Raw genomic sequence first — 72,089 nt, forward strand, 5'->3', positions numbered from 1 at the left:
TCAATATATAGCAGGAACTCCCTCCTTGTTTTACAGAATATAGAATTTTCTTCCCATAAAGGGGAAAACAGATAATATGAGTTCAGTTAATTAAGAAAGCTGAATATTATAAAACAGCCTATTTGCAGCACATCAATAGGTTTTTCATTTACTACTCCTTTTAATACTGTTGTGCAATTACTTAGCTTTCATTGTATAGACTTTCTTTCTCATCAATATAAAGGGACAGGGTGGTTCCTATTTGAGCAGTAATTGAGCTACATGGAATTTGCCGGGTAACTCAGATGTCCATATACAAAGGTGGTTTCTTTTTAGACTGAATTATCTGTATACTTTATTATCTCAATCAGGTTTGGCTTTCATTTGTGTTTCTATTTTATTAGATTATAATGTAAGTTATGCTTAATGAATTAACAGTGTAAGTGAGCATTGGGTACTATATGTTCATCTAAGAGTGCTGTATAATTAATGGGCCAATAAACTTGTATACCGGTTTATTACAGTCTGGGGATTAACATGGCACGTATTATTACAACTGTGTTGCTTTATTGGAATCAAAACCAGCCTGTTGGGTTTATTTAATGTTTACATGATCTTCTAGTAGACTAAAGGTTTGAAGATCCAGAATATGGAAAGATCTATTATGCGGAAAACCCCAGGTCCTGAGCATTCTGCGTAACAAGGTCCCATACTTGTAGAATTTGAGCCTTTCTAGGAGCAGGTGAGAATCCTGTTCTGTAAAGTGTACCATGAATAAGGTGGGTATATACCAATAGGCAACACTCAACCTTCTACTCTCACCATTTTATTCAGGTTGCATTTTGTTCACAGCATGTCTTCTTTTCTTGGAATTAATGCACATAGGAATTATCTCTAAAAAAAAATCTATGGATTTCAATTTAAAGCTTTTCATGCAGCATTATGGGACTTTTGTCCTCTAGGTCCCTAATATACATAATATTACATAGCTGGACAGTCCTAATACAACCTATAACCTTAAGTAAATTGTTATTTTGAAATCCTACCCAAAACTTTACATTTTAGTAAATGTGTTTTCACTTGGATACATCATTTCCATTTAGCAAACAAAAGGTGTGATTTCATGTGTCAATCACTAGATGTCCCTATTTCTCTAAATCTGGAAAAACCTGCTTTAAGGAAACAGAAAAGGAAAGTGTGCTATGGAACAATTTGCAAGTGCTGATTTGCCTAGTGGTGCAAAAACACACACTGTAACCATTTAATTAGCACTTGTCTGTTAGCCATGCAAAGTGCGCTTTTTGCCTCTTGTGCCTTTTGGTGGAATGAAGCCTGTTAAGGGCCGAAAAGGAGTTAGGCTAGGCCTCCCCTTTCCCCTCAGGTGCAGCCTGCGTAGCTTAGCCTCCCCCATCCCTTCCCAGCTAGCCACCAGGTAAGAACAATGGAAGGGGGCTAGCAGTGGCGGAAAAAAGAGGGGCGGACTGGGGGAGGGAGAGGGGGAGGATGAAAATTGAGAGTAGGACTGGTCAGATATGGGATGACTTTTGACGTAGTTGGCCAGCTTAAATATATTGCAATATATGGACAAGCAATCCCTGTTTTGTTTAAAGGGTAAGGCAATCTTTTTTCCCTATTAATAAAATTAAGATCAACCATCATTTTTACCGGCCAGGGGTCAGGTAGGAATTTTTCTCATACCATTAATTAGCTGAAAAGAGTTTTTGCCTTCTTCTGCATTGAGCCCACTTATTTTGAGATACAAATTTTTGGGCAGTGAGCCCACATTTGGAGAATAAGAGCTGCAGCTGGGGTCAGGGTGTACTTAGACTTTGATTTTTTCAGCTGTTAAATAAAGTCTGTGACCTCCACAGATTTTGCTCAATTTTCATTTGATTCATTAAGAATTCTATTCTTAAATATATTGATAATGGGTTGAGTGCAGAGGACTCTTGTATTTGTCTATATGTATTTTGTGGTCACAGCCTCATTTCATCCCCGCCTAATGATTTTAAAAATTAGTGGTGAGCACAACTTTCCCTTGTTTGTTATAGTTATACAGGAGCAGTGACCAGCTCCATGTTGTAGCTCCCACCCTTCCCAGCTATAGTCAGGTGATCCGACTGGTGTCTAATAAAAGGGCAGCCAAGTATGGGGGTTTACTTTGAAAGCAGCAAGTAAGTTGCAGGTAAACCTAGTCCCTATGTAAAATGTATAATGAAGCAATAGAATTCTTAATGAATCAGATAAAATTGAGCATAGGACTGTCCAGATATGGGATGACTTTGACGTAGTTGGCCAGCTTAAATATATTGCAATATATGGACAAACAATCCCTGTTTTGTTTAAAGGGTAAGGCATTGTTCAGTAGCAGTATGCACAAAATGTCTCAATGTCTTAAATATATTGATAATGGGTTGAGTGCAGAGGAATCTTGTATTTCTCTCTCTCTCTCTTTCTCTTTCTATATATATATATATATATATATATATATATATATATATATATATATATAGATATATAGATATATACACACACGCTATATTCCCATGAACAGCTGCCCCTGTATATATCATATAACAGCTATTCAGGTAATGCATATTCTTTATTAAGGGCAGTGACATGTATCTAGGCAGTTAACAGTTTATCATGGTCAAAACAAAGAACTGCTCTGATAATTAAGTACAGGGGGCAACTATGAGGCAATTGAATAAAATTACTCAACACGTTGCACTCATCACTTATTTATGATGCCTCCCTGCTTGTGTGATTTATTGTGGCAGGTCCGTTAATGTGTCTTTTTATAACCTACACTACATAGTCTCCGCTGTTATTACATCATAGCTTGTGCGGCTTATTTTATTAGTTGCAGGTGCAAAATCATTAGTCTCGGGTCAAAACAATTGCAGCTGCTTCTTCTTTGAGGTGCTGGCCTTTGGAGTAGTTTAATCCATTTTGTCAGTTGCACAGTAGGATATGTAGAATTGGTCTTGATATGTTTATTTAATTGCAATCCACTACGGAAACAATTATATATTGGCTAAGCTTGCCAGATACATGTAGCAGCCAATCCAATTGAAATGTTCCAAAACACTTACCCACATTTAAGTTTCTCTCACCAGAGTTTATTTTTATTATAGTACATGTCCCCAAGCTCATGATATCCTCCCTTATTTATAGGTGACCGAATAGAGTATTCAGTTGTCTCCACTGTAGGTATGTGTTGACAGAATCTTATTAGGGACAATGTAAGTAGTTCTGTATATTTCCTGTATATTTTCGTAGGAAAGGAGGAAACCCACACAAGGGCAGGGGGATCACATAAACTTAGGAGCCCAAAGCACCAAGGTAGCAGCTCTAAACACTACCCTCCATGTTTTTAGCTGGAACTTTGGCTGTTTTAATGTAGAGGATGGAGAAAGCAAGACTAGTCTACTTACTAGTATATGGCAAAGAAAAGGTACAAGGAAAATGTAAATGTGACATCCCTGAAAGCAACTCTTGTTCTTCTATCTTTCCAAGAGGCCCTTAATTCATTTGTTGCCAGGCAACCTGAAGTTGGTTATTAATCAATGTCTGGAAGAGAATATAATGAGAATGGATCATGGAACCAATGGACAGTGAAGCACTTTAACATGTTAAATCATTTGGAAGAATTAAATGGGAACCAATATAAAGGACGAAACAACACAAACAGGCCCGGATTGGTGGTGAGGCCACAAAGGCCCGGGCCTAGGGCGACAAAATTTCAGGGGCAGCACATCATAGGGAGCGCGGCGGAGTGGGCAGTGCACACCAAAGATGGCGGGCTGTAGGACCTGGTGGCCTATGGGTGTCATATAAGGAAATCCAGGCCTGAACACAAAATGGCAAGATTTTTAAGGAAAAATTTAAGGGGTCATTTAGTACAAGACTGCAAGGGTGCATCCCCCTCTGGCTGCAGTCTGAAAAATAAAAAATTAAACACAAGGTGTAAACTGCAGTTTTAGAGGGCACAGGCCAGCACCTACGTAAGGGCAATACAGTAAGGACAAAACACTGTTGCAGCTTGCAGCCACTGCCTCCACTCCCTATTTTGCATTGTAGAGTGACATCCACAATAAGGGATAATTAGGTGGTGGGAAGGGGTAAGCCTTTATGACCTATCTGAAATACAGCACCCCCAAACACAGACAGTAATAATAAAATAACCCCTATATTCCCCTTACATGGCAGTGACTCCATTCAGCATGAATCTGCCTCGTGCCACAATAAAGAGTTTTAATAGACAGATGTAAAATCTGATACATTTTATTGTGTCACAGGACATTCCTGTCATGCAATATAATAGCAGAATAGAACATGTGTTATGTGCAATACTGCTACACTTTACTACAGCCAATACACTTGTCCCCACTGCATAGACAGTTTTATAGTCAAGTCCTTCTGTAACTGCCAGTTGTGAGATGATACTTGCGATACACACGGGTCGTTTCAGCTGAGAATTCAACATTGGCTGAGCCGCCACAGATTTACTTATCAATTGATGGGCTTGTGCAAAGAAATTTTACAGAAGGTTTAATGTAGCATGATGAAGCTGGATACATTGCAATGATGTTGCCTTTTATAATGCACAGTGTGCATCCTGATAGCTAATGTACGGTTACAGGAGCATGGAAAATATTCAATGAAAGTCCAAATATTGCTCAATGGCATTTAATCAAAGTCAATCAATTTGCAGACAGTGCAGCCCAGCGATGTAAAGTATTCATTAGAAGTGTCCCTGAGTTTTAGCAAATGATCTGACAATTAGTGATGGGTGAATTTGTCGATTCGCATAACAATTTCCACGTCAATTCTGACACTTTTTGGCGCCTGGCCGTCCGAATAATGTTGACGTGCAACGGTTTTGATGCGTGCGACTTTTCTGACACGCGTCCAAATTTTTTTGAAGCAGCCGAATTTTCGCAAATATATTCGCCACAATGTGTAAATTCACCACAAATTCGCAAATTTATTCGCCCATCACTACTGAAAATATTATACTATCCGGAAACCCATTATCCAGAAAGCTCCTAATTACAGAAAGGCCGTCTCCCATAGACCCCATCAAAAACAAATAATCCAGATTTTTAAACATTTTTCCTTTTCCTCTGTAATAATAAAACAGTACCTTGTAGTTGATCCAAACGAAGATATAATTAATCCTTATTGGAAGCAAAATCAGCTTATTGGGTTTATTTAATGTTGACATGATTTTCTAGTAGAATTTAGGTATGAAGATCCAAATTATGGAAAGATCTGTTATCCAGGAAACCCCAGGTCCTGAGCATTCTGGATAATAGGTCCCATTCCTGTAATATATTTGATACTAATCAATCCAGATTAGGGATGCACCGAATCCACTATTTTGGATTTGGCCGAACCCCTGAATCCTTTGCGACAGATTCGCCTAAATACTGAACCGAATCCTAATTTGCATATGCAAATTAGGCGTGGGAAGGGGAAAACATTTTTACTTCCTTGTTTTGTGACAAAAAGTCACACAATTTCCCTCCTGCCCCTAATTCGCATATGCAAATTCAGTTCAGCCGAGCAGAAGGATTCGGCCGAATCCAAATCCTGCTGAAAAAGGCCGAATCCTGGATTTTGTGTATCCCTAATCCAGATGCAAGACTGCTGCTAATTACAAAGAGTCATACACAAGTGTGTGTTCACCCTTGGAAATTTGCTATTGGTTTTCTCACTTTACTTGATGAAGATTTTAATGTTTCTAACCACACTTGACTATCAAAATTAATTGCAAAGTGCAATGGATTATTGAAACGATGTACATGTACAGCCATGTGATTAAATAAGGTCTGTGAGTGTGCAGTGTTTACCTGCTCCCTGATGCACATTTCTGCCAGCTAGATTGACTTTAATATTTATTTGTCACTGTTTCAAAATTCTTGCCTAGTATGCCTAATAGCTTGCCTGGGGAATATCACAATAGAGAACACGAGGTGGCGGCATAACAGGGGCGGTAAAGTAAAAGTAAGGGAGCACTTTAAGAATGGCTTGGATGATTTTTTGGACAGACATAATATTAAAGGCTATTGTGATACTAAACTCTATAGTTAATATAGATATGGGTATATAGAATTTATGTGAAAGTAGGGAGGGGTGTGTGTATGGATGCTGGGTTTTCATTTGGAGGGGTTGAACTTGATGGACTTTGTCTTTTTTCAACCCAATTTAACTATGTAACTATGTAACTTCGACTGGGATCGAGCCCTAGGTTTCTGCAAGAAATCCATTCAAATGTGCAACCTATTCAAAGTCTTTGTGACTGTTTTAATAATCCTGCACCCAGGACTGTCTTTTGATGCAGTCACTTCCCTGGCTTTGCGCATAGTGTTACTGATGCCAACATAATCTTTATCATCTGAATTGCAGTTCTAGTCCTGCCTGTCAACATTATTGTCCTTCAGGATATAAAAAAGGTCAAATAAATAACAGCAATGTTGCAGCATGCAGGCTCAATATTCAGCACAGTTCTGCCACCAGAGAGAAAAATGCTGCGATAGAATCTAAATGAGGTCTCATCTTCACAGAATGTACTGATCTCCCCTTTAACCATCAGGGTTTTATATATATATATATAGATATAGATGTAGATATATATATATATATATATATATATATAACAAACAAGGGAAAGTTGTGCTCACCACTAGTTTTTAAAATCATTAGGCGGGGGTGCAATGAGGGTGTGACCACAAAAAACATATAGACAAATACAAGATTCCTCTGCACTCAACCCATTATCAATATATTTAATATATTTAAATGAATCAGATGAAAATTGAGCATAGGACTGGCCAGATATGGGATGACTTTGACGTAGTTGGCCAGCTTAAATATATTGCAATATATGGACAAACAATCCCTGTTTTGTTTAAAGGGTAAGGCATTTTTCAGTAGCAGTATGCACAAAATGTCGCTGTCTTAAATATATTGATAATGGGTTGAGTGCAGAGGAATCTTGTATTTGTCTATATATATATATATATATATATATATATATATATATATATATATATATATATATATATATATATATATATATACCTGACCCAGTGCTGGACTCTTCTCGCTACACCCTTTTGTTTGGAATGAGATGGATTAAGATCTGCTCTTATTTAACATTGGGAAACTTTAACTAATGATTCTTTAAGGGATGCCTACCACCTCATCCCTTTTTGACAGCTAAAAATGCCAGGATTCTGGGTGACATATTAAGTCAATTTAACTCATTACAAGGTTACTAATTTTATGATCATAACTGTATCGCTAAAAAAAGCTTTTTTTAAAAAAAAATACATGCACTTGCATAGATACTAAATTACTTATAAAACAGGGAACCAGGGAATGTCTTTTAGAATAGGGTTGTCCTGAGTTAAAGTTTCTAAGAATGGGAGGGTTTGGCATGAGTATGGAGATCATTGTTCACTTATTCAAACAAATCAAAGCCAATCAAAACCAGTAAAGAGATGTTCATTTCTATGACTATGATAGATTTCTCACATCTTACACTGCTGGCTGCAAAACACATACTAATACACACAACTACAGGGGGCAATCAACGTTTACTTTCTTGTTTGTGTATTGTTGTTGCTTTCAGAAAGTGTGATATTAATCAGCTGTGGATAGAGTGTGTTACAATGAGCTGTACATGCCATACCAAAACTACCAGTGTAAATGCTCTAGTCTAGTTAAATAAACGTCAATGCAATTATACTTGGGCTTAGATGTGGGAAATAACTGCAAAGCTCATTAAATGTCCTCGCCTGGCCTCATATATGAACAGAACCTCATTAAATGCATTGTGAGCTCTATGTTATCGAATCTAGGGTCAGGGTCAGGGTCAGGGATATGACAGCTGAAACTGGCTAATATGTGTAATATGAGTCACATGTATGTCTGTCGTTAACCCTAGAACTGCCATAGCTCTAGCTAGCATTTTGCCAATATGAATGTTCCAGGGTTTAGATCTGCAGTGTAGGTCAGTGATTGTGCTTCATACAGTTTGTTTATGCGATCACTATAACAACAACAAACATTTTATAAAACATGTTTATCAAGGAAGGAAAACTCATTGGCTAAGATAGAACATGGACTTGGGAAAGCCTAATGTGTCCCCTGTGGACAGGGCCTGTTTGATAGTAGTGAAGGAATGTGCTCAGGTCCCCAACACCAGTAGGACCCATAAGGAATCACATTGTTGCAGAGATTACAAAAGTGTTGTTAGATGTTTTCTTTACATAAATCAGGGACATAAAACCTCTGGCCTACAACTGTGAAACAACACATTCCGGCAGCCACCAATGGTCAGTATATAGTTTCCTACTGACAAGGACCTGTTCAATAACCTGTTCAATAGAGACTCAATCAGAAGCACTGTTCTCTTCACTAATTTTCTTCAGATACAATATATATATATATATATATATATATATATATATATATATATATATATATATATATATATATATATATATATATATATATATATATATATATATATACATGCTTCCTTGATATGTAGATGGAAATGAATTAAAATCCAGTGCCCTGTATTTCAGAAGACTGATTGCATGGTGACAGCTGTAGATGTTGGACCTTCCATTGAGGTAAGATCTTTGATGTTCAGCTCAGAGATGGCTAGCTGCTTACTGTTTTTTGCCCTTCTAGACAGTATGCTGCTTATTCTTCTGATCCATGATCGCAGATCCTCTTTGAATGAGGGGGTGTAAAGTCCATAGACAAGGGGGTCGGTGCAGGTGTGCAGCAGGCCAAAGAGGAAGAGACTGTGGTTTAGGTATTCAGGAGTTTGATTGATCATCTCAGGCTGGAACCAGTACCATAAACCTAGTAGGTAATATGGAGTCCAGCAGACCATAAAGGAAGCCACGATAACTAGGGTCATCTTTAGGGTTTTCAGTCTTGCCTTTGAAATGAGATCATTTTTACTTCTTGCAAGCTCTGTAAAAAAATAATAGAGGGAGAGTTAATAAAGAGAAGAACTAAGTGTATTAAAGGGGATAAAACGCCACATGAAAAAGAAACCTGTTTAGGATGCTTGTGTGAGCGCTTTTGCTATTTATTTATTTTTTTCTATTTTGAGCCATTAAAAACTATAGTTTTCCACCTCTAATCTGAGACATCAGTATTCAAGCCTGCTAAACTGGGTTGATAATCCCAGGCAAAATGAAGGCTACATCTCCAATGAGACCCCACATTGCAAACAGCCACAGGGAAGGAATGCTTTCAAAGGGGACCCGTCACCCCAAAAAATTATTTAAAATCCTTTTTTATCACATTAGTCAAGCAAAATTAACTTTAATAACACTATATAAATTATTTGAATCTTGTTTCCTTCAGTCTGGGAATTCATAATTATAACAAGCAGGCAGGAGCCATTTTGTGGACACTGTTTTTAAGACAAGCCTTGTATCATCTCAGAATCTTGTTTGTGCACCAGAATGGGGGACCTGATGTCCATCCCAATGTACTGGTTACACAATTAAATGGTGAAGAGAACGGGGGAATGTGGGGAGAGCAGTGACATCTAGGAAGTGCTGAATGGAAAGTGAAAGTAATTGTCTGCCCCGCCTCTATGCCACTGGCATAGAGGAGCGGCAGACAATATTTGATTGACAGCTGAGATTTTTAAATGAGCTTACAACAGCTATGAATGCTTTCATTAAAAATAGAAATTGGATTTCATGTTTAATTTGAAAAGGACTTTTACTATAAAGCTTTTTGTCTGGGTGACAGGTCCACTTTGAAACTTTTTTTTACAAAACATAGCCGTTAATTGTACTCCTGCACTGAAATATGTTTAAAAAAAACAAACAGATTTTTTAACATTTCATTTTGAAACCTGACATGGAGCTAGACCTGATCTTAGTTTCCCAGGTGCCCTCAGCAATGTGATTTCTGCTCTGATAAACATCAGTCACTCTTTACTGCTGTGCTGCAAGTTGGAGGGAGATCAACCCCTCAGTTAAGTCAAAAGAAACACTGAATTTCTTTCCTTCTATTGTGTACACATGGGCTTCTGTATCAGACTTACTGCCTTCATCTTAACCCTCCTTGCCCCGGGCGTGAGCATGCTCAGTTTGCTCCTCTCCCCCCTCCCTCCATTCTCTGCTGTGATCTGAGCCCAAAGCTATAAGTGAGCACGGAGAGACTCAGGCAGGAAGTGATGTCACACAAAGCTAATACTGCAGCTGCTATCCTAAACAGAAAGCTTCTAGAGCTTTTTACTTAGGTATGGTAAAACATTCTACAGAATAAATATGCCATTCTAACTTGCACTATTGCAGCTAATCTATTGGAAATAAAATGCCTCCGTAGTTTTCCTTCTCCTTTAAAATGCACTGTAGTAACTAAGACTGAACTGCGATTGCAGCATAAATATACAGGAGTTTTTAAGACCCCCCCCCCCCAAGTCCTGTATAGTGTGTATGGTTAATTTTTTGATATCTTCGTGCCTATAAATATTTAAGGGGAAGCTTGTCCCAACACTGTGGAAAAGTTGCTTGGGTCTTCCTGAATCTTAAAGGCCCTTGGATCAAGCTACTTAAACTACATATCTCTGTGCTCTCCCACCGGTAACTCTCTTTCACTATCATACTCCTTCATAATGTACCCATACAGGGCTGCCATCGGGGGGGACAGGGAGGAGAGTTGTAGGGGGCCCCGAGGGTAAGGGGGGCCCTGCCATGCCACACTTACTTGATTAGCCGGGCCCCGTCTTTCTGAGAGCTGCTGACTTCGGGAAGGCATGGACGTTTAAGGGGCCTTGGCCACCAATTTTCTTATAATGGGTGGGGGGCCTGGCCACCAATTTTGGCCACCAATTTTTTTCCTCATGTGGGGCACTAGCTACCAATATTTTTAAATGGGGGGTCCTGGCCACAAATGTTTTTTTATGGGGGTCCTTGGCCACCAATATCTTTTTATTTTTAATTAACATGTGGGAACCCTAGCCACCAATATTTTTTTTTTTTTACTGTGTGGTGGGGGCGGACCTGTGGGGTGGGGAGGGTGGACCTGTAGGTGGGGCTTGCGGTGGGTGCAGCCCAGTGGGCCCAGGAAATGTTGTCATATGGGGCCCTGCGATTTCTGATGGCGGCCCTGTTCCCATATACAAACCTAGGAAAACCTTGTGATATCTTTATTCAGGGTTCTGACTCTTGGTGAGCTCAGAATCAATGGGGTTTGTGTCAAATAAACTTGTTTTTCACCCCAAGTAACTTAATTTTCCAAACACCTCTTACTTCTTCATTCAGCCCCTCTCTACTTGTCCTCTCCATTTAATCTTTTCCTTTCTCCATTTGTTTACCCACTTCAAAGCATTACTTCCATAATTCTTCCCCGTCTACGCTTAATATTCTGATCACTTCTACCGTACTTTATTTATGTTTGTCTACATAACACTTTCCCTCCTCTTTCTTCATGCGTCCCCAATCATTATTTTTCCCTACTTGCTTCTGTTTTTACATTCTCTGACACCTCTTCTTTTCTTTCCTGTATCCCTCAGTTTATTTATCACCGTACTCCATAGCTTAGGAGCAAAGCACACAGAAGGGTATTGCTGTACAAGATTCCACATATTCTATAGCACTATTTAGAACTAACTGCTATGTCATTGGGTGCTACTGATGTCTTATTTGTACTTGACCCTAAAGTGGTTAATTAGATGTTTGAAGGTATTTGTGCTAAGATGCTAATGTTCCTGACAGAGCATTAACAATTTCTTATAGTAAGGGTCAGGGCAGACAGATTCAGAGAGATGAGTCACCCGGTGACAAATCTCCTCTTCTTCAGGGTGACTAATCTCCCCGAACTGCTTTCCCGCCGGCTAAAATATAAGTCACCCGAAGTTGCCTAACGAGGAAACGACTCACGAGGGCGACTTAGGAAAACGAATTGCTCCAAGTACCATCCTGCCGGCGATTTACATTTTAGCCGGCGAAAAGGCAGGGGAGGCAGTTCGGGGACATTTGTCGCCCCGAGGAAGAATCTGCCTGTGTGCCCTGACCCTAAAGTTTACCAGAACAACTACTAAAAGAAGTGTTTTAAACATTTAAATGATAAATCTGTATAAAACTAAGCAACTAACTTGCATTTCAAAAGTATGCTCACCATTCTTGTGTTTCATCTGCTTGCCGATTTCCCAAAGGATACGTGTGTAACACACAATCATGACCACTAGTGGGGTGACAAACAGGGTGCAGAAGGTGAACATGTTGTAAGCTGTCTCCTGCCAGTGCTGGGTGAAGCTCCCATGGGTGGCACACTGTGTGAAGTTGACTCCAGGAGCAGTACGTAATCGAAAGAGAAATAGCTAATGGCGAAAAGATTCTTGTTACTTGTCATAAAACACCCAATTTCCATTAAAGGAAAACTATACCCCCAAAATGAATACTTGAGCAACAGATAGTTTATATCAAATTAAGTGGCATATTAAAGAATCTTACCAAACTGGTATATATATTTAAGAAAATATTGCCCTTTTACATCTATTGCCTTGCACCACCATTTTGTAATGGTCTGTGTGCTGCATCAGAGATCACCTGACCAGAAATAATCCAGCTCTAATGTTAAGTGTGGAAGCAAAAGACAGAACTCTGTCTGTTAATTGGCTCTTGTGACCTAACAAATATAGTTTGTTTGGTATGTTTGTGTGCGCCGTGAATCATACGATCCCAGGAGGTGGCCCTTTTTTTTTTTAAATGGTAATTTTCTATTTATGATTACCCAATGGCACATACTACTAAAAAAGTATGTTATTATGAAAATGGTTTATTTACATGAAGCAGGGTTTTACATATGAGCTGTTTTATGCAATATCTTTTTATAGAGACCTACATTGTTTGCGGGGTATAGTTTTCCTTTAAACAAAAAAAGCATTGCCTGCTGACCAGGAACCATGCAAATAAGAACAACTTTCCAGAACTTACAGAGACATGCACAAGTGATGTCCTACACTGCATCGTCTTCTAAAATGCCACATGTTATTGCCATCAACAACTTGTCTATAGAAAAACATTTCAATGTGTCTATCCCTTTAAATAAGGCTTCTCATATAATGATTTCTACCTTGCTAGATCTCTTTTTAATTTTTAATTCCTTTGGAATATTTAAGGGGCATTTTGACTTCACCCCAGGTAGAGTTTTTACGTTGTTTGTTTTTTTCAATAAATTTTCAGTAAAATATATTTGCATAGGTCTTTCTACAATGGTCTGGTGTACAAAGTCATCTTTGCAACAAGGATACCTCTTGCTTTGCTGATCTGGTATTTTCCCATTGTTTGTACTCAGTGTTATTTGTTATTGCACCATGTGATGCCCTTTCTTTTTTCATTGGCAGGAAGGTATTACTAAAAGTATAATACGCATATGGATTTCCAGGTCTAAATTCATTATTTTATGCTTGACAGGCATTAAAGTTTAGGTGCCACGCTGTTTAGTTTGCTTAAATCATTACTCACTTGGCTTGCCCATTGCTTAAATCATCAGTTTTGCTTTAAGTCTTTGTGTTGTCAGCAAAAAAAAGGCATACCTGCTTTCTAGCGCAATTAACAGTGTTCTTAAAAAAAACAGCTGATTGTACCATCTAGGGATATAAAGAAACAATGTACTGGAAATGACCAGGATAATGGTTTTAAAGAACATTGCTGCTAACAATTCCTTTAGTATCTCACATTAGTTTATTTCGCTGTTCCTCCAAATGCCTTTTGTATTGTATGTATTCTTTTCTTTGAGTGCTACCAACAATGCTTCCCTTACTACCCTCTGTTCTGTAAGTCTTAGAAGCATTCAGACTTCACTTCAGAACTGCTAAGAAATATCTTATAGCAGTGATTTGCAAACTGTGGGCCTGGTTCCCTGCAGGGGGCCTAGAGTGTTGCAGTTGGGGCTCAACCTGAATGGTCCTTGAAAGCCAAGTCAATTAAGGTGGTCGATTTGGGGTGAGCACTTATTTTCTCTCATAGATATTACTAAACTTGTGGTGAGCTAAATCCTTCAAACGGGGCTTCAGACATAAAAACAGCTGGTTTGTAGAATAACCCATAAAAATGAAAAGAAACATTTTCCAGTCTACCAGGGAATATCAGTTATATTCTCCTAGACAATGTTCCGGCCTCAGTCTTGTGTCATGCCAAACAGTTTGCATTTTACTTCAACTGGGATTATAGATTATTAATCCATCTAATTTTCAACAGGATAAAGAAAAAGAAGATATTTTTGGGGTGGCTTACAGACCCATTTATAACACTGAGCAGTACAGTAACCAAGAACAACCAGTCATTGATTTGCTTTGTTGAGAATACTCCAGACAGAATAAGGAAAGCAAATCTCTGGTTGCTTTTAGCTGTTACCATTGCACTGGTGCAGATTTGCCAACAACTAGTAATTAAAACCCGGCACTAGTGATGGGCGAATTTATTCGCCAGGCGTGAATTTGTGTGATTCACCACCGGTGAATGAATTCCCAAAATGTGCGCCGGCATCAAAAAAACAGGATGTCTGCGTCCAAAAAACTAACGCCGGCATCAAAAACAAGAAGCCGGCGACATTTCTCAAATTCGCCCATCACTACCAGCCACATTAGATAACTTGTATGTTCTGTAAATCTACTGCAAATCCAAGTATAATGCAAACGGACTGTTGGCTTTGGCTGTTGTCAGCCTGTATATTTTTGCAGACTGAGAGAAGCAGATCTGCTCAGTGCCCCTGCTGCATTGATTTGAATCTGATCAGCCTGTGTGTGGTCACACACAGTGGAGCTGAAGCTGAGGTCAGTATGTGGGGCTGACCTCAGCCTGTGTGTGACCGCACACAGGCTGATCTGATTCAAATCAATGGAGCAGGGGCACTGAGCAGATCTGCTTCTCTCAGTCTGCAAAAATACACAGGCTGAAAATAGCCAGAGCCAACAGCCTGTGTGCCCATAGGCTAAATCACTTATGGGCAGATTTATCAAGGGTCGAAGTGAAAATGAAATTTGAATTTCAAATTTTCAAATTTAAATGTTCAAATTTGAATTTTCTAATTTGAATTTTCCAGTTTTTTTATAGCCAAATTTTTCAAATTCGACTAGGGAATTGTTAAAATTCGTTTTTTTGAGTTTTTTTTAAAAATTTGAATTTGATTTTTGAAATGTATCACACACTGGCCTTTTAAGAACTCAAATTCGACTATTCATCACCTTAAACCTGTCGAAATTGCTGTTTTAGCCTATGGAAGACATCTTGGGATCAATTTGGAGCTGTTTGCAGGCTTCCTGACATTCAAGACATTTTTCACTGTAAAAACTCGAATCGAATTTGATTCAAATTAGATTTAAATTTCTTGTCGATCCTATTCACCCAAATTAGATTTTTTTAATAAGTTTTCGATTGGTCGAATTTCGAGTTCATGGGAGATTTAAATAACTCCCAAGAACTCGAAATACGACCCTTGATAAATCTACCCCTTAATTTTTAAAATACGCTTTAATTAAGTGCTCTTTTAAGAGATACAACAGGTATTTAGTATTACTGTATGCTAAATTAAACAAAGCATAATGACATAACAATAAGTGATCCATTTAATAAGGGAATATACCTGAGGTGATGCCAGCAGAAGGCTAGTAATCCAAGCAGTCCACAGCATGATACGGTTACGTTGGCCAGCACTAGTAAAGCTGAGAGGGTAGAGGATAGCCCAGTGTCTGTCAAGGCTGATCACTACCAAAACTAAGGCAGCCGAATACATAGCAAACAGCTTTCCAAAATTGAGGACCTTACAGGAGAGCTCCCCTGCATACCATTGTACCATCACGTTCCACAGCGAATCCAAAGGCATCACCAAAAAGGTAACCAGCAAGTCGGCCACAGACAGACTGAGAATGAGAACACGTAGGTGGGATTTGCACCGCTTCCCACTGATGCTGCAGAGAACAGCCACATTACTGCAAGATGCTATCAAGAAGAAGCAACACGTGACTCCCACTCGAACCTTAGCAGCCAAAGTGAACGTGGGCTCTGTCCACGGACCTGGATTGCCTGAGACTGATGCATTGTTGTCTGGTATCACCAGAGAGCTCTGAGTTTGATTTACTGCCATGGCCTGAAACAAGAAATTGGTGTTTGTAATGAAACAATTTGCATTAATGCATAATAAACTATGAGTTCATACTTGAAAACATGTGTTCTATAGCAGATTTAATGAAAGATGGATATGCAACAGGCCAAGATGATATGTTTCTCTATAGGAGGCCCCTGCTTCAACTAACTATACATCTTCATTAGTGATGGGCAAATAAATTCGGCAGGCACGAATTTGCAGCGAATTTCTGTGTTTCGCTGTTGGCGAATAAATTTGTGAAACTGCAACGAAAATTCGCCACGTAGAAAAATGTTTGTTGCGTTATTTGGACGCCCATTGACTTTAATGCAGTTGGACAAAATAGTCGTAAAAATTGTCACAGGCCCATTGACTTCACGGGAAAGTTTGTGAAGTTTTCAGCGAAGTGAAGCGGGAAAAATTCGCCCATAACTAATCTTCGTATGATAAAAGGTATTGGAGCCAACAACATAGTCTGAAAATATGGTAAGGCGCCGAACAACTCTTGAATGATAGTTCTAGTGCGTGTGTTATCCATGTGCTACACCTGAAGACTGAGTTACTATGGCTTTATTTGAGCTTTAAGATGATTTAAATAAAATGTAATTTTGGAACAACTATCACAGCTAGGCAGCGTCGGCCAGTTGCTTCTGTATCCTGATGAGAAGAGAGTGCTCGGTTTATGTAAAATGTACTTAATTCTCAAAGTAATAATTTTCCAAAAAAAAATATTTTAATGTTTAGAATATACTGGTAATGTCCAAATGACATAACTGTGGCAAGATAAATAAATACAGTAATCAATATACCCCCATTCAGCCCCAACCTAAAGAAAGGTAATTTTGTCTTAAAGTGGATGTAATAGAATGGGTAATTCTAAGCACTTTTCAAGTGGCCCTATTTCTTTTGTATCTTTTGTATATATTCTTTTAATTTTAAGTTATTTGCCTTCTTCTTCTGACTCTTTCCGCATTTCAAATGGGGGTCACTAACCCCATCTAAATACAAATGCGCTGTAAGGCTACAAATGTATTGTTTTTATTTCTCATCTTTCTAATCAGGCCTCTCCTGTTCATATTCCAGTCTCTTATTAAACTCAATGCATGGTTGCTAGGGGAATTTAGACCCCAGCTATCACATTGCTGAAATTGCTGAAATTGCAAACTGAAGAGCTGCTGAATAAAAAGCTAAATAACTCAAAATCCACAAATATTACAAAAAAAGCAATTGCAGAATAATACTCTATATCAATAATAATTCTCTATATCTATAATAATTTAAAGGTAAACAACCCCTTTACTTGAGCAAGGCCCAGTTCTTTCACTAAATTGTATCTGTTCTGGACAAAACGGATGAGTGACACTTTTATTTAGTTACTGAAATCGGATGTATTAGCTGTTAGCTGTCAGAAATACATAACCAGAGGGCTAACGCATAACCACATAATGGAGTTGAAGGTTTAATGGTGAGTATAAACATATGCCCCATTCCACTGAGATAGCCATCAATTTGTATAATAATAATATGGAGGAGCAGAACAGCACTTAAATAACCTGCCAGTGATATCACTCAGTAGATGCTAAGCATGATTCTGCACCTTGTTCTGTGTTCTGTCTCACTGAATCACAGTGTTCTGTAGGCCAGGTCCATGACACATCTATCTGGTGTCCTCTTATCTCCCATCAGGGATTTACCTATGAGTTAGAGGGATCACAGGTAGATGAGAAACAGGGGAACAGTATACATAATTCAGTTATTATTAGACTTATGAACAAAAAAAAAAAATAACTCAGCCATATTGTGTATACAGTATATACAGAAATATTAATTTTTAAATGAAACTTAAATTAATCTATGACAGGGCTGGAGCCATAACAAAATCAGTAGACAGAGAAATAACTAGAGCTTTGCTTCAAGGTGAAGTTCAATTACAGTTACCTGTACAAATTATAATCTCTGTTCAAACCATGTGGGTGAAGTGAGTTTAACTTGTTGAACCACTAAACCTCCCTCTGTTTTAATCTCAATTCAGGGTCCCCTCCCCTCTTTAGTGGGGGTTCCATCTCCATTACCATAAATCGTAGCTGTTCAGCCATGTGGCCTTTTTCTTTTAAATGTCTGGAGAGCGGTAATGCCATGTTCCCCAATTTTATCATTGATTTTTGTTGGGAGATACGTGATTTTACTTTTTGAACAGTCTCTCCAACATATATCATACCACAGGGACATACAATTGGGTAACTTCAAATTGGGATAAACAGGTATGATATCCCTTTATTTGAATTGACTCTATTGTACCTGGATGTTCAAAGGATTTCCCCTTTATCACATATTTGCACTGTTTTCAATTCAGATATGAATACATGCCAGACTTGATAGTCTAAATATCATGAAGATGATGTCATACTGGTTAAATTTGATTTTTCCAGTTTGTACACCTCAATACCCCATGAGGGCATGTAAATGGATGTTATATGGAAGTGAACAGTATCAGGATGTGCAAACGGAGTTTCTTCTGGAGGCCCTTGAGATCATATTGAGAATGAATTACTTTGTTTTTCAGGAAGTTTTATATTTACAGTCATGGGGAACCATGATGGGCTCAAACATTGCCCATCAGACGCCAATACCTTTATGATTTGGCTTGAACATTTTTTATATCGTGATGACCTTAACCGGGAACGCTGTGTGGCTTGGTGGAGATACATCGACGATATTTTTGTGGTATGGCGGGGTGACGTGAGCTCCCCATCTCGGTTCCACGAACATCTCATAGGGTTTCTTTCTTCTATTAAATTTTCACAGACGCATGATTAAAAAGGAATTTCATTCTTAGATGTATTGGTGTATAGAGAGAGAGAGGTTTACAAACAAAATTATACTCCAAACCTACTGACCGTAATCAGATATTGCATTTTGAGAGTAATCATCCATCACATACGAAAAATTCAATACCCATTAGTCAGCTAACGAATATGTAGGTTAGTTAGTGACCCTGTGATTAGGGACATTCAAACCAAACAAATGAGAACTAAATTTAGACAGAGAGGTTATCAATCTAGATATTGGACATAGCAGACAAGGTTATGAGTCAGAGAAAAGATAAGAAAGCAAAGGGCCCTAGAATCACATTTGTTACCCAGTATAGGGGACTTAGCAGACAGATGAATAGAATCTTGCGAAAACATTGGTACATATTATGCAGGGCATACCCTACGGTGGGAGAATTCACCCCACTAATATCATATATAAAACCATTGGGTCTAAATTAACTAGATCTTTAGTACAGAAAGAGAGGACATAGAAAAGTACATTTTTGTGAACCGAAAATAATGGCTTGTATTCATTTCTGAATTGCAAACATTGCAAATATGTGATAAAGGGGAAATCCTTTGAACATCCAAGTACAGGAGAGTCAATTCAAATAAAAGGATATCATACCTGTTTATCCCAATTTGAAGTTTACCCCATTGTATGTTCCTGTGGTATGATATATGTTGAAGAAACTGCTCAAAAAGTAAATATTAAATAATTTGTGTTTCATTTTATTTTATTCAGTATACATGGCAGGAACCCTGTAGGGTACAAAGGAAATGATGCTATGTCACTTGGACTTTAAAAAGCCTGAATTTTAAAGCATTGTTCACATGGTTTGAGAAACGTCGCTGCTACATATATATGGGATTCATAATCCTGAAACCAGATGTCCAGGTATACTAATGCTGAGGTCAAGTTAAGGCAAGTGTTACAACAAATTATTTCTTAGTATGTAAGCATTGATCAAATTGTTGCCTATTTAACTATTAAACAGCAGCACAGATGCAATCTATCCCATTGACTTGACTTGTTCTTTTTTTGTGTTTCCTGGTTACGAATGCTCTGATAATAACACCCTCTAATAAATGATCTCTCAGCATCAGTAACACTAAACCTTCCCCCCCCCCCCACATTAAGGCTCTGTGCTTGGCCAAACACATCAGACATTCTCATGTCCAAAAGAAATGAGTCACTGGCCATCGGCTCTGGTAAACCTTGGATCAATTCCTCTGCCAGCTCTTTAAGCAAGTCACTTAATCTCCCTGTGCCTCAGGCATTCAACCATCAATTGTATGGTCTACAGAGCATGGGCTGGGGTTTTTTAATAATTCTGTGTACAGCACTCTTTCATATGAGCAGTAGTTTGTATATGATTAGATATAATGTTACCTATGGGAACCCAGTGGTTCTAGGACTAGGCACATAGCTCATTGAACTGAAATCAATACTAATATCATATAAATGATAGAAAACCTTCTTTTAATAAGTACAAATGATGGCTCTGGACAAATGAAACACAACATATTTTAATACCCAATACCAAACCCTGATCATTAATATTTTACTTGGTGGAAGCACCATTTGTAATGATCCATCTGTGGTGTCATATGATGTTTTGGAGCTACCTATGGAAGAAATACATTGGTTATCTACTAAAGTGCATGGAGGAGAATCTTTTCACGCTATGTTTATATTTTGTATCTATAATAACTATGACATTGATATTTATATATTAATATTTCTGGAGAAAGAGTAGCTCAGTTGTTTCCTTTCAGGGGGATACAATCTCTTTTATGTTATTTAGTCCTAAATTTTATGTACAGGTATGGGACCTGTTATCCAGAATGCTCGGGACCTGGGGTTTTCCGGATAACAGATCTTTCTGTAATTTGGGTCTTCATGCTGTATGTCTACTAGAAATTAATTTAAACATTAAATAAACCCAATAGGCTGGTTTTGCTTCCAATAAGGATGAATTATATCTTAGTTGGGATCAAGTACAAGCTACTGTTTTATTATTACAGAGAAAAAGGAAATCATTTTTAAAAATTTGGATTATTTGGATAAAATGGAGTCTATGGGAGACAGCCATTCTGTAATTCGGAGCTTTCTGGATATTGGGTTTCCGGATAAGGGATCCTATACCTGTACTGACCGACTGTTGTTGTTGCAGTGATGCCCACAAAAGCACAAATAAAGGCTTTTTAATTACTTGAAGAGTTGGTGGTGCTGTTCAATCTTTTACTACACAGTTTGCCAATGGGAAGTGGCCATTGTAGAACGTGCACCATCTCTAAAGAATATTGAGAATTGATGTGCTGACTACTCTTTTCCTACTGACCGACTGTTGTAGTTGACACAATTTCTGAAATTTCTTTATTCTGCTACTTTTAATGTCTTTACAGAAAAAGGAATACCCTGGAGTTGATATTGATAGGCTGTTTTGAAATCAGGAATCTTGTTCATGTGGCTTCTCCACTCTCTGGTGGGATTGGCAATTTACATTTACTGATTGAAGAAAACACCATTGCACCTTATTTTAATTCATTTTACCTTTTGAAGCAAGCACTACAAACACACACGAAAAATCTGTGAATAGACTTTCTATGGTTCAAGACACACAGAGATAAGTGTTGTAACAATTTGGTGACTGCGCTGAATATTAACAATATTACACTAGGTTCTATTTGTTTTTTTTCCATAGCCTGTGGCGCTGATCTATAATTGTATCTTGACTTTATTCTGCAACAGCGCATGTGGCAACACATTAATGATCACACTGTCAGAATCCTATCAATAGATACACTTTCTGAGGTCCCTACAGGCAGTTAGATACAATGTAATATATGAGAAGCTATTCCAACTGTTCCGGTCTGCATATATGCTGCATATAATGTTGGTGGACAAGAACAAATGCCCTGCTATACATAGGTTTGCCATTTTTTCTGAAAAGAAAATCCAGCCCTCCTATATTTTTAGCTCACTTATCTATTAATAACATTGGCATCAAACACATTTTTTTACCAACCAGGCGGAAGCCCTAGTTCTACCAAAGAACCAGCCATGCATATAAGATGCTGGACCTGACTTTTAAACCACCAAAATATAAATGGTTTATTCAGTGCAGCACTCAAAACCCTCAAAGCAGACTTCATCAACAGGGGCTTCAGGCTCATGATTGTAGAATGTAGATCAATACATTCATTCAGCCAGCAAGATTCCCAGAAGTCAACTTCTACAGTATAAACAAAAGCCTGAAATAAATCTGGTTCCCCTAGTAGTCACGTACAATCCACAACTAAAGACCAGTGGCGGAACTACCGGGGGAGCAGGGGGTGCAATTGGGCAATGGCCCCCCGACAGCTCGCGCACTGCCGATTTCCGGCCGCGTCAGCCAATTTCGGCGCAGATAATCTAGTACGGAGGGAGGTGGGGGCCTGGCTGCACATCCTGCACCAGGGCCTGCCCCCCTCCAGTTACGTTACTGCTAAGGACCCTCAGAAAGATAGCCAGAGATCTATAGCGTACACATCATAAGAATGAGAGGCTGCTTACACATCCTGATTTCAGACAAAATACCAATTCCGGACATATCAGAGAAGTACAACATCCATGGCCACCACAACTGTTCTTCTTGTGGTGTACTTAATACAATGTACTAAATGCATAACAGGGAGACTGTATATAGGAGAGAAAGGGCAAAGTCCAAGAAAGAGAAATACACACCACTGATTCACTGTAACCAATAAAAAACTGGACACACCAATAGAAAATCAGTTCAATTACCCTCATCACTCCATAAAGGATTTAAGAATTTTGGTTCTTAAAGTAGAACTTTAATAAAAAACCCCTACCCTCCATCAGAGCCGGGCCAAGTCGGGCAGGCGCCCTAGGCAACCTGGCCAGCCACGGCGCCGGCTGAGTGCGTGCTCGAGCATGCATGCGCGAAACTGCGCTCGAGCGGACATGCGCTAAACTGTGTGCACGCATGCACGAAACTGTGTGCTTGCATGCGCAAAAGCACAATTACGGAGAAAATATCAGCGCCAGTTGGGGAGAGACGGGACCAGACAATGGGGTAGGCGACAGAGCAGGTACGTGCCTGGCGCCCCCCCCCCCAGCTTTGCGCCCTAGGCACGTGCCTACTCTGTCTACCCCTAGTTCCGGCCCTGCCCTCCATAGTCCCCCCAGGGAGAGGGGACTATGGACGGTAGAGAGTAGGAAGTAGGGGTTTTTATTAGCAAGGGGGTTTAGTACTCCTTTAAGGGTTTAGTTCTCCTTTAAGGGCAATTTTAAAACAGATAATGATAGAAAAATGTGGGAGTACAAATTAATGGAAACTTTCAATTCTCTGGAAAAGGGACTAAACCTGGGCCTTGGATTTATGGCTAATTATGTGGACTAAGAAAAGCCTGCACCAGGTCACAAATACCAATATGTGTGGATATGGAGATCATATGGAATTCCTTTTATTCCACACTCCATTAATTCAACCCTAATTTATATTCAGCCTCTTGTACCTTATCTGCTTGTCCCTTGCAGATCCCCTCGTAAGTGACTTTGACACCTTAAACACAGATTGATATTTCCTTTTGTTGGTCATTTGACCTATGAGCTGAATGAAAAGTGAACTAAAATGTTCTGAAAGCTTGCTATGACTATCTTAGTTAGCCAATAAAGGTATCACCTTTATACCACTTTGTTATTTTTTTATTTCAAAAGGGTTGCCGTGTAACATTTTTACTGGCTAACACGGTACAACAACTTTACCTGCAATTTCAGTGCAGCATAAATGCAGGAATGGAAATGTTATAGAAATTGTAATGAAATCCCATATTCAATATAACTAAAGGGATTTCATTACATTTTACTAATGTCACTTTCTGTGACATTTCCATTCCTGCATAGATTATTCCTCCATTATAATATATAATATATAACATGTAAAGGATAAAATTATCGACAGCGAGTGAAATCCTTAAAAGACTTTTTTGCACTTTTTGTTTTGTTTTGAGCAAAAAAAAAAAAATCAAGCAAAATTGTAACCCTTTTTATCAAAACATTATAAAAAGCTTTTAATACTCAGATACTCACCTAAACATGGCTTAGTTACTATCAAGTACAGTTCATTTCTTATGATTACATATAGAAAAAAAAGCAAATCAATCAAAAATAAGAATGTTTTTTTCTAAATTAGCATTTCTGTGTTTCAGAGCTTTCTGGAGAATTGATTTCTGTATAATTAAAGGATTGGGTTTAATCATGAAGCAGAATATAGCTAGAGATAGGGTTGCCACCTGTATGGTTTTGAACTGGGCATCAACACTTTAAACATCATTGTGCCCATCATGCCTGTTCCTACATCACTGCCCCACCCCCAATTTTATCTACCCTGCCCCCTGTGTTCGGGTTTAGCCATCAGCAAAGGGGGCAACCCTATGTGTAATACTTGAAAAAATACAATTTCCCCGGCTTTTAACTAATAACAAGGCTACAGTCTCCTTGCTCATCATTGTGCAGGAGCAAGATGTTCATAGCTGGGGATACCTGCTAATGGGTCAAATGCTTCAGTATAAGCCCCGAGGCCACAAGACCTCTGAGCTGCATCTGTAAACACTCATTCAGGTTGCTAAAAAGCATCAGCAGTCCCAGCAAGCTCATTATATCAGGCACACAAGTTTACCTTTCCAGAATACAGGGGTGTTATAGATTTGCCTCATCAAACAACAAAATGTGTTCTATTATTCCTAGACTGCAATATTATTCATTTATGGTCGGCTGATGAATGATTGGCAGACTCTTCTGCAGACCCTTTGCCACAGGCAGTTTCTGCAGAACCTCTCCTATCCATTCTCTCCGAGCCCTAAAACATCAACTCCATGGAAACGGCAACAGTCAGATCCTTTATGAGCAATCATTAAAACACATATCTCCAAGTAGGATCACGGGCAGAAATGATGTACAAGGTGGAATGCACTTCATTCTAAGTTACAGGTGTGATCAGTGAGTCTGTGTATTTTTACTGTGACAGGGACAGGTTTAATTCAATAGTAAGGGAGAGAGTAAGGGTCTCCACTTCAGGTCACTAAACAGAGACAGTGCTAATGGGCTCCTTACAGAATTCAGAAACAGGCTGCACATGTGATTTACCATTACTATTAAAGGCATGATTATTAATCCTGTTAATTTGGCACAATGCCTGGGGTTATTTGGACCAGTCCCTTTCTTCCGTTAGCCATATTTCTTTCATAAGTGACAGCTAAAACACTAATCCGTGATCTTATCCTATTCCATTTAAACTAATGCAATCTCATACTAACCAGTCTCACAGACTCCCACCTCTCTCCCATAAACTAAGAGAGAACCTATTCAGCCCCTGATAAACGTCTTCAATGATTACTCAGCAAGTCCAGTTGTTTTAGAATTACTTTTACTAGATATACCATGAACTGGATGAATGAAAATCTTCATAGTTATATTGGCATCCATAGGGAATACTCTCTAAATCTTTTAAAAAAGAAAGCCTACCTAGCACTAGAACATATCTTGTCTAGTCCAGTTCTGGACAAAACTCTGCCCACTTTTCCCTTTGCTACGTGTCTGTATGTTATCCACATGCAGGGGCGTAACTATAGAGGAAGCAGACCCTGCGGTTGCAGGGGGGCCCAGGAGTGTAGGGGGCCCAGTGAGACCCTAATTAATTAGCAATTTTAATATATCTTGGTAAAATAGACCAACTTATAAATATTTTGGGGCCCTAAATTGAATTTGCTATGGGGCCCAGTAACAACTAGTTACGCCACTGTCCACATGCTTAGATTGTAAGCTCTACGAGGCAGGGACTTCCTTCCTAATTTGTGTTTTAGAACATGGCACTAAATCTCTGTATAATTATACTTTTTATTACTATAACTTATTTATTATTATGCTTGTACTCCCTGTGTGTACTTTACTCTGTAAAACTGATCAGTGTATTTCAACTATGTGTATTCATGTAGCACTTTATAAATAAATATATACTCACCTTAGTTTTCCCCTGATACTGCTAAACTATATCCATCATCTTCAAAAATCCCCAAGATCTTTTGAAGAATGCTGGAAAACTTAAAATATATGCTATTTATAGGAGGAGGTTGTCACAGACCCCTAAGCTTTTCTATGTAGAGAATCTTCAGACTTGCTCCATTTAAGGTAAACACTCAGCTCCCATGAATAAGCAGGATATCAAATATATAGGGAATTATGATCCTGGCACCTAATCCACATTGCATCACTTTGTTATGTCTATTTATGGGAATATAAACCAATCTATAGCCTCTTTTTATTTATAACTCAGAATAAGATAATTTCCCAGTTGCATGTTCCACCCACCCCATAAACTGTGCCAGATGTTATATTTCATGTAAATGCATCATGTAAATGCCTGTCATTAAGTAACTGCTGGTTTGACATTCTCTGAAAAACCCAGTAATGTGGCACATGGCATGCTTAATATGCTGTATTTTGAGTTTCTTCCATTCTTCCAACTCTAAAGAAAGTATATTCCTTACAGATGTCAAGTGTGGGACGACTCTTACCAGATGCAGAGAGTGGGCGATGGTTTTGTACCTGATACTCCAACACTAGAAATTGTTGCAAACTTCCATTCCGTACCTGCCTGCAACTGTTCAATTCCTAGAGCAAGTAAATCAAATGATCCAATGGGTATGATCTAATTGGATCTAAGTGTAAAACACTGGAATCTGTTTTGCCAGTGACTCTACAGAAGTCAAAGGAAGCAACCATAAAACAGTTATCTTTGTAGTTATCTCCACCAGTAGATTGGATTGCCCCCAGTAGACGAGACTGGTATTGCCCCATGTTTACCAGCTCCAGCAATTTATACTAGGTCTGAAATGATGCTGAAGCTAAGGGAAACACCTGTTCCCTACATGGATCTTTGGAAGAGCTTTTGCCAAGCTCCAAATATTTATCTATAAAAACGTTCCTACTCATATTTTAATTTTTGGGAAAAAATTATTATATGCTGCCATATTGTGTATAAGAGTTTTGGTAGCCTTTTTCCAGTGCTGTTCTCATCTACTACTATAACCTTACTTCCCCATTATTCCTATTTACAACTTCTTCCTGCAGGGCCCCTAACAGTCCAATTTGGATCCTATAAAGAGAGGTGTGCTTGCTCTATAGCCCTGCCCCATCCCATTCCTTCACAGCTCTGGGATGTACTGTAGCTCTTTCTATCTCCTTGTTCCTAACTGTCACTTAATAAGTGATAACTGGCTGATAGCTGGCTACATACTATAGATCATTAAAGTATAGCTGGGATGTCCAGCCAGTGGGCCCCCATCACTCAGCATCTCACTGACTAGGGAACAGCTGGAAATCTGCGGCTTGGACATCTCTGATGTATAGGCTTAGATTAGAAATGCGAAGAGTAAATAGTGATCATCCTTGCATTGTTTGAATTGACTGCAATCATTTTGGGACATAATCATAATCATTTATTGATATGGTGCCAGCAAATTACATAGCACTTTACTTTTAATTTATAAGGAACAAGGATCTTTATCTTAAAATTTAACAAACAAGGGTTTACAGAGTAAGAATAGGAATAGACAAGTGATTCACATGAATTTAATGGAAACTCTTACTAAAATAGTGTAAATAATGTCTGTTTTGTGAATGTGAGCAACCAGAGGTATATCAGCAGGGTTGTGCAGGGTTACTTGCTTGGTCTTTTTTTTTTGACTAATGAATTACAGTTTTCCATTAACAATTTAAATTGACCAAGTATGTTTTCATGCAGCAAATGGAGCATGCTTGCAGAGCTATACATAGGAACAACCTCAGCTGGATTTGGTACATTGAAAGTAATCTGTCACACTGTTCTGCATCCAGTTCCGATGCACCTGCAAGTTACTAACAGCTCAGAGTCTCAGTACAGACACCTGCTAAATGAAACACTATTAAAAAGGCAAAAATGAGTTCTCACCAGATCCTGTTGCTCTCCAAGTAGGATGTCTCCTCTATTTGGATCCCATAAAGCTGCAGGTGTATCTGTGGCCAGGACTGTGTTCACAGCATCCCTTCTCAGGCAGCACTGTCCCCGATGCTCCTGTCAGGCAGATCAGAGCTGAGCACTGCCACTTATGGGAGGGGAAATTTATGAGTAACGGGAGATGCATTGGAGGAAGTGCAGTTCCAGCACAGTCAGGTACCTTGTAATGTTCCACCTCTGCCACAGAGAACTTGGCAGCCGCTCCATTGCCAGCCCCAGAATGCCATCACATTAGCAAACACTAAATGCTTTAGCTGCCTTGTTTCATGAAACCCATGAAATATAGATTCCAGTAAGATTTGTCGGTCTCTGATGTGAAAGTAGAGAGATAGATTGCTTTATTTAAATACAACAGAAAGAGGATACCCTTGATTGTTATACTTGTAATTTACCCTATAGGTAATAGCTAAGGTCTGATTGAGAAATCAGTATAATCATGTATGTTAATTCAAAGAGAAAAGCACCCCGCTATTAACTTGTGAATAATTAGGCGCAAGGTTACTGAAATATCAATTCTAAGATCTACCAGGATACGGGAATCCTAATCTTGTAGTTGTGCAACAACGCCACCTTAAAAAAATGGGCAATCAGGATATTGTTTGCCCCTTAGGGACAAGTTAAAGTGCTAAGTGCAATAAATTAAATACACACAGGCACTTATTCATAGGCATATGAATAAGTGCCTGTGGGTGCCAAACGCGTAAGGCGGAGTATCAATTGGTCTGTATGCCTACTTTTTTAATATTTATGATGAATAAAAAGTGATTTTTTAACTTTGAGAATTGACTGGAAATATATTTTTGAATTTTTGAATTGAGTGCCCTTTGGAGTTGGGGGCTATATTCCAGCACTTAGCCCTTTTTGACAGGCCTATATAGACTGCAGCAGTTGAGTAGTAAAGTTTTTTTAAAATTAATTAATTGACAAATAAATTAAAGTGCAGTGCTAACACAGAATTATTTAAGTAGAGATCCCCAATTAGTGCATTGAATTGGTCAGTAACCTTGAAAAACCTAAAAAAGTATATCAAGGATAAATGAATTCCCAATCCACTCAGTTCCACAAAACCAACAACAATATACTAGTGCAACAGTGCTTAAATACAAAAACAACGCAATGCATTAATCAATACATACTAAACATGGAATAAATAAAATGTAGTGCCATATTTTACATTGTGCTTATAATATTTAAATACATACTAAATTTCCTACTGCGAGACACTAACATTATCCATAAATTTGAGTGCATTGTCCATATATTGTAAAGAATACGTACTAAAGTGCAAAGTGCCATATTGTTAACAAACCCCAGCTACCAGGGGGTGACAACATCTAAAATATCCCAAATATGTATATGCCAATCTGTATATGGATCATTTTGAACGCATATACATCTATCTATTCTGAACATCTTATATTATACTGTAGGTACATTGATGATATCTTTATGATTTGGCGAGGGGACCCCACTGGAGTACAGGCATTCACAGCTGAGTTGAATGCACTACCCACCCCCGTCAAATTTACGCTGACCTGTGATAAAGATAAGGTTGATTTTTTGGATGTGAGGATATTTCACACTGTAGGGGGAGTGGGCACTACTTTATTCCGTAAGAGTACAGATCGGAACACGATCTTACACGCCCACAGCTACCACTCTCCCTCCATTCTGAAATCAATACCTTATACACAGTTTCTTAGAGTGTTTAGGATTAACTCTAATATGGCTTTGGCTATACAGCAGGCTCAGGAAATGCGGGACCGCTTTCTAGAGAGGGGCTACAAACTTGCTTTCCTCAATGCTGAACTTGAACGAGCACAAGGAGTGTCTATCGTGGGTGAAAAATTTGTAAAAAGAAAAAAGAATGCACAGAAAAAGAATGATGATAAAATGGTGTTCGTTTCGAATTTTACACCAGCCAGCCAGAGTATCAATGCCATAGTTAAAAAACATTGGCCTATACTACAAATTTACCAACCTACCTTTTTCACAAATGTCAGCACCAATATGCGCTCACTGGAGAGGTCGATCATTAAGGGACATCCTAATGATAACCGATTTAAGGAATACTGATGTAGGCACTTGGCTGGGGAGGAACGAAAATGGCTGTTATCGCTGCGTGGGATGCAAGACGTGTAGTTGTTTACTAACTGGTGGGACCTTTTCTCACCCACACAGTGGAAAACGATATGAAATTCGTCACAGGTTGACCTGTAATTCTGAGTTCGTTGTATACTGTATAATATGCCCATGTGGCCTCTACTATGTTGGAAAGTGTGTAACGACATTCCGGATGCGAATGAACAATCATCGCTCAGTTATACGTGCAGCTCTAGCCACAGGTAAAGCGGATACTCCATTAGCCAGACACTTCCTGGGGTGCAAACATCCATTAGGCTCTTTACGTGCAATTTTGATTGACCATATTCCACCTCTAAACAGAGGGGGTGATAGATCGAAACTCCTATTGCAACGAGAAGCAAAGTGGATGCGGACCCTCGACACAGTAGCACCCAGAGGACTAAATGAAATGTACTCTCTAGCTAGCTACAGTATCTTTGAGTAGTCAAATGTATGTGGATCCTTGATATATAGCACCTAGAGGACTAAATGAAGTATATTCTTTAGCTAGCTATTGTTCCAGTAGATTTATGTGATACAGCTGCTTCTAACACAAATAATTAGGAAACAGGCTAATTTGTTACAATGCTGTTTATTTGAAACTGTTGCCTTTTGGATACAGAGTTTTCCGAGTCTTATTGGTTTTAAACGGTTTTAGATGTCACATTTGATACACTAAAATGATACGTGTTCACTGAAGGGTTTCATTGAGAGTTACACACATTATGAAATAATATACTCATTTTTATTTTTTATCTGTGTTTAGTATATGGCCTTTGTAGGGCCTTATACCATAATGTTTTTAATAGTCACTTTTTAATAGATTGGTCTTAGTAGATATTTAATAGCACTGAGTGGATCCTTTTTCATACTTAATATATGCAAATAGGTGGATACCTTTTAGTTCACGTGTGTAGTGTTTTAAACATTGACAAGTTGATTGGATATGTGATTGATTTAATGGTTTGCCTCACTTCCTGTTTTTTCATCCTGACGACGGCTCCATGTGAGTCGAAACGCGTTGATGCACCATGCACTAATAAAAGCCTTTTGATATACATTTGAGGAGCTAATGCCGTGAGTGCTTTCACTGGACTGATGTGTATATATATATATATATATATATATATATATATATATATATATATATATATATATATATATATATTTATATATATATATATATATATAAATATATATATATTTATAGGCTCATCAATATCAAAATAATAAAAAAACGAAAAAAGCTGTGGTGGCAAATCATGATTAAGAAGCCTAATAGCCTGAGGATAAAAACATGTGTGGCCTGAGGATAAAAAAAGAGTGGGGGTCATTTATCAACACTGGGCAACTTTGCCCATGGGCAGTAACCCATGGCAACCAATCAGTGATTAGCTTTTTTACAGGTAGCATTCATTATTCTACTTGCAGCTAACTTTAAAAGCTAAAATTTGCCCAGTGTTGATAAATGAGCCCTAATGCACACACTCTTATGTAATATGTTCTCAGACCTCCTTTTAACTCTAATATCCTTATATGTTTCAATAGGGGGCACATTATCCCTTACATAGTGTTCATAGTTTGTAATAGATTTATGTATGTATGTGTCGGTTGCCTTCCTTAAGTCTGGATAATACTAGTTATCCCACTGTCTGGAGCAGAGGACAAAACCGGGACCTGAAAAGCATTTGTTTGCTCTAAAATTGTAGCTGTTATAATAAAACAATGGTTTAGAGCAGGGGTCAGCAACCTTTACTATCAAAAGAGCCATTTTGCCCCTCTTCCACTAAAGAAAAATAGTCTGGAGCCGCAAAACATAACACAGCTTATAAACGTTTAAAAGTTTTAACCTTTTTTAATTTTAGCTGTTACAACAACAGAATACAACAAACAGAAGCTCCATGCTGATCTTCCCTCTCTTTTCTTGAGTGTGTGACCGGGGTAAGGACCATGATGAATCATCTTGCTGCGGCTCGGTCTTGCCTGTCACTCCTGGAACGTCTATACAGTCCTCACACCTGCTGGCGGCTTCCTGAGTATGCGACCGTGGTAAGCTAACCATGCGGTCACACACTCAAGAAGCCGCCAGCAGGTGCGAGGGCTGTATAGACAACATGACAGGCAAAGCCGCAAGACTGAGCCACAGCAAGCAGGATGAAGAGGATGAGGCTCCGGAGCCGCGGGTTGCCTACCCCTGGTTTAGAGAGTGCTCATTAAGTGAGTCTTTAGCACTGAAGGGGTCTGTGCTGATTTCTAGGCAGTGCTGTATTACCATTTCCCTAGCAGGGTATTGTATAATAGATCCCCATGTTTTACATACTGGACATTGGTTGCTTTCCATAATGGACCTTGGGAAATGAGTATGTGATGAAGAAATTGCCTCAGCTCTTTGTACAAATTAAACTCTAAGTTTTTATACCTAGTAATATTTCTGTGCTCAGTCAGATCACTGAAAAAAAAGGCTCCTGTCATAGCAAAGACCCTTTGGGCAGACATGGGTTAGCACTAAGTATTTGTAATTGAAGATAAAAGGAGAGTGCAGTCCTGATTTTGACAGCATAACCCGCAGTCCCTGTTTGTTACTTAAATGTCCCGACTTTCTCTTTGATCTCCTGCACTGAACAGCCAGAAAATATACAAAATCTATGATGATAGATAGATAGATAGATAGATAGATAGATAGATAGATAGATAGATAATATATAGATGAGAGATGATAGATTATAGATGGATGATATATAGATAGATGATAGATAGATAGATAGATAGATAGATGATAGATAGATGATGATAGATAGATACTGTAGATAATAGATAGATAGATAAATAGATAGATAGACGATAGATAGACAGACAGACAGACAGACAGATAGATAGGTAATAGATGATGATAGATAGATAGATAGATAGATGATATATAGATAGAAAGATAAATAGATCTGCACTAGGGGTCATTTCCGAGAGATTCAATTTAAGGATTTTGTCTTTTTTCAACCCAAATTAACGATGATAGATAGTTGATAGATGATGATGATAGATAGATGATGATAGATAGATAGATAGATAGATGATAGATAGATAGATAGACACAGACAGATAGATAAATAGATCTGCACTAGGGGTCATTTCCGAGAGATTCAATTTAAGGATTTTGTCTTTTTTCAACCCAAATTAACGATGTAACTAATAATATGATCACATAATTTGATCATTATGACCTCAGCAATGGGCTCCTGACATTGAAAAGTGGTATATCATAAGATACACACAGAGACATTCTTCCTGTAGTGAATCTTTCTTGTATTACCGATTAGTTTGTACTCTCTGTGGAGGAGGAAAGCGCCAAACACAATTTGATCAAGTTGCCTTAAACTTGCCTATGATCAGGTAGGAAATATCCACCACAGAGTAACGTGGTGGAACAACATTTGTGAGTAAAAGTCCTTAGATCAGTCTTCTTCAAGGAAGGGCATAAATTTCCCCAGATTATTGGCCATAATTAGGGGGAATAAATTTGTGCCTTCTGCCAGTTCCAATAATTCCACCCTGGTACTAGAGATCAAAGAGGATAAGCCATCTGCTCCCTCCAGTTTTATAAGGTATGGACAGAAACTGGTCGCAAGTGACCTGAGCGAATAGGCAAATCCTGAGAAGTAAGGGGGGGGTTAACCACTTGGGTAATAAAGATTAATATAGACCATTCTCCTGAAAACAGAACATTTTCACATGCCTTGGTTACACACATAGCACTGTCTTTAAACCAGAAATGGGAGGCCTTTGTGACAAAGCTCATTTCTCCCCCTCACAGGGGGACACAGAAGGCACAGAAATTCAAGCATAAATAGAAGTTATTAACATACAGAACTACCGGTCATGGAAAGGACTGCCAGTAACTAGAATGATCAACTGAAAGGCTTCCGGCACCAAGAGCAAGTGGCACCAGGTTCAGGTACAATAGAATATGAACGGAGTGAAATGAGTCATTGCTCCATTCATGTAAAGAGTATGAGAACTGTATGCGTCAAACACATGCCCCTGAGTGCATCAATTACTTACACTGCCTGTGTTAGATGGCTGCAAATTGCTCTGACGCCTGATCGAATAAATACATATGATGGAGCTGCTGAAAAGCTCATATGATTAAAACCTGCCTAACATGGATATATCTGCATAAAGTATATGATGCATGTTTATAGGATGGCAAATATTGTTGTGGTGTGTAATAAATATCCATAGTCTGCAGTGATTGGACGTATAAAGAACTTTATAGCAATGTGTATATAATTGTGTTGTGGGTCTGCCCAAAGGCTGTCTAGCACTGGTAACCATGGTGAGAAGCTCTATCTAATAAGCAGGACATATAAAGTCATCTCCCATCTGCCTCAGAATTAAAAATAAGTTTCTTATTGACTCCAATATAACAATTAAACGCATCCCTAAATCAGCAACGTATTGTCAGTACAATAGTGTTTCCAGTTTCTTCTTTCTTACTAGAGATGTCGCGAACTGTTCGCCGGCGAACTTGTTCGCGCGAACATCGGGTGTTCGCGCTCGCCGGAAGTTCGCGAACGTCGCGCGACGTTCGCCATTTTGGGTTCGCCATTGTTGGCGCTTTTTTTTGCCCTCTCACCCCAGACCAGCAGGTACATGGCAGCCAATCAGGAAGCTCTCCCCTGGACCACTCCCCTTCCCTATAAAAACCGAAGCCCTGCAGCGTTTTTTCACTCTGCCTGTGTGTGCTGAAGAGATAGTGTAGGGAGAGAGCTGCTGCCTGTTAGTGATTTCAGGGACAGTTGAAAGTTTGCTGGCTAGTAATCGTTTTGATACTGCTCTGTTATTGGAGGGACAGAAGTCTGCAGGGGTTTGAGGGACATTTTAGCTTAGGTAGCTTTGCTGGCTAGTAATCTACCTTCTACTGCAGTGCTCTGTATGTAGCTGCAGTGGGCAGCTGTCCTGCTTCTGATCTCATCTGCTGACTGCTGCAATAACAGTAGTCCTTGTAAGGACTGCTTTTATTTATTTTTTTGTTGTTTTACTACTACTACTACTACTACTATAAGAGCCCAGTGCTATTAGTCTAGCAGTGTTGGGGAGTGGGACTGGTGTGCTAATCTGCTGCTCCTAGTAGTTCAGCAGCACCAACTTTAATTTTTTTTTTTAATATTCATTTTTTTTTATTTTACTTTTTTTATTTTACTACCGCTGTAGTAGTGTATAAGTTGACCTTTTAGGCATTATTTGCCCTGTAGGCATTATTTGCACAGTGTTTTCTTCAACCCGCCATCTAGCTGTGTGACCTTGTTCACATTCTGTCTAAATATCCATAATATTACCGTCTCCAGAAAAAACACCGGAGTGACTTTTTTCAAGCAGCCATAATATATTTTACGTAATCCGTATCCACCGCTGTAGTAGTGTATACGTTGACCTTGTAGGCATTATTTGCACAGTGTTTTCTTCAACCCGCCATCTAGCTGTGTGACCTTGTTCACATTCTGTCTAAATATCCATAATATTACCGTCTCCAGAAAAAACACCGGAGTGACTTTTTTCAAGCAGCCATAATATATTTTACGTAATCCGTATCCACCGCTGTAGTAGTGTATACGTTGACCTTGTAGGCATTATTTGCACAGTGTTTTCTTCAACCCGCCATCTAGCTGTGTGACCTTGTTCACATTCTGTCTAAATATCCATAATATTACCGTCTCCAGAAAAAACACCGGAGTGACTTTTTTCAAGCAGCCATAATATATTTTACGTAATCCGTATCCACCGCTGTAGTAGTGTATACGTTGACCTTGTAGGCATTATTTGCACAGTGTTTTCTTCAACCCGCCATCTAGCTGTGTGACCTTGTTCACATTCTGTCTAAATATCCATAATATTACCGTCTCCAGAAAAAACACCGGAGTGACTTTTTTCAAGCAGCCATAATATATTTTACGTAATCCGTATCCACCGCTGTAGTAGTGTATACGTTGACCTTGTAGGCATTATTTGCACAGTGTTTTCTTCAACCCGCCATCTAGCTGTGTGACCTTGTTCACATTCTGTCTAAATATCCATAATATTACCGTCTCCAGAAAAAACACCGGAGTGACTTTTTTCAAGCAGCCATAATATATTTTACGTAATCCGTATCCACCGCTGTAGTAGTGTATACGTTGACCTTGTAGGCATTATTTGCACACTGTTTTCTTCAACCCGCCATCTAGCTGTGTGTATTATCGTTTCCAGAAAAACCAACTGAGTTTTTGTTGTTGTTGTTGTTTTTTAAAAAATAATGCCAGGCAAAGGCAGGCCGCCACGCAGAGGCCGTGCTAGGGGCCGTGCTGCTATGCAATCCTGTGGCCCTAGCAAATTGCCCAGTTTTAAAAAGCCAATGACCCTGAACTCCCAAAATGCTGAAGAGGTAGTTGACTGGCTTACACAGCACACCCCATCCTCTACCGTTTCTAACTTTACCACAACATCCTCCTCATCCTCCACTGCTATGGCCACCCCACGTAACACTTCCTCCACCACCGGTGCCCCTTCTTCACTGGGGTCAGAGGAGTTATTTTCCCATGAGTTTCTTGAACTGAGTAATGCGCAACCATTATTGCCAGAAGAAGATGAAGGAGATGAGGACCTTACACCAGATTTAATTCTGGCAGAGAACACGACAGAGATGGACATAATGAGTGATGAGGAGGAGGTCCCCGCTGCTGCTTCCTTCTGTGATGTGTCAGAAGAAATTGATGCATCTGAGGAGAATGATGATGAGGAGATTGATGTTTTGTAGGTGCCTAGTAGAAGAGAGCAAGAGGAGGGTAGTTCAGATGGAGAGACGGAGAGTCAGAGAGGCAGTAGGAGAATAAGACTTAGAAGAAGCAGGGAGGACAGCCCGCAGGGATCAGTAGGGCAACAACATGTATCGGCACCTGTGTTCAGCCGGCCAACGCACCCGCCATTGCCGCCAATGCCGCCAACTTCTACTGTTACCGCCAGATCGCACACTTCCAAAAAGTCAGCAGTGTGGGATTTTTTAATGTGTGTGCCTCTGACAAAAGCATTGTAATTTGCAATGAGTGCAGTCAGAAACTGAGCCTTGGTAAGCCCAACAGCCACATAGGTACAACTTCTATGCGAAGGCACATGAGCGGCAAGCACAAAGCACTTTGGGAGCAACACCTCAAAGGCAACAGGCAAACTAAAAGCCACACTCCTTCTGGTCCAGCATCTTACTGCTCTACCTCTGCTCTCCTTGACCCGTCTGAACCACCCTCCACTCCGCCTTCCACCTTGACCACCTGTTCCCATTCCCAGTCATCTGCCACCAGCCAAGTTTCTGTGAAGGCCATGTTTGAGCGTAAGAAGCCAATGTCTGACTGTCACCCCCTTGCCCCGCGTCTGACAGCTGGCTTGTCTGCACTCTTAGCCCGCCAGCTTTTACCATACCAGCTGGTGGACTCTGAGGCCTTCCGCAAATTTGTAGCAATTGGGACACCGCAGTGGAAGGTACCCAGCCGCAATTTTTTTTCTAAAAAGGGAATACCACACCTGTACCAACATGTGCAGAGCCAAGTTACCGCATCTCTGTCACTTAGTGTTGGGCCAAAGGTCCATATGACTACTGACGCATGGTCCTCCAAGCATGGTCAGGGCAGGTATGTCACCTACACTGCCCACTGGGTGAACTTGGTAATGGCTGGGAAGCAGGGAATGGGTAGCTCAACAACAACAGTGGAGTTGGTGTCACCGCCACGGATTGCACGCGGTTCTGCCACCACCTCTACTCCTCCATCGCTCTCTACCTCGTCTTCTTCTTCTTCTTACTCTGCTGCTGGGTCCTCCTTCTCCTCCTCCACACCTGTGCACCCCCAGCTCCCCCTAGGCTATTCGACGTGCCAGGTACGCCGTTGTCACGCTGTCTTGGGGATGACGTGCCTGGAAAGCAAAAACCATACCGGATCTGTACTCCTGTCATCTCTGCAGTCACAGGCCGATCGGTGGCTGACCCCACACCAACTGCAGATCGGAAAAGTGGTGTGTGACAATGGAAGCAATCTGTTGGCAGCGTTGAGACTAGGCAATTTAACACATGTGCCCTGCATGGCACATGTGTTAAATTTAATAGTCCAACGTTTTGTCTCCAAGTACCCAGGATTCCAGGACGTTCTCACCCAGTCCAGAAAGGTGTCGGCCCATTTCAGACGTTCCTACACAGCCATGGCACGCCTTGCTGACATTCAGCAGCGCTACAACATGCCAGTCAGGCATTTGATTTCTGACAGCCAGACTCGCTGGAATTCAACGCTCCTTATGTTGGAACGTCTGCTGCAACAACAAAGGGCCGTCAACGAGTACCTTTTTGAACTGGGTGGTAGGACTGGATCTGCACAGCTGGGGATTTTTTTCCCCCGTTACTGGGTGCTTATGCGCGATGCCTGCAGGCTCATGCGACCTTTTGAAGAGGTGACAAATATGGTCAGTCGCACCGAAGGCACCATCAGCGACCTAATACCCTTCGCTTTATTCCTGGAGCGTGCCGTGCGACGAGTGACAGATGAGGCTGTAGACCAGCGTGACGAGGAGCTGGAAGCGCACGATTTCTGGTCGGAATCACCAGAACGAACCCAGGCACCTGCTGCAACGCAGGGAGAGGTGCCAGAAGTGGAGTCAGAGGAGGAAGGTGGCTTTGTGGAGGAGGAGGAGGAGGACCAACAGGAGCAGGCTTCCCAGGGGGCTAGTGGTGACCTTTTGGGGACCCCTGGTCTTGTACGTGGCTGGGGGGAGGAGACCGTGGATGATGCAGTCCTTGATAATGAGGAAGCGGAGATGGATAGCTCTGCATCCAACCTTGTGAGAATGGGGTCTTTCATGCTGTCATGCCTGTTGAAGGACCCCCGTATCAAGAGGCTTAAGGAGAAGGACCTGTACTGGGTCGCAACGCTACTAGACCCTCGGTACAAGCATAAAGTGTCAGAAATGTTACCAACATACCACAAGTCCGAAAAGATGCGGCATTTACAAACCAGCCTGCAAAACATGTTGTACAATGCTTTTAAGGGTGATGTCACTTCAGGAACTCATCAACATTCCAGGGGCAGAGGTGCCAGTAATCCTGCCACGAGCACACCTGCAAGGACAAAGCCCTTTGGCCAGTCTGTAACGTCAGACATGCAAATGTTTTTCTGTCCAAGGCAGCGCCACAACCCTTCTGGATCCACCCTCAAAGAACGCCTCGACCGGCAGGTAGCGGACTACCTGGCATTAACTGCAGATATCGACACTCTGAGGAGCGATGAACCCCTGGACTACTGGGTGCGCAGGCTTGATCTGTGGCCAGAGCTGTCACAATTTGCCATGAACCTCTTGTCTTGCCCAGCCTCAAGTGTGCTCTCAGAAAGGACCTTCAGTGCAGCAGGAGGGATTGTAACTGAGAAGAGAACTCGCCTAGGTCACAAAAGTGTCGATTACCTGACCTTTATTAAAATGAATGAGGGGTGGATCTCGGAGGGTTACTGCACGCCGGAAGACTTGTTCTGACTTCTATGCAGCTGTCCTTCTCTTCAAGCCTCATGACTCCACACACAGCTGTCCTTTAGCGTCCTCCTCCTCCCTCCGCCACCGTTACAAACTAGGGTGCAAACCCTACTGGTTTAATTTTTTCTGGCCTCTGTGCTTCAGTGGCTGCAACCAAAAAAACTGGGCAAACAATGTCTACAAGGTCAACGTATGGCAAAAAATGACTATTTTCAGCATTTATATGGCATATTTTTTCTGGCAACTGTGCTTCAGTGGCTGCGTCCAAAAAAATGCATATTTTCTGCATTTATATGGCATAATTTTTCTGGCCTCTGTGCTTCAGTGGCTGCAACCAAAAAAATGGATATTTTCAGCATTTATATGGCATAATTTTTCTGGCCTCTGTGCTTCAGTGGCTGCAACCAAAAAAATTTATATTTTCAGCATTTATATGGCATAATTTTTCTGGCCTCTGTGCTTCAGTGGCTGCAACCAAAAAAATGCATATTTTCAGCATTTATATGGCATAATTTTTCTGGCAACTGTGCTTCAGTGGCTGCGACCAAAAAAATGACTATTTTCAGCATTTATATGGCATATTTTTTCTGGCCTCTGTGCTTCAGTGGCTGCGGCCAAAAAAACTGGGCAAACAATGCCTACAAGGTCAACGACGTTGACCTTGTAGGCATTGTTTGCCCAGTTTTTTTGGCCGCAGCCACTGAAGCACAGAGGCCAGAAAAAATATGCCATATAAATGCTGAAAATAGTCATTTTTTGCCATATACGTTGAGTCAACGTATGGCAAAAATGACTATTTTCAGCATTTATATGGCATATTTTTTCTGGCCTCTGTGCTTCAGTGGCTGCGGCCAAAAAAACTGGGCAAACAATGCCTACAAGGTCAACGACGTTGACCTTGTAGGCATTGTTTGCCCAGTTTTTTTGGCCGCAGCCACTGAAGCACAGAGGCCAGAAAAAATATGCCATATAAATGCTGAAAATAGTCATTTTTTGCCATACGTTGACTCAACGTATATGGCAAAAAATGACTATTTTCAGCATTTATATGGCATATTTTTCTGGCAACTGTGCTTCAGTGGCTGCGACCAAAAAAACTGGGCAAACAATGCCTACAAGGTCAACGTATGGCAAAAAATGACTATTTTCAGCATTTATATGGCATATTTTTTCTGGCAACTGTGCTTCAGTGGCTGCAACCAAAAAAACTGGGCAAACAATGTCTACAAGGTCAACGTATGGCGAAAAATGACTATTTTCAGCATTTATATGGCATATTTTTTCTGGCAACTGTGCTTCAGTGGCTGCGTCCAAAAAAACTGGGCAAACAATGCCTACAAGGTCAACGTATGGCAGTTGTTTAAAGAGAACAGTAGATTACTAGCCAGCAAAGCTACCTAAGCTAAAATGTCCCTCAAATCCCTGCAGACTTCTGTCCCTCCAATACAGAGCAGTATCAAGCAGATTACTAGCCAGCAAACTTACTATCATCTGTCCCTGAAATCACTAACAGCTCTCCCCCTACACTATCTCTTCCAAGCACACACAGGCAGATTTTTCAGATACATTTTTGCCCTTGATCCCCCTCTGGCATGCCACTGTCCAGGTCGTTGCACCCTTTAAACAACTTTAAAATCATTTTTCTGGCCAGAAATTTTTTTTTTAGATGTTAAAGTTCGCCTTCCCATTGAAGTCTATGGGGTTCGCGAACCGTTCGCGAACCGCTCGCGTTTTTGCGCAAGTTCGCGAATATGTTCGCGAACTTTTTTTCCGACGTTCGCTACATCCCTATTTCTTACCAGAACATTGATGTATTTGTTTAATCCAAAGTTTAACACAGGGATCCACAAGACTTTATCAGTAGCTGTCCATAGCTCCCTAGTTCTGTGGCACTGTCAGAAAGGAAATTCAGTATAAACGAGAACAGCACCTTCTTAATGTGATAACAAGGCCTTTATTCAAACATGGCACAGACCAATAGTAGCTACTATTGGTCTGTGCCATGTTTGAATAAAGGCCTTTTTATCACATTAAGAAGGTGCTGTTCTCGTTCATACTGAATTGTCTACGGTGTGGGGTGGCCACCATTGAACGTGCACCAGAAACAGTGGAGGAGTTGTGTGCTGACACAGAAAGGAAATTCACACAAGTAAATTACTGAAACAACCTTCAAAAAAAAAACATTATCAACAGTCCATGCAATGATCATAGCACCATAAAAACCATTTCAAGGAAATGTAAACCCCCCACACACTCAGATGATCAGACTTGAAAAAGGGCCCTTGTTGCCCGAAACATATCGTGTGGATGCACAATAAATACTGAATAGCAGGTATTCTGCGTTTTGCTGCTTCTTGATTTACCAATTTTACATATTGAAGTTAATCCTGTGGTTGCCAGTGACGGAGCACCAGTGTGAATCAAGAATATCCAACTATTGCTGGGTGGTTGTGTGCTACCTCCAAATGTGATATATTTCTGGTAAATTTGTAGTACAGGCATGGGATCCGTTATCCAGAATCCCGTTATCCAGAAAGCTGCAAATTACAGAAAGGACATCTTCATATGCTCCATTTTATCCAAATAATCCAAATTATTAAAAATGATTCATGTAATAATAAAACAGTACATTGTACTTAATCCAAACCAAGATTTATCCTTACTGGAAGCAGAACCAGCCTATTGGGATCATTTAACATTCCTTGATTTTCTACTAGTCTTAAGGTATTAAGATCCAAATTAGAGAAAGATCCATTATCCAGAAAGTCCCAGGTCCGAAGCATTCTGGATATCAGGTCCCATACCTGTACCAGCCCCGGCTTTGGCTGCTGTTTTACCTGCTAGGCCAGTGAAATACCGGCCAGGTGGCAACCCTATATACAGAGTTGGCTTGGGGTCTGCTTGCGGAAAAACTGAAAATAGAAAAGCTGCACTGATCAGATACAGACGATTTGTGAAAAATGATAAAGTGTGAGGAAGAATTCCAGTGTCAGGTCTGTATAAGAAGAGAGACAAGCAGAATGTGAGAGAGCTGGGGTTACAGAGGATTATTGAGTGGACAATCCACTGAAGTAATGTGACAGAGTTTTTAGAAAATCCCTAATGAATCTGCTTTTAATTATAATTAACCATTCATTTAGTATAAGGTAAGGTACAAGTAAGCTACTACACAGAATGCAATTTGGGAAATCCCTACTGTTTAGTTTGTGAGTGGGTTGATCACAACAGACCATTCAAATAATATCTGAGATCAAGGTCAGAAAGTAAGTGATGCTCAGCTATATGGGTATAGAATACGGTGCTGTGACTTACTCTGGCATTATCCCAAATATAAAGCCAGAGACAGGATTGTGCTCATCTTTAGAGCTAAAGATAAACAGGAAAAGTAAATGATTTGAAGGTTAGAGAAACAATGGTCTTTTAATATAATTCTGCTATATTTTTTTATTCTATCAGTCTGATTTCATTCCAATTTATTATAAAGCAGGACCCCCAACCTGTCATTGTGTGTACCTGTAATATCTGAGCATTGAACCCACTCACCTGACACTAAGGGGCAATATCGAGGGTTAATAAACCAATCGCTGATCACCACATCATCAGTCCCACCCCCAATGTCAACAGTTCGCCCCTGACGTCATCAGACCCTCCTCTGACATCACCAGCTCTGCCCTGACATCACCGATCCCCTGCCTTTTTTCCAGGAACAGAAAAGGTACTCACCTGTCAGTATGTGTAGTATTTGGGCATTGACCCACTGCCCTGTTTCCATATGTACCTGTAATATGTGAACAGAGACTCACCCGCCTGTTTTTGTCTGTACTGTATCTGTAATATTTGAATATCTGAGCATAGACACCTTCCATATCAGTGTCTGTAATGTTTGTGCAGGGACCCACTCACTTGTCACTACCAGCAACTCTAATACCTGAGCAGGGACCCACTCGTCAGTATCTGTACCTGAATTATCTGAGCATTGACCCAGTCACCTGTCACTGTCTGTACCTGTAATATCTGAGCACTGACCCATTGATCTAGCTGTACTTTTACTGACATTTGGGAATCCGATCAGAATACTGTCCTGGTTGTGCTGATGTGGTTAGAAGAGTATGCAATGCAAACAGACATTTTAGGAGTGATCCTGGACTTTGATCTCTTACCAAAATTCTTTCTACCTGTAATGTGTGAATAAAAAATCCACTCATCTGTCTTTGTGTGTTCTTGTATTGCATTACTGTATGTACCTGAAAAATCTCAGCAAGGTTCCCTCACCTGTCACTGTACATACACCTAACCCAACAGGCCCATCGTGTTCCTTAAAGGGCATGTAAAGGCAAAAAAAATAAAATCCCATTTTTACTTTATTTAATGAAAAAGAAACCTATCTCCAATATACTTTAATTAAAAAATGTGTATAGTTTTTATAAGAAACCTGACTGTATGCAGTGAAATTCTACCTTTATTTACTACTATGGTTAGGAATTGTCAGATGGTCCCTAACTGCTGAGCAGGGAAACAATCATACTTATGAACAGCAAGGGGAGCCCCCACCTTACTTCCCAGCCATGCAGAACTCAAGCAGCTTTGTTTATGACGATCCCTAAGCAGCCCAGGCCACACTGAGCATGTGCACAGTCTTAGTCTTGCAAAAATGTTTGACAAAGTTACAAGATGGTGACCCCATGTAGCCAACTTTGAAAGCATAAATCATTTGTTTGATTAGGCTTGTGGTGCAGTAAGTTCATGTTTATGTTTAGTATACAAAATACAGCATTTCTAGCCTTATTCTATTTTAGACTTTACATGCCCTTTAAATAAGGTGAGTAGTGGATAATAATAAGGCAGGGTGATATGTATAGGAAAAGTTTAGGTTGTAAAAGCAGATGACAGAAAAGGGCACCTTCTCAGTTCTCAGCCATTCCTTCAACTGACAAATAATCCGTTGTTTGCATTAAATTCACCATATTGTCATTTATTGTTAAAGCAGAGACTCTCCTGTTATAAGCAGAAGAAGAGATAAGAATCTATAGGATCTGAGTTATCTTTAGTGAAGCACACGCTGTGGGTAAATACAATTCTTGCCTTGTAAGGGCTAATCCCTGTGCATCCCATGTGATTTCCCTGCTGCACTGCTATTAACGACTCATGAATTTAGAGTAGGTCACCTGTTCAAACACAGGGTGTGTGTAATCCGCGTCACTTAGGCACGTATATTCTCTTTTATACCACTTGATTTGTAGGGGGATCTAAAGCCTGTTGTGGCTCAGATAACATGTGCAATCACATGCTAAGGAGTTATAGAGCTACATAAATCCAAAGTCTTCAATACATAAAATTAACATGTTCTATAGTAAGGTACAGTCGGAACTAACACATCATTTCATTTAAAGGGCATTAAAAGGGATGTTCACTTTAAAACAGCAGGAATTATAATAGATATATTAATCTGATCTTAAATTCACTGCTGCTCAGGCACTTTGCTCTTTATCTGTTTTACTTATAAAATTTCGGCAAATATCTCCAAAATGCAGCAAAAAGTTGGTGCGCATTAAATGTATCATATACTAACACAGGGTTAACTTGCACAAGTGTTGTTGCCAATAGCAATCAGGCCATTTTGCTCATGTTCTACTTAGCAGTAGTTGTAGACTGTTTAAAACGATCAGCTGATTGGTTGCTGTTGGCAACTGCCCTGGTGTAATTTAGCTTCTTTGCTCGTAAATCAGCCGGTAAGTGCAGGTGCTTTCTTTATTGAGACGCTTGGGGCAATGTAATTTGCCAGCACTTCCCAGGGCACAGAATAAAATGAGCCTTCACCTAGTTACAGTCTCCAGCAGATTTGCTAATTTATTGATGTGTCAGCTGATTTTAACAGCTACTCCTTGTCTATCTGTCTTGCACCCTGTCAACTTAAATCAGCAGTACTCCCACTTATAATACTACATGTACATTATTATTGGGCAAGTTGCCAGGGTAATGCAGTCTAAGAAAGCTCAATACTGTTATGCGCTCTATAAAATAAAATTAAATAAATAATAAATAAATATAAAAAATAAGGTCACAAATTCATCCCATAGGTGTCCAGTTGGGTTGAGGTCTGGGCTCATTGCAGGCCAGTCAAATTCTTCCACTAATATCTCAGCAAACCCATACTGTTCAAACCTTGCTTTGTGCATGGACATTATTGCACCAAAGCAGGAAAAAGCATTGCCTAAAGCAGTGCTGTCGAACTGGTGGCCCCGTGGGCCAGATGTGAACCCCCCTTGTGTGGCTCCCCACATTAAAGTCTGCCTGCTGTGACTGCTTATCATGTGTAAGATTTAAAAGGTATCACTACAGAGATTAACTGGTCCCTGCATTGTTTACACCTCAAATTCAGACAGTAAACTCCTGAATTGTTCACACCTGTAATCCCCCCTGCATTGTTCACACCCCTAAAGCCCTGGACTGAAACTGCCCACATTGTTCACAAGTTCACTACTACTAGACAGTATAAACTGTTCATCTTATAGTGGTCCTGATAGGCTTCCCTGTCTCCTGCTGTATTCTGCCAGCCCTATGCCTCCTGTGTGTGCCATACTATGTCTGCCCCACGCTCCGTGTGTGCCATACTCTGCCTGCCCTATGCTCCCTGTGTGTGTCATACTCTGCCTGCCCTATGATCCCTGTGTGTGTCATACTCTGCTTTCCCTATGCTCCCTGTGTGTGTCATATTTTGCCTGCCCTATGCTCCCTGTGTGTGACATACTCTGTCTGCCCTATGCTCCCTGTGTGTGTCATACTCTGATTTCCCTATGCTCCCTGTGTGTGTCATACTTTGCTTTCCCTATGCTCCCTGTGTGTGTCATACTCTGCTTTCCCTATGCTCCCTGTGTGTGTCATACTCTGCTTTCCCTATGCTCCCTGCGTGTGTCATACTCTGCTTTCCCTATGCTCCCTGTGTGTGACATATTTTGCCTGCCCTATGCTCCTTGTGTGTGTCATATGCTGCCATCGGCGGGGACGCCCACCACGCCGCTCCTCTTCTGTGTGCGCCGGTAACTGGAGCGCGTGGCGCACTTCTTCTGTGTTTATAGGCACATGTGCGCTGGCGTGATGACGTCAGCATGCAATGGCGCGAAGTTTAAATGTATTTAAATGGACATTTTGGATTTTTTCATTGCCCGTTATAGGTTCATCCTGTGAGAGTTCCTGGTGCTATTCCTGTGTAAATCCTGTGTTCTGATACCAGTTCGACCCTGCCTGCCTGACTTTTCCTGACTGTGATCCCGACTTCTGCCTGATAACCGACTAGTCTGATATCTGTATTCCGACCCGTGCCTGTCTCGACCATTCTTGATTGATCTCCCAGCTTTGACCCCCGCCTGTCTGACTCCGTTTGAATTCTGCCTGCCCCAACCCGGCCTGATTTGACTACGCTTTCTGTCTACGCTTTGTACTGTGACCTTCTGCCCAAAAGACTTTGCTTTACCGTCGTGCCCCTTTGCTCGTCCAGAACCCTTCGCTTGGAACCTCTCTTAATAAGACCTGGCGGCATAGGATTAGCCGAGGGCTCCTCCTGAGGTGAAAAGCGGCTGTTAAAGGCAGAAGCAAGAGCAGAGGACAGGGTGCTTAGCATTGGTTCTGTATTTAGGGTGCCTACCATGATAGCCATGTTTTGCCTGCCCTATGCTCCCTGTGTGTGCCATACTCTGCCTTCCCTATTTTGCCTGTGTATGCCATACTCTGCCTTTCCTATGCTCCCTGTATGTGCCATACTCTGCCTGCCCTATGCCCCCTGTGTGTGTCATACTCTGCCTTCCCTATATTCCCTGTGTGTGCCATAATCTGCCTTTCCTATGCTCCCTTTATGTGCCATAATCTGCCTGCCCTATGCTTCCCGTGTGTGCCATACTCTGCCTTCCATATGTTCCCTCTGTGTGCCATACTCTGCCTTCCCTATTTTCCCTGTGTGTGTCATACTCTGCCTTCCCTATGCTCCCTGTATGTGCCATACTCTGCCTGCCATATGCTCCCTGTGTGTGCCATACTCTGCTTGTCCTATGCTCCCTTTGTGTGCGATACTCTGCCTTTCCTATTTTCCCTGTTTGTGTCATACTCTGCCTGCCCTATGCTCCCTGTGTGTGCCATACTCTTCCTGCCCTATGCTCCCTGTGTGTGCAATACTCTGCCTTCCATGTGTTCCCTGTGTATGCCATACTCTGCCTGCCCTATGCTCCCTGTGTGTGCCATACTCTGCCTGCCCTATGCTCCCTGTGTGTGTCATACTCTTCCTGCCCTATGCTCCCTGTGTGTGCCATACTCTGCCTTCCGTGTGTTCCCTGTGTGTGCCATACTCTGCCTGCCATACAATACCTATGGGACGTAAGCCTGGTAGAGTTTATTAGCATTTGGAAATTGTTGTTAAGGGCCCCTAAGGTGTTTAATCATGTGCTAGGGGGGATTGATTTAAGGGTATATTTTAATATGACTTAAATGTTTCACAAATGAGTGATCATTAGCACAAGTACTGAATTATTAAAGAGGTGGTTAACATTTAAGTTAACTTTTAGTGTGTCATAGAATGTCCTATTCTTAGTTACTTTGCAACTGAACTTTATTATTTTTCTTTATAATTGTATAATTATTTGTCTTCTTCTGCCTCTTTCCAGCTTTCAAATAAGGGTCACTTACCCCAGCAGAGAAAAAAAACCTTTTGCTCTGGCTACAATTTTATCGTTACTTTATATTACTTACATTTCCATTCCCTATGATATTCATATTCCAATCTTTCATTCAACCCACTGCCTGGTTGCTAGGGTTAACTGGACCCAAGCAACCAGACAGCTGTTAAAATTCCAAGCTGAAGAACTGCTAAACAGAAAAGTAAATAACTGAAAAATACACAAATAAGAAATATTGAAGACCAATTGCAAATTGTCTCAGAATACCAATGTCTACATCATACTAAAAGCTAATTTAAAGGTGAACAAACACTTTTTGTCACTGTATAGTGTAATGATAAGTGCGGCTTATATAGCCAATTTCAATATTTAGAAGGGTTGTCCAAATACTTATGGCCAAAAAAGAGTAGTTTTATGATTAAATTTGGGTCCACTGAAAAGAAGACTGACTAATAGAGGAGAATAAAAATCTTCTCTTGGATGTATTTCCAGCCCAGAGGCCATCAGTCAATACATCTCCATTCTAATGTCAGCATTAGCATTTACACATAAGACCCCAAGTAAACCTGCTCTGTGCTCTTATCTCTTATCACGTGGAGCTTCTGCTTTTAGATTCAGTTGGACAATTGCTGGCTCATTAATGAGACTGATGGAGGAATTTTTGGAACTGTTGGCAGATTTTCTCAAAGTCCCCTTGCAGGCACAGATTCATTTCTGCAGAAATAATGTTACAAAGATTAGTCTGACAGTCTGTGTATTTATTTATCTTAAAAGCTCTGCATGCTGCACTGGCTGTGCGTCTTGGCAAGCAAACCGCAATGGACTGAAAGTGTATGCAAGGGTTTTGTTGTAGCTAAATAAAGAGATACAGGCACAGATTAAATTATAGCACATTACTGATGGAAAAGCAAATTACCATTGAGGGAAATATAACAGTTATGACACCAGAAGAGTTTTAAATCAAGTTTTAAAGCAAGTTTTTTTTTTGCCTGGACCAATATGAGGGCTGAAAAGGCTTTCTGATGAATAACAATTGGACATAATTAGGCCATCAGCAGAAGGCAAGGGAAAAAAACTGGAGTCAAAGTAATCTTAAATATCTTAATGGTGGGTGCGTACAAAAAAGCAATTTCTTGGCAATAATGAATTGTGATTAACCCCTACACAGGATTCCAATTTAGCTTCCCCATTAACAGAGCTAAAAGGCTTAATGTAAAAAAATACAATGTGAGTGGGTTATATACCGTAATCGGTCTCCTCAGCCAGCCTGAGAATTTAATGCGGGAAGGTTCATTCAGTTTAATACATAGAAATACATAGAAGTATCCCACGTTTTATGCTCAATTATTGAGTTAAATGTGTTTTCATTGTTCATGTTTTCTGCTCTCTTGCCTCTAATGTATTGCTTAACTTGTTTACTTTTTCCCTACCAGGGTGGCATAACGTCCACAAGTTCTAGTACCCAGTTGCATAAATAGACCAGTGTAATTATCTGAGATTGTTTAAACCAGCTAAGTTATTACTATTGTGAAGACTAAGATCTCTTTCTGCCATGGTTTGGAGGTCATACTGGTGGCTTCCAATATATCTTAATGAGAACATTTTTTAGAATAGTTTAAGGGCTCTTACAGACAAGCGTTTTTACCTGCGCTCCCCTGCGTTCCATTTTTCTGCGTTCAGCCGCAGGGGAGCGCAGGAATAGACGCATTACTTTTTTTCCAATGGGGCTGTACTCACACAGGTGCGTGTAGGCGCCGAACGCAGGTTGAGACGCAACATGCTGCATTTTTCCTGCGTTCGGCGCCTACACGCGCCTGTGTGAGTACAGCCCCATTGGAAAAATGTAATGTGTCTATTCCTGCGCTCCCCTGCGGCTGAATGCAGAAAAACGGAACGCAGGTAAAAGCGCAGGTAAAAACGCTCATCTGTAAGAGCCCTAATAGTCAGTTCTTCATTGATATTATCCTATTATCCTATTAGCTGCTATTTTGTTGCACCATGCAGGCCATTTCTAGCTTGTGTGCATTTGTGGTACCATATTATTATTCTGAGCAGTTCCTTGTCTGTATTCAGATGACTGTACATGGGATGTGTATAACTTATGCCACTATACTTTTACAGAACATAGTGTTGCTTTTACTGTTTGTTCTTGTCTTTTGCTTCACATTGTGCACCTTTTGTAGTTTGCACTGTCCTATGTCTGGTTTACAGATTTCTGATCATCTGCAGCTTGGCTCAGCCATGGCCTATTCTAATTCTAATTTCTTCATCCTTGCCTCGTCCTTTGCTGATTCAATGCAGTCAATGTGGTTCTGAGTTATAAGCAGAACCCACAGTGGGGAAAAGGGACTTATAATGTATGTAGGCATAACTTTATTTATAAAGCACTGTAGGGAAATGTAATACTGCACAATATTATAATACAGTATATAAAAGTACCCACAGGGAAGACAAGTAACATACTAAATACAACAAATATACATAAATACACAGATCTGGTAAACCATGTATTAAGAGAGACAGTATGAAGGAGGTCCATGCCCATTAGAGCTTAGAGTCTAAGTGTAGTCTATTATAGGTTCAAAGGGGAGAAAACCATGCTTCAATGCACTCAAGCACTGCTGCTCCTTAGATCTTAAACTGTGACTCTTATATGGAACATGCCTATTAGGTCCCTCTAGTAGGTTGTCTGAAAATACCCTCACTTTTGGCTAGACAGCAGGACTCCCCATGTTTGTTGACTTCAAAGATATCTTAGGCATGTTCCTTGCTGGTAGCACCCTTAAGGTTAGTCCTGTGAGGGGTTTTCTTGGAGTTTACTAAATTGGGGAGTCCCAAAGAACCTGGTGAGAAAGAACATCCTCTCTGGCCTAAGAACTATTAATGACAGGACAGACTTATGAAGCTGGCCCATTTAAGTTGGGTGGTCCATGGTAGATGCCAGCTAGGGTCCAGTGAGATTTCTAATGGCTTGCCTCAGAGGTGAGAGTTAGCTAGGTTAACTAAGCAAGGGCATTCTGTATGGGTGTGTGTACGACCCTTGAAGCAATTGTGCACCACTTTGGGAAAATTGAGTTATATCAGTACTACAAGTTAACAGTGAGGAAAGTACTGTATGTGCATTGTGGTGCTGGACTCTACAGAAAAACAGGGGTTGGGTGTAATGGTTGGGTGGCTCAGTAATGGTTGGGTGTCTCTATCAATCTATAAATTCCAGATTACACCTGGCATTGGAAACTTTGTAAGTGTGTTAAGTGTAAGAAAAAGAGAAGTCAATTGTTCTACTTAAAAGGACTCCAGTGCTTAAAGGGGTGGTTCACCTTTAAAGTAACTTTTAGTATATCTAAGCAACTTTTCAATTGGTTTTCATTATTTATTTTTTATAATTATTTGTCTTTTTCTTCTGATTCTTTGTAGCTTTCAAATGGTCGTCACTGTCCCCTTCTAAAAAAACAAATGCCCTGTAAGGCTACAAATGTATTGTTATTGCTACTTTTTAATGCTGATCCTTCTACTCAGACTCTCTCCTATTCATATTCCAGTCTTTTATTCAAATCAATGCATGGTTGCTAGCATAATGTGGGCCCTAGTTACCAGATTGCTTAAAATGCAAATTGAAGAGCTTCTGAATAAAAAGCGAAATAACTCAAAAATCTTCAATAATAAAAAATGAAAGCAAATTATCTCAGAATATCACTCTCTACATCATACTAAAAGTTATCTGAAAGGTGAACAACCCCTTTAAAGTGCCTCATTTCAAAGGACATGGGGGAGGGGAGACTGGAGTGGGAGTGCTGTACTATAGTTCTCAGCCTTCCCCCTACTTTAAACTTCGCTGCCCCCAGCGCAATCTAGCCACTGATTTAAATGTATATTTCAAAAGTCTGGCGCTTGCACCATGCAGGACTCAGTGGAGTGCAGGGCAGTTATACTCACTATCTGTCTGTATTACTGCATACTCAATAATCTGTATTTAATTGACCGGTGTGTTTGCAGCATTTTTCGGCAAAGGACATATCTGGTAATTCCAGTAGGCACACAGCCATTTGTCATGAAGAACAAACAACTGCTGTGTTACAGGATAAACTCAAACAGATACAGTCAAAGATGATAAAGAGCATTAAAATATCCCTGCATGAAACTTTGCCTTTAATCAGAATAATTTGTGCTAAGAAAAGTTGATGGAATCTGAATACACCAAATGTACGAGTGAGATAAAACTGCTCTAGAACATTAACCATCCATCATTGCCTTGCATTCTTGCAATAAGGATTATCTATGTGTAACTCCTTCACTGCCAGGGAGTACCCCATACCAGCACTTAGTATAATAGTATAATAATAATGGCTTGAAAATATTCTTATTTTATTTATATGCACTTTTAATTAATGCTAATTATTTAATTGAACTTGGAAATCCACCATTCAGTTAATTTGTAGGATATTATGAACAGATCAATTCTAATCCAAATTTTTATTATAGTTATTTTTTTTTGTGTTTTAATTTGTTTATTATAACTGCTAGTCTGCATTATGCAATAACCAAACAATTGTAATTCACTACTACAACTACTAAACAACAATTCAGTACTACTATTGCTACTACTGGTTTTAACTTCAAATACATTATGGGGTTTATTTACAAAGATTTGAGCTAAACTGAACCAGTGCCCAATCAGATCTTTTCTTTCATTTTTTTAAGTGATAGTAGACTGATTAAATCTTATTCCTGATTGGTTGCTTTGGGCAACTCCAATTGCAAAAGCTCCTTTGTTTACAAAATAAGCCCCAATAGTTCCAACTGTCCAGTTTTTTGGAGGCCAGTTCCAATTGCTGATACAAAAAGGGGTCAACTTACAGATCTGGGAGAGGTTTGAGGAATTCTGAGCATGTTTAGACCAAAAGGTGGAAAAGGGTTGTGGTCAACATGTCCCAAAAGTAGGAATTCTGAAAGCTATATATACATTAGTCCTTTGTAACTGAAAATGTGTGATATTGGAATAGCTTCAGTATAATATGTAGCTAAGATGAATAAAGAAGTCATATTATATGATTTACCTTCCTTTTAGACTTTCTCCCACTTCCCTTGATGACCACAAAAGCCAGATCCCAGCTCACTTCACAGACCCTATAAACTGTATACTGGAGCTGCAATATGACCATAAAATTGTGAAATGTAATGCTTTAGATCTTCCACCAGAGAGCAGCATGATGTTAAAACAGTTCAGCAATCCACATAGGGGCCTATTTCTCAAGCTATGTAAAATGAGTAATGCCGCAAAAACGGTGTAATAAGTGGAGTAAAATGAAAATGAAAGCATTATTTTAAAGATTATATTTTCCTTATGAGTAATTTGAGAGCATCCATTTTTGAGCTCTGCATTAAATCATTAATAAAATCTAGCTCTGCAATTTATATGTATTTTTTATGCCACCTGATTATTTTGCACCACCTAAGAGTAGGGTCCATGGGGAAACTTCAGTAAATTCCAGCGGATATTGCAAAATGATATGTCTTTATACAGGGTTGGACAAGCCAGTGGGATACTGGGAGAAAACCTGGTGGGCTGACCCAGAATCTGCAGGCCCCCATGCGATTGTAGGGAGAGATGTTGTCTATAGTAGCAGTGGGGATAATAGTCTCTGGGAAGGGAGTGTGAACGTGGGATAGCAGGTATAGTAGGGAGAGATGGTGCCTATAGTAACAGTGGGGATAATAGTCTCTGGAAAGGGAGTGTGACTGTGGGATAGCAGGTATAGTAGAGCGAGATAGTGCCTATTGTAGCAGTGGGACAATAGTCTCTGGGAAGGGAGTGTGGCTGTGGGATAGCAGGTATAGTAGGGAGAGATGGTGTCTATAGGAGCAGTGGGATAATAGTCTCTGGGAAGGGACTGTGGCTGTGGGATAGCAGGTATAGTAGGGAGAGATGGTGTCTCTACAGTAGCAGTGGGATAATAGTCTCTGGAAAGGGAGTGTGACTGTGGGATATCAGGTATAGTAGGGAGAGATGGTGCCTATAGTAGCAGTGGGGACAATAGTCTCTGGGAAGGGACTGTGGTTGCAGGTATAATAGGGCAAGATATCAACAGTAAAATTGCATAATTGTTTACATGCTTTATTCAAAACATGTTTCTAGGACCATGAGGAGAATTTGAAGCTTAACCTACTGAAGGTTTAGACAGAATTACTTTTTATAGATCATGGGGGCCCATACAGTTTGCTTGGATCTGGACTATGCCAACACAAAACAGGACGTAATTAGGGCAGTAACTGGGAGAGCATAAGTTGCTTCAGCAGTACATATACTAGTTCCTTTCATGGCACATTAGGCATTTCCTTTTTCTGCCTAGAGCAAGGTGAATATAACATAACACAAGGCTGGAAATTGTGTTATAGGGCATTGTACATTGATAGAAAATGACACTTTGAGACAGTTAGCAGCCAATAGATCAAGGACAGATAAAAATAAATCCTCATTTCTTGGTACAGTAACGTTTACGTTTTTTTTTTCAGTTCTATCACAGTATTAAATCAATATTATTATTAAAAATCCAAAATGTTTTTGCTCCCCAGCCATTACCATAAATCGTGCAAACTAAATCACCCTATAAATAACTTGCTAACCTTTGTGCTAGAGTAAGCCATAGCTGCACAACTTAGTCCTTGGGGCCCCCAACTAGGTATGCATTACGCCCCACTTGTACAGCAGACACCACTGAATGAAGTAAATCACTCTGACATATTTCTGCTTTTTGCCTGACTCTGGTGAGCTGTGAAGACCTGTAACTGACAGTTGGTTCAATTGTTTCCTATGAGGGTAAACTATGTTCTTTTGTGTTGTCATTTATAGCTTGTTGTCCTGTAGTAGTGGCAGCAATGCTTCTGTACTCAGACAGGCTGAATATTTGTGCAATTTGACTACTCACTGAAGGTGCAAATTCCACTGATTCAACAAACTTTCCCACAGATGGACTGACTGGATTGCTTTGCTGCATTGTGGGTATTTCAGGCCTGTGCAGCTTCATTCTATCGACTGACCTCACACACACGCGATGATGGATTAGGTTTTTATTAGTCAGGTTTTCCATTTTTGCCCGTCAGCTTTTTGGCAGTCATGCATAAGGCATAATGAAAGAAACATAATTTTTAAATGGCCTAGTCGCAAACAACTATTAAAATTTTCAGTAGTTTTAAAGTTATTTGTAAGCAGTGTTTGTTTAACCCTTTGTATTATCTTCACTGCTGGTTCTGACTTGAAACAATGCAGCACAGAGCTCGAGAAAAACAATTTTATGTCGCATTGTTTCAAAAGCAGATATGGATTAAACAAATACTGCTGTCAGTTGCAGTTATATTGAAAACCACTGGCAATTTTTAATTAACGTGTACTGTAAATTTGCTTAGAAATACATTTTCTTTTTTGGGTAGAGTTCCCCTTTAAAGAGCCATAGAAGCACAGATGATCCACAGATTTCCTGGACGGATATTTATGAAATAGTTTTAAAAAAATCTGTGCATGGTGGTCAGATTAATAAGAACACCTTTAAGGGTCCCAAGGGCTAATTTTATGCACCTATAGACTGGAGAAGATCCAAAAGCAATCCTAGCTGCAAATTACTTTAAACAGACTATGAAAGGATTCTGCTAGTCATGGCTTACCAGTTGTTCCTGAAATACAGCCCTGGGAATCCCTGACAGTTAGAGGCTGAAAGGTTAAAGCCAGCAACATATATTCCATAAGGCTGGCTGAAATTTTAATTTCAAAAGCTGCTGTTAACATCATAAAATACATGATTTATTAAGTCTCTTCATATAAACTGCAATCTCACCGATGAGAGCTGAAAAACATGTGCTTTTGGTAAAGGAACTGGACCTCATACACATTTATTGTATAATTGTACATAGAAATCGGTCTGTACATTATAACATGAACTGTTGGTGTTGAAGAAAATACAACATTTGGGGACTGATTTATGAACCATTGAAACTGGGGATCCGCCACATTGATGTCAAAAATGGAGCATGTTATTGTTCATTTTTTCTGACATTAATATGGCTGAACCTCATGCTTGTAGTAGGGTAAAATTGTCAATTGTTTAAGTACAAATGTGTAATTAATAGTCAATACAGGTATTTCCAGGTGAACCACTAGGTGGAGCTGTTGCTAGAGAAAGTCCTCGGTGGGTGGAGGAAAGGAAGTGAAAAAAGGGAAGGTTGCAGGTAGAATTATTGAGATGTGTCATGGGAAGGAAAGAGAGCAGCAGATTCTCTGATAGTTGAGTCATTCCCCGGAAGAACTATTGGATTTAGGTAGTGAGAAAGATGATGGTAACTAGTGGGCATTAGTTAGCCAGGAGACATGGGCAGCTGTAGCCCCTATGATAGTGGGCACAGTGTGTCCAGCGGGATACCTGCCAGTCAGGGCCTCAGAGGGGAGGTTTGGCTGACAGAGCCGGACAGGACCCAGCAGGGGTCGTGAATACATAAAGGGTACACGGTGTGTCATAAACAGGTGGTTGCCCCTAACACATGCTCAATGGTTCTTAAATCAGTGCCATGGTTTTAGTTGTTTGAGAGGAAGAGGAAAGTTCTTAAGTGTCTGCAGTTTTCCTCAGAGGTTCTTCTTTTTTACTCAACTCCTAAATGGCAACCCAAGAAACCTAGATCAACAGCGACATCAACAAAATCTATCTGTGCCCCCTACAGACTCCCTAGATAAGCTAATAAAAACTCCATCTACTATACACCCACCCAACTCAGAGTTGGAGGTTGATTCCAACAGAGATCTGTGTTTTCAAGATGCTATATATCTTCCATAAAGGACTCAATTACTCCACGTGTATTGTTTAAGACAAGGATGACCAATAAATGAAAGGCCTCAAAGACAGAACTCTGCTGCACACCTCATTCACACTCATTAATTCACATTCAAATATCTGCTATATAGACATCAAACAGAGCAAGAGCTAATTTTTTCTCACTTCAGACTTTAAATTTGCGAGCCAGTTCATGTAGGGAAGGTGGTTGCATGGCATGGGTAAGAAATCCACTTGGCAAATCAGTAAATTCTCTTGGAGGTTTTTACCTTTCTTCATCTGGAATTTGTACAATATGTATGTTATTAAATGAATACTAAAAAGGCAATATTTACTGATATATATTCCAGTTTGGTAAGTTTTTTTAAATATGCCACTTAACATGATGTAAACTACTGTTACTTAAAGAAGAAAGAAAGCCACCGAGGCAGATTATTGCCCATAGATTAGCCACAAGAGTGCAAGATATAAAACTATATTTATTCTGTAGAATGCTTTACCATACCTGAGTAAACAGCTCTAGAAGCTCTATCTGGTTGTTTAGCAGCTGCCATATTAGCTTGGTGTGACATCACTTCCTGCCTGAGTCTCCCCCTGCTCACTCATAACTCTGGGCTCAGATTACAGCAGGGAGGGGAGGAGGTAGGGAGAGAGGAGCAAACTGAGCATGCTCATGCCCTGCCCTGGAGGTTTAATCTGAAAGAAGGAAGTCTGATACAGAAGTCACAATAGAAGGAGAGAAATGCTGTGTTTCTTTTGACGGAGGACTCAGAGCAGCATTACTTTGAGAGTTTACTGGTGTATTTATATAGACCTGTCTGATAAAACTTAATTAGTTTTAACCATTCCTTTTCCTTCATTTGGGGGTACAGTTTTCCCGTAAATGTTTTGCACTTTTACAAGCATTGTTGGACTGGCCCACGAAGATAGCAGGAAAAATTACTGGAAGGCCAGGTGTCAGTAGGCCCTCTTGCGCACCTGCATGGAAACAAAGAGGATGAATGGTGAGAAGGATAGATAATGGTATGTAAAAAGAAGAGACCATGACAATAGTTGTGAATAATAGTTGTGAGTGAGCATATGACAAAAACTCCGCAGGCAGACGGCACTTCTGGATAGATTTATTAGGAAAAAGGCTGCTGTATACCGCCTAATGCGTTTCGGGATTATATCCCTTAATCATAAACTAACATAGTGAGCATATGGACTAAACTTTTCTGTTGGGCACCTGTCATCACAGTCCAGTATTGGTTTTATACTTATTGATAAAAACGTTGGCAATTTTGACCAAACATGGACTCCTCTGGACTAATTAGCATTTGATAGGTAGTGATTAGCAACTGCACGTGTGCAGTGTAGCACAGATCAGCAGCACTCTTGTATTGTTAGCTAGGTAAGTAGAGCTGGGCTTCGGCTGTTGAGATGAATCCAGTTACACTAACTAATAGACTTCTGGAGTAAAGATGGAGTTTTCTGTATAATAAACCACCACTTTAACAGAGCCACACTCTGAGGCAAATTGGAGAGGTTTCAAGTGGGTTTTCTTTGCCTTCCAATGGATCAATTAGCGGTTAGACAGGTTATCTATAGACTTAAAAGGTTGAACTTGATGGACGTGTGTCTTTTTTCAACCTAACTTACTATGTTACTATGTTTGTATGTCTGTATGCATATAGTGTATATAAAAATATATACTGTATGTAGGGACCTATAGGATTTGCTATACTCCTATAGCTTTAAATCCCTACCTTTCCTCCTTTCTCCCTAGTTACTAGGCTTATGCCTATGTATCTAGTTAGTTATTTACATAACGAGTGCTATTGGTCAAGGGGTGTAGTGACCACTTCCTACCACACTTCAATATAATATGTGGAAAGGGGTGGATCTTCCTCTTTGGGTGCTGGTGTCATTACCTACTGGTTTTGCTCAATGAGCCTAGGTTCACCAAGGCCCAGTAAAGCCACGACCCTAAAGGGACCTGTACCTTAAGCGACTAAGTTGGGGACCAGGGAACCCAGTGAATGAGGTTTAGAACAGGATAGTTCTGTAATAGACTTTCTAGGAGAGTAAGATAGAGAGCTTATTTAGCAAGAGCAGCTGTGTGCTCCATCGAGGATCTGTAGCAGGAAGTAGCTTCCCAAGGCTTCTTGATTGCCTTAAGTGAGGGGTCACCAACCCTTTTGACCCGTGAGCAACATTCAGATGTAAAAAGAGTTGGGGAGCAACACACGCATGAAAAAAGTTCCTGGGTGGTGCCAAATAAGGGTTGTGATTGGCTATTGATAGCCCCTATGTGGACTGGCAGCCTACAGGAGGCTTTGTTTGGTAGTATATCTGGTTTTATACAACCAAAACTTGCCTTTAAGCCTGGAATTCAAAAATAAGCTCCTGCTTTGAGGCCACTGAGTGCAACATACAAGGGGTTGGGGAGCAACATGTTGCTCACGAGCTACTGGTTGGGGATCACTTCAGCCTTTAGTGAAGGGACCACAGTGGATAGGGATCAGGCTTAGACTTCTTCTCCCTGACCATTCCACTGGGCAGAATCTGAACCACTTTGAGGTATATCTGCACGAGGGAATTGATGTACTCTTTGACTGCAATGCCTTATGGGAGTCACATCCTTCATGCTGTGTCATCTACCTGTTCTACCTAATCTGATGTTGCATCTGCTAATACCTCAAAGCATATGTAAGTAAACCTGTGGTCATTGTCTTGGACTAATAAATCCTCCTTTTTGTTTCACCATAAGAACCTCCAATCATTCCTATTATTGCTCTACAGTAGCCTGAGTGTTGTAGTCCACTACACCTTTATGGGAATCTTCCACTTAGCGAAGGCCCTGATCCTGAAGAGTCACATAGTAACCCGTGCTCATATCACTAGCTGGACATTAACTACTTGTGGTCTGGATAGGCCAGATTAGCGTTACACACACACACACACACACACACACACATATATATATATATATATATATACCCACGTGCACTCAATAAAAAGGGATTGAGCTGCATTTTTTTGATTTAATTATATTATATATGGGGAGGTGGCGCTCTCCTTGATGCTTGCTCTCCCAACCCCCGCTTAATGGTGTCTTTGGAAGAGATCATGCTAGACAAAGAGAAAAGCAGGTATGATCTTTCTCCCCCCAAAGATAATACTTTTTTCACTTAGGATAGGACTGACGCACGGACACTGCCTTGACGGGGCGCGTCAGCTTATGCATGCTTTGTACAAACTTTGTAACTAAAAGTGTCTCTTTTTGTGTTAGTTACAGTTCAGTTGTGCAAAAATAGGTTTCCCAGGGGGCTATATGTTGGAGTGCTGGGGTAAATTTCTATTAATTTATATATATATATATATATATATATATATATATATATATATATATATATATATATATATATATATATATATATATATATATATATATATATATATATATATATATATATATATACAAGCGCTGATACCTTGACTCTGAAATAGCAATGTGCTTGGTTGATGAAAAAAAACAATAAACCATAAAGAACTGACATCAGAATCCTACAAGGGGTGGAAAAACTAACAGAAGTGCAACATGGAAAAGGACGTTCGTCTGTAACCAAGTAACAAAATGACAAGTACAAAAGCAGCTACACTGATGAATCATATTAGGTTAATTGCCAATTAGCAGTATTTGTTCAGTATAAAAGAAAGGTCTGACAAACAACAGTGGTGATTTTTCAAAGAAGCCAAGAAGTTGGTGCCTGAACTGTACGTGCGTCATTCACAAAAACTGCAAAATACTTCTAAACTGTCAAGGCAACAATCATGAAAAACATGACAAAATATTCCAAAGAGTTTGTTTGTATAAAATCAACCTACATGTTTCTTACCGCTGCTATAAACAAGGTGATATATCTTAATGGTGTGGGCAGCTTGGTAGCCATTAGTAACAGTAATTTAGGTTGAAAAAAGAGACACATTGGGGGAAATGTAATAAAATTCAAAAAGAGCAAAACTTTGTGAATTAAAATTAGCCTGTCGCAATGTAATATTCTTCTTTAGGCTTTTATTGCATTGCAAATCTTAATTGTTCATTTTGAACCTTTAACACCTGCTCTGGAGTTTCGTTAGCTATTTTGTAACAAAAATGATTTGCGATTGCAAAATTTTATTACATACACTGCGAACGTTCGCAAAAGCAATTTGGTCGCAAACTTTGCAAGGAGGTCATTGAGGTCTTTAATCAGTCAAAAATGGCACAAACATGGTCGCTATCGTACGCAAATGTGTTTAAAAACTTTTTTTGTGCCAACCAAACATATTACATTTCCCCAAATGAGTTTAACTTTCTGGTCTAATAAAACCTGCCTCACTGCTGACTGATCCAGAGGAAAGTAAAAACACTATTTGAAGCCTCACCAGTTTGCCTCAAAGGGGTAAAAAAAATCCTTCCTAACCCTGAGATGACAATTGGACCAGTCCCTGGATACTTTGTACTAAAAGCTAAGTTCACTTACACTGCATTTTCTCATTTGCTAAAAAGCCATGCAATCTCTACTTGAAGTTATTGAATGTATCAGCCAGTACGACTAATTCAGGGAGAGAAATCTGCAACTTCACAGCTCTGACTAAATAAATAGATGGAACCTCCTTCCTTCTAATCAGAATGCATGCCCCTTGTGTCTACTGAAAGAACCTAATGGCGAATAAAGCATCACATAGTTTACTTTTATATTTATACATAGTTATCTTATCAACCCTTAATTACCTCTTCTCCAAACAGTGGACCTTGTTCCCTTTGGATTTACTTCCAAGGTTTATAACTTTACATTTATCATCACTAACTCTTACCTGCCACTTAGCATCTAGATTGTCAGTTTGTCAAGATCCTACTGCAAGAATTGGATGGAATTAATTGGGCTGCATAGATTTGTCATCTGCAAACACTTAAACGTTAATTACAATATCCTTCCCTAAGTCATTAATGAACAAATTAAGGTGGGTCCAATACCGAGCCCTAAAGGACCCCACTAAGAACCTTACTCCATGTAGCCACTAACAACCACCCTTTGTACCCGATCCTGCAGCCAGTTTTCTATCCATGTGCAAACAACTTTACTAATACCAACAAACCTAGAGGGCCCTAACAATAATTTAACAAGCAAGGCTTATAGAAAAAAATAAGAAGAGCTGACAATCTAAATGATCAAAAGCTTTGGCAAAATCCAAGTAGATCACTGCAACCCCACTGTCCAACCCCCTACTTACCATGGTTCCAGCATTCCAAATAATAGATCCCATACCTGTATATATACTATATTTTATATAGAATTAAAAGAGTAGCCAATGCTTTACAGAAAGAGGAAGTAATTTACTATATACAATGTAACAGAATTCAGTAAGTAAGCACTACGATGCCACAATGCAGCAGGAATAAGATTCCTACTAAAAATGATATTGCAGTCTATACTGGTGATATTGACATTATAAACTGTTGTAGTACCAGGTACATAATTAGGGGGAAAGAGTTTCCCTACCAAAATCACAGCTGATCCACAACACACAAACAAACAAAATCTGGGTCATCTGCGACCAGCCGCCCCACATTAAAAAAACACAGATGACCCAGGACACAAAATTGTGATTTTTTGTGTACTCTGACTCACCTACACCCCCGCATGATCCCAAACATGGCGTCAGCTTCCTCACTAGTTATACTACTATGTCGTACCTTACTGAAGATGTAAGCAAACCAATGAGAAGGGAAGGTGGCCGTAAACAGACAGTGTCCATGACAATGAAAAATAAAAGAAAACAGGTGAAAAACATAAAAAGGAGCATCCATCAGATGAAATATGCAAGGGAGGTAAACCCCAAAATAGCTAGATATTAAGTGAAACCTGCATCTCAGCCATCCAAACAGCACACACAGTCCAAGACAATGGCACAGACATCACCTTGGCATCTGGAGTCCTTCGTGCAGCAATGAGTTATGGGAGGTGTATAAATGGCATGATATTTGTGTTGTGTGAAAGATGTGGGTTATACAGTATCTGTGTATAGTGGACCATAGCAAGATAAATGCTTCTCAGCTATTTGTAAAATGCATTATAAAGACACACATACAGTTCTGTGGGCAGAGACTCGGATTTATAGGTTTGAGTAACAGACACACAATATAAACCAATATACAGAATATCCTTGCCATAAAACCACAATTTAACCAGTATGCCAGCACCTTATCTTGATAAAATGTTTGTTTAATCAAATAAACACTCCAGGGAACAGCATATCAAAGTGAATGAAACAAAGGCATTAATGGAAAAATAATTATCGCTGGTAGAAGGAGAGCTCCGTACTCAACATAATTAGCAGTTAAACTCTGAGCATCCCTTTGAGCAGCCCCAAACCAGCAATTATGACCCTTTAAGGAATAATCTCCTACTGGTACAGCAAGCAAACTCATTAGGGTAAGGGAATCCAAGCACTTGCCAATATATAACCATGCACTGGCAATGTTAGACTGGGAGAATCAAAGTGTTTTGTAACTGGCCAAAAGAGTACACCATTCTTCGATATATACCTGAACTGCATCGATCTGCACAGTGTAATAGATTAATAATAGTGTAATAATTAAGGGATTGAGGACTGGAAAGGCTGACCAGCTGATCCACACGTGTACAGCATGGGTCTAGGGGATTGCCATTCAAGTAAATGAAGGGGCAATTCTGAATGTTTTTTTCGACTACATATGCTTAAGCGAAAAAACAGAATTGCCCTATTTGAAATTTCCTTAAAATATCAATGTACTTCTTGATCCTCAGCTGCTCTTCTTCTAGCATTTAGGTTGGGGACTGAGCTTAATTAATTTGATGAAGATCAAATAGAGAAATTGTCAGAAATCAACATTTTATATTCTCTAGGGATAAGAACATAAACATCTATTGTAACAGGAGATTCTTCTTAAAAAGTGGAACTAAAGGCTGGAATAAAAATAAATATGCAGAAAGTATTCTCCTAAACATTTGTCTTAAATGAACCAGTTTTCATTTGAAAGCCTGCCTACATCTGCTAGGTGAGCTTCTTTGATGAAACTTCAATGGTGGGTTTAGGGGTATTTTGACAAGCACCACCAATATGCTGTAAAACCTAAATGCATGCATCCGGTTTTCAGCTGACAATTTTTCTACAAAATATATTTCATTTGACAAAAGGAATTTTGTCAACACAATTCTGCTTAGGATGGCCACTATCCTTTATTTGCACCATCCCAGCTGATGGCAATATTATATGCAAGTTGGAACTGTCTGCCTATTTTTAAAGAACAGATGCAGAATTTTCCAGCATGCTATAGACGAAAGTATAAGAAAGATACATCAGGATAAATGTGAAAGGGAGGACATTAGACAAATGTACAGTTATTTAACACCAAAGGGCCAAATAATTGAATGCATTATGTTTAATCACTCCCTTTGCCTATCTTTTCCTAAATTTATTTTAATTGTATGCACTACTCTAGTCTGTTTTGTTTCTATATCTGTGTTGCTGTTTATCTGTTGGAGGCTGGTACATTGACAACTACTGTATATTCTGATCTGAAGTATCCAGCTCTCATGAGGTTCCAGTGACTGAATATAGAGTTAGCTCTGCAAACATTTTGGTGAGCCCAAAAATCAATAATTAAAACTGGCCTGAGGCTAAAGCAATTCAACTCAGCATTTATAGTCACTAAACAGAGCCCCATACAACAACCAAGCTTATTAGGCTGCCTTTCCCCACTTTGGGATGATATCAATCAGAATAATTAGTAATGCCACTGCACTACTGATCCCCATCCTAATAGTAAAACTGTCATAAAAAGCTGCTGTCACGGTGGGGCCCACAGGCTGTGTTGTACACAAATGCCCAAATCAGACACAAATCAACAGCCACTTTTCAGAAGGTTGTGCAATTCTCAGTAGTTACATTCACGGTAACAAAGCAAAATTCTACCTTAAAGAAACACTTCAGCTGTGGGACCTACAGTATTTGCAGTTCAGCTACAGATTAGAGAAGCAGTATCCCTCTCTAGGTTCACAGTTATCATGTGAAAAGTTTTTCTCATCAAATTGAATCTGGTCATTTATTGGCAAGGCCTGTACTAATAACAGACCTTCCATATGTAGTATTGCACAGAGGATGGGTTATAAATACTATCTGAGAATTGCAGCATCTGATTTCCCATCACCAAGGGCCTCTGATTTCTACACATGCCTTATAATAATTCCAGCTGTTCAGTGTCAATAAAAGCATCCATGGAAAATGATTTTTAGATGGATATTCATCTGCTCTTAACTAATAAATGTAGGGGTTGACTTGTGCATATAATTCACATGTTAATCCATGATACTGTGTTGCAGAGCCCTTAGTGCAGAATCCCCAATGTAAGTCTATTTTAATAGTTCTTGGGTGCGATGTCTAGTTTTCTTGCCTGTTCCTGAACTTGCCTGTCCCTGACCATTCCTAGTTTGCTGCCTGTCCTTTGCCTGTTTATTGACCACTCTCTTGGATCCTGTTTCTGTACCACGATACTCTTGATTTTGACCCGAACTGTGACCCCAACAATGCTCTTGACTCCTGATTCTGTACTGCACTTTCTGGTATTGACTTGGCCTGTCCCTTAACCACATTCCTTGTTCCCCGTCCTTTTAGTACACGTTCGTTTCCCTTGCCTGCCCAGAATTCTCCCCTTGGTCCTCTCACTTTAAGACCTGGCGGCATCCGAGTAGCGGAGGGCTCCTCCCGAAGTGAAAGGGGGCTTTTATAGGTGGAAGCGTGAGCCGTGACCGGGACCCAAAAACCCTAATAAACACATGAAAGTTAGGACCTCAAAGAGTGAAAGAGAACCATCTTGAAAATTTGAGTTTAAGAAACTTGAATTAAAATTTGCAATTTTTTTATGCAAAAAAAACTTCAAGTGAATACTTCAAATTCCCTATACAATTACTGTTTGATTTCTAATCGTATAGCTTGTGCAGTATGTCTTTATTTCATGTACAAGTTAATAGCTGAATAAAATTAGCTAGTAACACTTGATTTCCTTCTCTTAAAAAAAAGAGGCGTATGCAGTATAATAATTGCTGAATAAAATGAACTGTTACATCTCTTCTCTAATAAAGTAACATGTACAGCATGAAGTTATCTCAATGTAATACGATTTTAAATACGATTTTGCTACTGCTCGATCTCATCCTCTAATAATGTAACCAATTAATCTCAATTAACCTGTTTAAAATTATTTCCATGTAATGAACTGAATAACATGAACTGTTCATTTTCTTCTCTAATAAAGTAACCTGTGCAGTATTATAATGTCATAATTAATAGCTGAATGAAATGTACTGTTACTGCTCAATTTCCTTTTCTAATAATTTAACTTGCGCAGTGTGGATTTATTTCAGTGTACAATTTAATAGCTGAATTAAATAAACTGCTAACACTTGATTTCCATTTCTAAAAAGTAACCTGTGCAATATGACATTATTTCAGTGTAATAACAGCTGATTAAAATGAACTGTTAACAATGAATTACTTATCTAATAAAGAAAAATATGCACAATTAATTTATTCTAGTGTAATTAGAATAACATGTACTGTTAATGCTCAGTTCTCTTCTCTAATAATGTAACCTGTGCAGCATGAATTTACTTCAGTGTATAATTTAATAAACAGTTCTGAACTGTTGACACTTGTCTACTCTAAAAAAAAATTAACCTGTACAGCGTGAAATTATTATTATTATTATTATTATTATTATTATTATTATTATAACAACTGAATAAAATGAACTATTAACACTTCATTTCCTTTTCTAATAAATTAACCTGTGGTACATTGATTTATCTCAGTGTAATAATTAATAGCTGAATAAAATATACTATTAATGCTCAATTTCCTTCTCTGATAATGTAACCTGTGAAATATGGTAATAATGTCACAATTAATAACTGAATGAAATGTACTGTTACTGCTTAATTACCTTCTCTAATAATGTAACTTCTGCAATGTGGATTTATTTCAGTTTACAATTTAATAGTTGAACAAAATAAACTGCGAACACATGACTTTCATTTCTAAAAAGTAACCTGTGCAGTATTTCTGTGTAATGATAGCTGAATCAAATGAACTGTTAGGAGTTATTTATCAAAATCTGCTCTCGACCAAATCCACACAAACTTTTCCCCCTATTTATCAATATAATTTCACAAATATTTCTTGTGTCGAAAAAGTCATGATAAAATTGTGGGGCAATTTGAATCGTACGATTTTGTGGGATTTTGTGCTCTAAACCTTTTCAGAAACCCAATGCAACTCAGAGAATCATCCAATTGTTAACGGGACATCTGTTTAATCAGACTTTAATAAATACCAAAAGAATTTAGTTTTTTTTCTCTTTAAGTGCATTGCACTATAATGTTCTGTTCCATATTGAAATCACATGTGCAGCGAATTGTGGGGTTTGGAGGATGCAGGCTGAGGACAGATGGCTGCTGATACAAAGTAACAGTAGTCAGACAGATCAGCAAAGTAGTCAGACAGATCAGCAGGAGAGCAGGGGGCTAGGCTTAGGGCACTGTTCCAAACCATAAAAAATCATGAAAAGTCTGCATATTTTTTAATTGATGTATATTGCAAAGTTTCTTGAAATCATGTTTACTTTTCAAAAAGTGTAAGTTATGTTTGTGTGGAGTTCTCCTTTAAATGCTGTTTGATGCTATATAGTAACTGGTGCGGAAAGAAAATTGAAACTAATCCATCTCGGACTTTAGCTCACTAATTCCTTTCTGGTTGTTACAAGTGCACTTGTCACTTTATTAGAGAAGGAAATTGGTAATTATCAGTTCATTTTATTCACCTATCAATTATTCAGCGGGATTTTTTCTCTAACAAGTCCAAAGCAGTATAAATGTGCTAAGGAAGGGTGTTTCTTCTTCTGTAAGGATTGAACTTATCCTCCTGTAGCAAAATGTTATTTGCTGTAAGAAGACTGAGACTGAGGTGAGTTAAGTGTGTTTGTTAAATGGAAAATGAAATTTCCAGAAGTTGAGAAAGAAATTAAAGTCATAAAAGAGGTGGAAGAGTGCAAGAAAACATATCTCTTCTAGGCAAATGTCACAGAAAAAGTACCGGGTATGCGTTGAATAAGGAAATAACCAAGGAGAGCAAAGATAAACTCAGAAATGCAGCAAAACTGACAGTCTGCCAGCAATGTGCAAAAGGTTTGGAACACTTCAAAACCTGATCTCGTTGCATGAAATTGTTTGTTGCTATAGTCCATACCTTGAATGAATGAATGACACCCACATACCCTTAAAGCTATAAAGTAAATATAAACAAAGATATAGAATAATTTAGGTTAAAGAAAATACATTTGTCATGTTGAAAGTTCAACTCCACCAGAACGTTTTACAGGTCTAGCCATCCCATCACATCATCTGTAAATCAGTTTTTTGCCCTCACTCAATGAAGCCCATGACTATTAGACTGCTACTAGAGTAACAAAAAATACATCTATACATCAATCAAGTTTCTCTTTACAAGGCTCCTAATTGTATTGATTCACAGAAATAAACCATGTAACCCCCAATTAGACATTAGCCAATTTATCCACAAAGGGCAAGAAATAAAGTCCCTTTTCCCAATAGGTCAGTTTATATTTTTCCTGAATTCATTTCACTGGTTTTACGATTATTTAATGCACTTGCTATTAGAAATAGTCGAACGATTTTTAGTTCGAATCGTTCGAATCAAAGTCAAATGTCGTAGCAGCCAATTCGATGTTCGAAGTACCCAAAAAAATACTTTGAAATTCGAAGTTTTTTATATTCGAATCCTTCACTCGAGCTTAGTAAATGTGCGCCAAAATCTAGGAAAATATAAACTGAGGGTATGTAAAATCAGGGTCTTCCTGTAAAAAAAAATGGTTTTAACTTTTAAAAAATGGGGAGATAAATGTGGGCTTTTAATGAAAATGGGCCAACATTATGACATTAACTGCAAGAAAACAGACTTTCGGGAAATGCTACCTCTGAAATGCACTTAAAGGGCATAAATGCTGTATTTTGTATACTAAACATAAACATGAACTTACTGCACCACAATCAAACAAATGATTTATGCTTTCAAAGTTGGCTACAGGGGGTCACCATCTTGTAACTTTGTTAAACATCTTTGCAAGACTAAGACTGTGCACATGCTCAGTGTGGTCTGGGCTGCTTAGGGATCGTCATAAACAAAGCTGCTTGAGTTCTGCATGGCTGGGAAGTAAGGAGGGGGCTCCCCCTGCTGTTCATAAGTATGATTGTCAGCCGTTAGGGACCATCTGACAATTCTTATCCACAGCAGTAAATGAAGGGAGGATTTTACTGCATACAGTCAGGTTTCTTATAAAAACAGTACACATTTTTTAATTAAAGTATATTGGAGATAGGTTTCTTTTTCATCAAATAAAGTAAAAATGGGATTTCATTTTTTGCCTTTACATGCCCTTTAAAAGCTACACAAATGATCAACTAGCATGTAGGTAGGTTTTGTTGGGACAACGGCTTGAACTGTTTGGATGTATTGGGGTCAGTGAAATTTACCCTAAGTTTAAACCCTACACTTCTGCCTGCCCCTGCTCTCCCTGTCATTGCCTGACACGCAAGTTGAGTACGTTTTTGCATAAGTTATGCAAATTTTGTAACTTTAGGGCCCAATGTGCTTATGTCAGTTTATTGGGGGCCTGCAAAGTTTGCCCTCAGTTTAAACCTACCTGCCCCACCACACTGCTCTGCCTTTGCTTGATGATTAAATTATTTACGTTTCTTTGAAGTTAACGTAATTTTTTGCATAAGTTACGTAAATGTGTAGGGGGCCCAATGATGTGGCTGTGGGGCCCAATACCTAGTAATTTCCCTGCTGAAAAGTTCATATAATTTTGTTTATAGATCCCAATATAAATATATATGATAAGCAGTTAAAAATAGTTAAAATGATTAATGTGCTAATAAGTCATTCAGGTCATTGGTGCTCAGTGGAATTTGCTAAGTTTCCAAGTCTGGGTAGTTTTTGCAGAATCTATGTACATTTATGTATTTACTGTAGTTTCACGGCGCGGTTGGCCACCTCTTCTCTGAATATTCTCCAGGACAACAGTTCTACTCTCCCCCCAATGGCGGCCCTGTATAGATGACTCTTGAATAACCTTTGACCTTACAAAATTTTCTTGTCAAATTTTTGGCTGTTGCCCTTTCAGTCTAGCTTAATAATAGGCACGTGTTATGTAATCCCAATTTATATGAATAACCACTGAAGAAGAGAAAATTCTTACATTTTGCCATAATTTACTTTTCCTGGCCATCTCCCCTAGTGGCTTATTAAACTTTAGAATATGATCCTCCTTGTTGATGACAGAAGGGAAAAGGGCTTCCCAACAGTTTAAAGGTCTGTCGCATCTCCTCCTTCATCTCTAAGTATAAAGCTCCTGGAAGGAAAAACATAAACATTAAAAAGGGTGGGAGATGCTTTTATGGGAAAAGGTCAGAAAAATAAAATCATGGTTTGTATAAAATAATCTTTTTTTCTTTTCTTTTCTTGTAGCATTTAGAACGTCTGGGTTAGAACCTCAAAAATATCCTTGGAGGGGATAAAAGAACATTCAGACATGACGTAGACTAAACAGCATCAAAAATGGTTTCCACATTAAAGCTGTTGCAGTGTTTTGGAAAGAGAGGACCCCTCTGCAGACCTGTGGATATATTCCGAAGTCACTTGTGCTTAAAGGAGAAGGAAAGGCTTTGTGCACTTGGGGGTGCCAAATGTTAGGCACCCCCAAGTGTGCTCCTATTGGCAGAAAACTGCACCGGCCCGGGGTTATACCAGTGAGCACCACGGAGCGATCCTCTTCCGTCTTCTTCTTTCTTCAAATTTCCCGGGGCAGACGCATGCGCAGTTGAACGAAATAGTCTAATTTTTAGTTAAAGTTTGGCTTGTTGTTGTATTGTGCATGCACAGCTGCGAGAAGAAAGAGGATCGCTCCGTGGTGCTCATGGTGTAGTCATTTTTGTATGTTAAATACATCTTAAACTCTACAAGCACAAAAAACTATACTTTTTTTTAGTTTTAACAGAAAAATCAACTTTTTTGTGAAGTCTGTTCCAGGTTCTTATTGTTAGAGGAACAAGTCTCTAACAGTCATACCACTCTTTTACTGCACACCAGATATAGTAGCTGAATGAAGGTAATGGAATATGGATTTCCAGCTAGAATCAGAACGGTACATAATCTGTGTCTAGCGTATAATGTTCTACAAGATGCAAAGCCCCTAATGCCCTGTGTCTTGCTGAATAAAGAATGGAATGTGCTTCTTCAGAACAAAATCCCACCACATCTCCTGCCAGACACATGGAAACTTAATCACTTTCACATGTAACTTGTTCCCTGGAAATGCCATTTTTAAAAGCCGTGAAAGAAGGTGACTTCATTCCCTTCAATCAGCCTCACCTCAAGAGAATGTTTTGCTTCCTAAAATACACAAAATTGCCTCCTTAGCAACCCATGGGATGAATGCTTCCTCCTGTGCTTTCCTAATTATTCCCAAATAAATCAGAGGACGGAATGGCTTGGTGCTGAACTACCACGGACATTCTTGCTAACCGCATGTGCTTCTGGATATTTGGAAGATTAAGTAACATCCATTCAAGCATTAGTCCAAACAGAAGGCAACTAAATAAGATCTGGTTAATGAACCACCACTAATAAGAAAGCATCACTGTGATGATTATATAATGTATGCATTCAGAATTTTTCTAAATGATTTATTTCTCATTTTATTGAAAGGGGAACTAGAGCCCAATTAAAACGTTTACAGGTATATTTGTAGCATCAGTAGCCCCTTAGCTTCCTTAAGTCAACATGCCCCTTCTACTCAAATTAACTGCCTGTGCA

At 39.6% G+C, this 72,089-nt stretch overlaps 1 protein-coding gene across 1 annotated transcript; it reads right to left on the minus strand.

Annotated features, from left to right (window-relative positions):
* Positions 1 to 8,511: 8,511 nt before the first annotated feature.
* LOC108712462 (gonadotropin-releasing hormone II receptor) lies at positions 8,512 to 28,091 on the minus strand. The gene is made up of 5 exons (XM_018254669.2): positions 27,932 to 28,091; positions 17,720 to 17,816; positions 15,622 to 16,125; positions 12,154 to 12,355; positions 8,512 to 8,982 (listed from the first exon to the last, which is right to left on the minus strand). The coding sequence occupies exons 3-5, from the start codon at positions 16,120 to 16,122 to the stop codon at positions 8,579 to 8,581; spliced, it is 1,107 nt and encodes a 368-aa protein (XP_018110158.1). The 5' UTR covers positions 16,123 to 16,125; positions 17,720 to 17,816; positions 27,932 to 28,091; the 3' UTR covers positions 8,512 to 8,578.
* Between the last annotated feature and the right edge of the window lie 43,998 nt (positions 28,092 to 72,089).

This window comes from Xenopus laevis, chromosome 3S (genome assembly GCF_017654675.1).
Source record: "Xenopus laevis strain J_2021 chromosome 3S, Xenopus_laevis_v10.1, whole genome shotgun sequence".
Lineage (NCBI taxonomy): Eukaryota > Metazoa > Chordata > Amphibia > Anura > Pipidae > Xenopus > Xenopus laevis.

What these genes read in the sequence shown, in the direction of transcription:
- LOC108712462 (XM_018254669.2), bottom strand. Translation starts at nt 16,122, where the DNA reads ATGGCAGTAAATCAAACTCAGAGCTCTCTGGTGATACCAGACAACAAT. An exon ending in TTCTGCTGGCATCACCTCAG is followed by an intron (nt 12,356 to 15,621) that starts GTATATTCCCTT and finishes TTTCGCCATTAG; the next exon opens with CTATTTCTCTTTCGATTACG. An exon ending in GCAGATGAAACACAAGAATG is followed by an intron (nt 8,983 to 12,153) that starts GTGAGCATACTT and finishes ATTTTTTTACAG; the next exon opens with AGCTTGCAAGAAGTAAAAAT.